General features: G+C 35.2%; 1 pseudogene; it reads left to right on the forward strand.

Moving 5' to 3' along the window:
* Positions 1 to 44999: 44999 nt before the first annotated feature.
* On the forward strand, positions 45000 to 47246 carry LOC123241951 (annotated as a pseudogene).
* Positions 47247 to 72089: the final 24843 nt, after the last annotated feature.

The following is a 72089-nucleotide window of genomic DNA, read 5'->3' on the forward strand; positions in this document are numbered from 1 at the left end:
CTGAAATAACTCCCACATGGGATTCCAGAAACAGCAAACTAACTAAAAATGTCAATTTACACTTCAGGATAAAATGAATAAGAGACTATCAAAAATGATGGGGGAACCACAAACTTCCATTTTATATTGATTATTCAAAAATGTGCATGTATGTGTATATATCCCTTTTAAAATGTGTACATGTATTTAATATATAATATATAGAGATATAGAATTGGAGGGTGACAATATATAGTACATACATTTTCCCCCCACAATCATGGGAACAAATGGTATATTTTAGTTACTATTTTTCTAAGGAATATACATATATATATATATAACACATATAAATATATATGTAATGGGTGTATATATATTATATAGATATATTTAAAGGATACATCTGTATATAGATAGATATTGGTATATATTATATACAGATATATCCCTTAAATATATATACAAGTATATATATATATATATGCACACCTTAAAAAGTAGTAACAACTACCTACATTTGCTTCCATAATTATTCTAAATTTTTTTATATACATATATATGAATTTTATTGTTATTATTGTGTAGATATATATACACATATGTGTATATATAGGTATATTCTTATATGTATTATTTTTCATTTCAGCTTTTTTCATTCTATACTATTTCACAAATTTCTATTTTTCTCCATTCTTTACAGTCATTATTTATAACAGCAAAATAACATTCTTTTACAGATTCAGCTGCTCCCCAACTTTTTATACTCAGAGACTCTTTTCAGGACAACACACAAGTGCTACTAGGAATATTTTTGTACATAGAAATCTTTTTCCTCCGTAGCAATAACTTCCTTAGGGTATAGTTACAATAGTGGATTTATGGGATTACAAACCATGAACAGCTTTCTAACTCATTACTTAATTCCAAAAACATTCCAGAAAGATTAAACTAAGTGATAGTTCTACCAATAGTCTAATAATATGCCAATTTTTGTACTGCTGTGCCACCACTGAATTTTCTTTTTAAGATCCACGATCATTAATTAGTATAATCTCTTGGAATTATTTTAATTTTAATTTCTCCGATTACCAGAGATTTCAAACACATCTTCAGGAGTTTATTGATTTGTATCTCTTATTTTGAGAAGTGCTTATATATGTCCTTTGGCAAATTTTGTATTGGAGAATAAATTGATCTTATTATAATAAGTTAAAAAAATAAATTTGGGAGGTTAAGTTTATCTAAAGACATTTACTGTAATAGTTTTTTCCCCCTTAGTCTTCTTTTAAGTTCTTTTTTTCCCCCAAAACTCAGTTTCCTCATCTATAAAAAGAGCATAATTATATATCCACTAGATCGGAAGTGGCTTGTGAACCTTAAAGCATATACATACATATATTAGGTTGCACAGTAGATAGGGCATCAGACCTGGACTCATCTTCCTAACATCAAATCCAGCCTTTGGACACTTACTAGTTATATAAACCTGGGGAAGTCACTTAACCTTGCTTGCCTCAGTTTCCTCGTCAATAAAATGATCTAGAAAAGAAAATTATGAATTGCCCCATTATATTTTCCAAGAAAACTACAAATGAGGTCACAAAGAGATGGATAGGACTGAAACAAATGATCACCAAACACACACACACACACACACACACACACACACACACACACACACATTCAGAAACATGTGGGTGTATTGCATTGACTTTTGTCTGGCAAAATATTTTATTTGCATATAATTTAATTAATTTGTTGTTTCCTTTATTTATTCCATATCATAGATATTAAATAGTTTTTCATTTCTCAACATTTGTGGAATACAATATAAACAAACACCTTTTAATTTTTTTTAAAATATATGTTTAGAACCTGGCACACGGTCTTAAAGATTTTTAAAGGCATTCTCTTTTCCCAATTACACATAATAGCAATTTTCAGCAAAAGTTTTCCTAAATTATAAGATCCAAATTTTCTTTCTTCTTCCCTTCCCTCTCCCTTTCAAAGATGGTAAGCAATTTGATCTGGGTTATACATGTATTATCACACAAAACATACTTCCATGTTGGTCATCGTTATAAGAGAATATTTATATAAAACCAAAACCCCCAAATAAAAAGAATTACACACTAATTTGAAAAATAGCATGCTTTGATCTGTATTCTAGCTCCTATAGTTCTTTCCCAGATAGTAAATAACATTCTTTGTCCTGTTTCAGAATTTTCCAGGATCATTGGATTGCTTAAAGTAGCTAAGTATTTCATACCTGATCATCATACAATATTGCTGTTACTATGTACAAGACTCTCTTGAGTCTGCTTATTATTATTTGTCTGCTTATTTATTATTAGTCTTCATCAGTTCATACAAGGTTTTCCAGCTTTTTCTGAAATCATCCTGCCCATTGTTTCTTGTAGTACTGTAGTATTCCAACACCAACATATGCCAAAATTTCTGTAGCCATTACCCAATTGATGAACAACCTCTCAATTCTCAATTGTCACCAAGAGAAGAGCTGGTAGAAATATTTTTGTAACAAGTAGGCCCTTTCCACTTTTTCATGGTCTCTTTGAGATACAGACCTAATAATGGTATTACAGGATCAAAAGGTATTCTCCATTTTTATAGCCCTTTGGGCATTGTTCCAAATTGTCCTCCAGAAAGGTTGAATCCATTCATAACTCTACCAATAATAAAACATTGTCCCAATTTTGCCATATGCCCTCCAACATTCATCACTTTCCTTTATTGACGTATTGGCCAGTCTGATAGGTGTGAGGTGGTTCCTCAGAGTTGTTTTAACTTATATTTACCAAAGAGTGATTTATAACATTTTTCATATAATTATCGAAATTTTTGACTTCATCTGAAAACTGCTTATTCACAAAAATATTCTTCTCTATTTTCCCAAATAGTTTGTATTGTATTGGGATTGATTGTTCTTTAAATATTTGATAGAATTCACTTGCAAATCCATCTGACCCTGGGGAATTTTTTTAGAGAGTTCATTGATGGGTTGTAAATTGTTTTCTAAGCTAGGATTATTTAAATAATCTATTTCTTCTTTTTTTAATTAGGGCAATTTATATTGTTATATTTTATTGTATTTGTTGTAAATATTCATCCATTTCACTTAGGTTATCAGGTTTATTGGCATATAATTGGGCAAAAAGGCTCCTAATAATTACTTTAATGTCCTTTTAATTGGTGTTGAATTCACCCTTTTTTAATTTTTGATAATGGTAATTTGATTTTCTTCTTTCCTTTTTTCAATCAAATTAATGTGGGATCTATTTTATCTGTCTTCTTTTTTTTTTAAACCCTTAACTTCTGTGTATTGGGTCCTTGGTGGAAGAGTGGTAAGGGTGGGCAATGAGGGTCAAGTGACTTGCCCAGGGTCACACAGCTGGGAAGTGTCTGAGGTCAGATTTGAACCTAGGACCTCCCATCTCTAGGACTGACTCTCAATCCACTGAGCAACCCAGCTGCCCCCTAACTGTCTTCTTTAAATGGCTTAGGTTTTTGTTTTTTTGGTCATTCTATTTGTCATTTCTTATGACGCAAAATAGTATTCCATCACAGTCATATGCTACATCTTATTCATCTATTTCCCAATTGTTGGCATCTCTTCAGTCTTCAATTCTTTCCAACCTCAAAAAAAGCTGCTATAAGTATCTTTGTATAAGTCAGTCCTTTCCCCATATCTTTGATCTCTTTGAGACTGATATCAATTTTTTATTTTCTTCAATAAATTTGTCATGTAACCTGATATGAGTAACATGAACATTACTTGGAACAAGTAATTTGATATGGTTTAATTTTGGGACACCTAAAGTTATACTTTCTCTTTTAGCTAGTTCTCTTACTGGAGGGTTAGAATTCATGTCATACATACAATTTATTGTTGTCTTTAATTCTTTCATTTTGAAGAATGTTTATTAATTCAAGAAAATGTTAAAATATTATAACCCCTAAAGAATACCCTTAAATAATTGTTAGACATATTGTAGTTGTTGTTGGGGCAGGGAAAGATAGTGTTTCAAAGAATCTTCATATCAACAGTGAAAAGAATGTCATATCAAAGTACAAAGTAAAGAGTATTTGAAAATTAAAAAATCAATGATGAGCTAAGGCAAAATAATTTCATAAAACTTCATTAGACCTGGTAACTAGGATGGTTATTATTGATTCCTCTATAGTGCGGTACATACTTCTTGAAATTAGATCCCTTGCTATCCCTTTCCACAAGCCCACCATTCTATTATCACAGGCAATGATTCAACAAACACATCCTGTTCACCATTAACTTATTAATCAAAATGGCGAAGTCTCCTTTCTAGAACTTCAAAGTCACTAAAAATCCATTTCTGTTTTCTTCCAAAGAAACTATACACATCAGCAATGGTTAGTGAGGTTTGAGAAGTTTTGGCAGGCTTTCCATCAGGTGGTTAGAAAGACAGAGTTCTTTCTGATTGGCCATATAAGATCTACATATGGAACCTTCTATAACCCTTGGGCAATGAATCACCAACCACCAAGACATCTCTTATTTTTGAGAGTGGTATGCTTGCTAAGCATATTTATTTTTTCTGCTACATGAAGAATTCTTCATTAGAAAGTATATATTCACTATGAAAGGATGATTATATAAACTATTATATGGATAAATTGAAAGGGTTTTCATTTCTGAATCATATTCTTCAATTCAATGGCTTCTTAAAATTAAGTTTCAATACCCTGCTACAACTTTAGAATACTTTTCTTTATGGTTTACTTTTTGGATTACTTCTTCCATTCTGCTAAAGAGACTGCCATCCTTTCAAATAATCTGGAATACAGAAAGGCATTTTTCCCCTTTCCTTAAGCAAGATCAGCTTGCATTTATAGCCCTTATAATTGGTGGGTGCCTCTGGCAAGAATATAAACATAGCACATAGCCTCCAGGTCACTAGAACAGTTTTCTGAGTTTCTGTCTCCTGCATATCAATTCAAGCTACAATCATTTGAGATTCTTCCTGGAACCTGCTGCTGCTAATTAACCAATCCTCTTCCTCTTCCTCATTAGACTTTTATTTACAAGGATTTCTGTGATGCCACCCTACTTTACCTCTTTCCATCTCAACCTCTACTAATCTTGTAAGATATCAATTATCTGTAGATATTCAGTTGAATTGGCTAGATGCTAATCAGGTCCTTTTGGCGAACATACAGATATAAATTTTCTTAAAATACCACTTCCCTTTTCTTATCCTTCTTGCCATACTACTTAGCTACTGGACTACTGGTAGTCAGAAAAAGCTTCATTTAAGCCAGACGTGGTACTTGAGCTGAGCTTTCAAGTATGAATAATAGAGTAGTCAGAACATAAGATATATAGATTCCCAACTGGATTCAAGAGCCCTGTGCATTAGAAAGTTCTTCCTCAGCTCTAACTTAAACATCAACTCTTCATCATTATTTATTATGGCTTCTGCTGTGCACAATGTTCTTCTGATTCTGCTCACTTCACTTTGCATCAGTTCATATGAGTCTTTTCAGGTTTTATTGGGGTCATCTTCTGTCATTTCTTATGTTACAATAGTATTTAACATAATAGCTACAATGTACATGGTACTTTAAAGTTTGCAATGTGCTTTATAGTACATAATTTGATCCTCATGAAAATCCTACAAGGCTCTTATTATACCTATTTTATGAAGGAAACTGAGACAGAGGTCTGTCTTGCCCAGGGTTGCACAGCTAGTAAGTATAGGATTAAGACATAGTTTGAAAAACTTGGAGAAATGTCTTCCATAAATTGAATTTAAGCATTGACTGACAAAGCACTTGTCTTGACCAACTCATTTATATCTGACCATCTATTGCTAGTCTAAATTGTGGAGTCATAGAAATGAGTGGCTGAATAGCATTAACATCATGAAGTCACATTTATTCATTTCCCTCCAATAAATAGTTTCTGACCTAGAAAGTCAAGAACACAATCTAACTGGATGAGATGAAGTACAGTAGTTGTCAGCAAGTCAGGTGAACCTAATCTAGGATCAAAGAGTGGCAGACCTTGCAGATTAAACAGACAACCAGAGTCCTATTCTTGCTGGCATATAACAAATAAATCCATAATCAGGAGAAGAGATATGTATGTGCAGTGGGGAATTGGGGAGGAAAGAGGAAGATGGGAAGGGAAGGCACATAGTTTGATTAATATTTTCCAAACTACATGCTATACTATATTTATGTAATCCTACACAAAATAGTTTTTAGAAGGAAATATTATAATGCTCATGATATTTGTCCTCAAAAACATCAAATATGACTTTGAGGGATATTGACCTGTGATTTTCATTGGCACAGAGACCCCTAACATTGGTACAAATAGACATATTTTCATACCATGAGTTTTGGTGAGTTCACTGAGGAGTTAAGTGAATTCTCTATGGTCACCCAGAATATATTTCAGAGAAAGCTGAACCCAGTTGAACTTCCAGGCTGTCCCTCTATCCACTATAGCATAGTATCTCATGAAATTATGGATGTATCAAAAATTTTCTTATTTCAAATATTTTATTACACCCTAGATAAAAGAAGATCTATAGGTAGCAACTTAAAAATTATTTAAGAAAGCCTTAAGGATGAGTTTTGGACCAAAACTGGCTGGCTGCTCTGGTGGGTATCTGATGATTCAAGCTTAGAATTGGAATCAAATGAGATACTTATGGCTAAATAATATTTAACAGAAGAAGGTTACTTGCCAGCATTCAAGATAAGGTATTGATTCCATTTGACACTACTCCCATCACTTCCACAGGGAGGCATAGCTAGTCAGGAGGATGTCTTGATTCCCTTGCATCATACCTAAGGAGACCCAGTGCTTCATCTTTTTTTATATGTTAGGTGACCAAAAAATTATGTCAATTATTTGAGCCCTTATCTCTTGTTCTAGTTGAGTATCAAGGATTGTCTCATAGACTTTTTAGGGGAAAAATCACCTAGCCTGAGTGGATGTTGTTACTACCACAGTGTATTAAGGCATATATTATATGAAATATGTCCAACAATGTGAACGCTGATACCTATGGAAATTTTCTCCATGTTACTTGAAATCTACCATGGTATAGTGGAAAGAAAAGGGAGCAAATGTGGGTTCCAGCCACAAGCTATGCAATTATGTGTGGGTAAGACTTTAACCTAGATTTTCTTGATTGTAATCTACTAGATCATGCTACCTCTCTCAGGTAATTTTTAGGTAGGATTTTAAAGTTTACTAAGCATTTTACATCTATGATCTCATTATCTGGCTGGCTGATTTGGGGAATGTTCCTTAAATTCTCTAGATTTTATCATCAATAATACAGTGAACAAATTGGATTAAATATTACCTAAGGTTATTTCCCCATCTTATGCCAGCCTGTGTTAATTCAATTTTGTTATGAAAATAGACTAAATTTTATTATATTTTGCTTCCAAATTACCTTGACCCCTTTTTTCCAGGGAAAATTAAAAAACCCAGATTTTACTATACCAACATTATATATTCTACTGATGTAATTTGAAAATATTTAGTAAAAGATCCATTTTGTAAGGAATAGGATCCCTTCACTTTTGGAGATGATGAGGTAGAAAAAATTGAGTGTGAGTGCTAGGAAATGTGGCTAAATTAATAAAATGTGGTGCTCCATTTCTCTGCTACTCTATTATTGGATCATAGATTTAAAGTTGGAAAGTTTCAAAAAATCTAGTATGAAACTATGATTTTACATTTTGGAAAACTGAGGACAATGGAGATCACACAGAAGTGAGCCTCAAACACAGAATTTGATTCCAGATTTTCTGAGTTTAGAGATAGTCAGGATACTTTTCTTTGAACCACTAAAGTAAGAACCAAGAGACCTGAGTTCAAGAATATAGCTCTAATTTTCTAGATATGGCATCTTGAGAAAGTCACTTTATTTCCAGGAGCCTCAGTTTTCTTTTATGTAAAATAAAGATTGGACAGAATGACCTCAAAGGTTTCTTTGCTAGTTCTGAAACTATTGGTTCTATGACTTTTCCAAAGTGTGACTTTACCCTGAATCCTCAGTTTCTCATATTATTAGGGTTTCATTATACTCTGCAAATCTGACATTTCTCCCATTATCAAAGCAATAATGAACTTTTATAAAGTATTTTAGGGTTTACAAAGTGTTTCACATAAATTATTTCATCTGATCCTCAGGGATAAAGGTACTACTACTACTACTAACACACACACACACACACACACACACACACACACACACACACAGGCAATAAGGAAACTGCTTGAGAGAGATGGAGTTTGTTTTTTTTTAATCCAGGATCACATAACTAGTATCTGAGGAAAGATTCAAACTTGTGTTTTTCTGATGCCTCCTCCAACCCTATACCATCTAGCTGCTATCACCTACAGAAGTGCCCTTCTTAGGTGATCCTTCACTACTGATCCATGTGATTCCTTCTTATTTCCCTCAGAATTTACTCTTTGCAAATTTCCAATCTAATAAATAAATCTAAACTATTATTTTATGAGGCATGGTTACCTACTCCTAATCTCCATAGATTTTCTTCAGAAAAATGTTAGGTCAGGGATTTTGTTCAAACGATGAAAGTTTCAGAAATCACTTGAAACCATGGAAGAAAAATTTGAGGGCATTTGAGGTCTTAGAGCTGAATGGAAACATGGAAAAATGCAAGGCTGTTGGCTACTCAAAGTGGCCATCCTCCACCCAACATAAAAAATCTGTAGAGTGATGGATTTTCTCATCTCTAAAATGAGTGCCAGATGAAGTGCTCACTAAGGCCCTTTTCCAGTTGGAGCATTTTATGACTGTTCATTTTAAAATGTGGCCAGAGCTTCTTCATTTAAATTAAACCCACAAACTGAGCCTACAGAATGAGCATCATGCAGATGAGAACAAAATTCCCCAGAATGATTCACAGACTTATAAAGCTGGAAAGGACCTTAGAAACTCCAAGGTCCTTCCATCAAGCTACCTTGTCCAATGCAGAGATCCTTCCCATGTCGTCCCAAAGAACTATATCATCTAGCTTGTACTGAAGCATGTCTTCCAAGGCTGTATTCTCATTCATTCTTTTTTTCTGAGTCCATTTCTCCCTCTATACCCATGAGCATGTTCTACTTTTCTAGGTAGAATTTCTTCCTGTTCCTTCTCTCTTTGACTTAATCAATATGCCTGTACTTATAATGTCACTAGTGTAAGGGAACTTCCAAGTGATAAACCTCCAAAAGCAGGTCAGCATCTTCGCTGAAACTTAGAGTTTTAGAGAGCTATCTGGGGACATTAAAAAAGGAAGTGATTTGTTCAAAGTCACACAGTTTATTTCAGAAATGGGACTTGAATTCAGATCTTCTTGATTGAAATTTACTAGATCATAGACCCTTTCTCAACTAATAGGTGAAGTTTATGTATCATTTTAAACTTTATAATGCATTTTATATCGCTTATCTCACTTTATTTGATCTCAAAAATTACCTTTTGAAGTAAGTGTAATAGATACGTTGAAGAATAGAATTTAAGGCTAACAGAGATTAAGTGACTTACCCAGTGGCCATGCAACTAATAAATATGTTAGGATTCAAGCCACAGCCTCTCCTGACTTTCAATCTATCACTGGTCTTGCAGTGAAATTCTGCCTTGGTAATCTATGTCCCTCTTTTTTTCCAAGTTAGAATTCAAATTTAATGGGCTTATAGCCTAGAAGTCCCAGATTTCAAATTATATTACAAAGTAGTAATCATCAAAACAATCTGGTACTGGCTAAAAAATAGAGTGGCAGATCAGTGGAATAGATTAGGTGCACAATACACAGTAGTAAATGGCAATAGTATTTAATAGAACTAAATATCCAAGCTTTTAGGGTAAAAACTAAACATATGACAAAAATTGCTTAGAAAACTGGAAAGCAGTTTGGGAGAAATTGGATAGAGACCAATATCTCACATAATTTACTAAGAGAAAGGTCAAAGTGAATAAATGATTTAAACATAGAGAGCATTATCACAAGTAAATTAGGGGAGCATGGAAAAATGTATCTGTCAGAGCTACACATAATCAGACAACAGGTAGAGATGATTATGAAAAGTAAAATGGATAATTTCAATTACATAATATTTAAAAATCTTTTGCACAAACAAAACTAATGCAGGCAAATGTAGAAGGAAAATAGGAAAGCTGACAGAAAATTCACATCAGTTTCTCAGATAAAGAGATAAAGGCTTTGTTTCTTAAATATATATGGAACTGAGCCAAATCTACAAAACTAAGAGCCATTCTCTAGTTGATAAAAGGTCAAAAGTTATGAGCAGGCAATTTTCAGAAGAAGAAATCAAGGCTATCAATAATCACATGAAAAAATGCTCTTTATCACTATTGGTTTGAAGAAATGCAAACTAAAACAACTCTTAGATACATACCCCTTATACCTATCTGATTGGCTAACATGATAGAAAAGGAAAATGACAAATGTTAGAAGGGATGTGGAAAAATTGGGACATTCAGGCACTGTTGGTATATTCTGGCTGCAACTGATCTAGAAAACAATTTGAAACTATGCCCAAAAGGCTATAAAAGCATGGATATAATTTGACCCAGGAATACCACTGGTACTGCTATCACCCAAAGTAATCAAAGAAAATGGTTAAGAACCCATTTTTCCAAAAGTATTTATAGCAGCTATTTTTATGAGGGCAAAGAATTGGCAATTTGACAGGATGTCATTAATTGGGGAATGACTGAAAAAGTTGTGGTATATGATACTGGTGGAATACTATGGTGCTATGAAAAATTATGAGTAGGATATTTTCAAAAAACTTGGGAAGACTGATATGAATTAATGCAAAGTGGAATGAACAGAATAAGGAGAACTTTGGACACAGTAACAGCAGTATTATAAGGATGATCAACTGCAAAAGACTTAGCTACACTTTCCAAGACAATGGTACAAGATAATTCTAAAAGACCTATGATGAAAAATGCTATCCACATCTAGAAAGAGTACTAAGGAACTCTGAATACAAGTGGGAGCATACTTTTTAATTTTCTCTTTTATTTTATTGTATGATTTGTTTCTGTTTTCTCTTATAGCATGGTTAAAATAGAAATGTTTTGCATGACCTCATGTGTATAATTGAAATAAAATTCCCTACCTTCTCAAAGAAGGGGAAGAGGCAGAATGAAGAGAGAATATTTGGAACTCACTTGTGAATCCATCTGGTCCTGGGGATTTTTTCTTAGGGAGTTCTTTGATGGCTTGTTCAATTTCTTTTTCTGATATGGGACTAGCTAATATTCTCGCCCCACAAACCTTTCCCCTCCAACACTCTTTGATGACTTCCTTTTATGTATCCCTCCTCCCTATTATGTAGATTCCTTGACTTCAGGAAATAGAACTCATAAATATCCATTTTTCTATTTATTTTTTATCCATCTATCTGAAAAATCTTATTCCTGTTTGTGATGAATTAAAAGAAGTATGTTGTTGTTGTTCAGTTATTTTTCAGTCACAGCTGACTCTTTGTAAGCTCATTTGGGTTTTCTTGGCAAAGACACTAGAATGGTTTGCCATTTCTTTCTCCAGCTCATATTATTCATGAGGAAGTGAGACAAACAGGGTTAAGTAATTTACTTAGGATCACACAGCTAGTAAGTGTCTGAGGTCAGATTTGAACTCAAGAAGTTCAATCTTTCTGCCTTTAGGCATAGCCCTCTATCCACTGTGCCCCCTAGCTACCCATAGAGGTATAAATCTTTAGTAATTAGGAAGGGAAAACCTCACTATATTTTTCCCTGATCAGACCACATCTGAAACTTGTCCTCAGTTTGGGACACCATAGTTTAGGAAGAACTAAAAAGTCAGAGAATATTCAGAGGAGAACAAATAGGATAGTGATAGGTCTTGAATCCCAAAGAAGATGGAATGTGTGGGGAAAGTGGAATTCAAATGATTGTTATGGGGAAGAGAAATTGGATTCCTTCTGTTTGTCTCCAGAGGACAAAAGTAGGAGCAACAAGTAGGAATTGTGAAGAGATACATTTACACTTGATATCAGGAAAAAATCCCTAATGAGAGGAGTTATCTCAAGGTGAAATGGATTGACCATTTGTTGAGTACATTATAGAGGAGATTCTTTGGAAAGAATGGATTAGACTAAATGGCTCTTCTGGTTGAATTATGTGATCTGCTAACAGATGTAACAAATGACATATAAAACTTAAGAAAAAAGAAAATTCCCTACAAGTGTCAATTTTTTTTCCTCCTCTTTGCCTGAAGTGAGGAAGATATCCAAGGTCAAAGCAAAAGATATAATTGGAATGTGGACCAGAAAGAATCACTTCCCCTTACACAATCAATCTATGGTTGGAAATGCAGTCTAACAATATTCTATGCTTTCATTATATATTCTCAGGACATTTGTAAGTCCTGATTTATGACAATAATTTCCTTGTTATTACAGAGCTCCTTGGTATACTAATGGGCCTATAACTCACCATTTCACAGCAATTATTCTGTATATCTACAATGTACAAAAAAGTAGACTTCAATAAATGATAGTGAAATTTTAATGAATATGGAAGTATACCATAGTTAAAAGAAATCATGGTTCAGGCCTTGCCCTAGTCAATGAAGCAAATTTAGGATAAGGAAGTTAAAAGGTTTTTATTTAGCACAAAAGGCAATAAAGCAGTTGGGTATAGTGGCCCAGAATTCCAACTGCACGCTGATTTTATAGATAGGAGTAAATAACTTTCATATAATGCAGGATAATACTGACTGATACACGTTTACAATGAGGAAAGAGTTCCTCCTCCTCTACAGTATCATAGGGAGATGGGATAAGTGCAGTGTCTGTGGGTATTTTCCAGACCACCAGCAATTGCCCATATGCCCAAAGTCTAAAAGGTCATGGGGACAATCAGACTGACTTTATACCAGTACCTTACTTTGCATACCATCTAAGTCTACCTCTAATAAAAATTGAGACATTTCCATTAAATTTTTATTGGAGATCTCTAATAAATATAATATAGTAATGAAATATAATATAGAATAATATATTATGTAAATATATCTTATATATAGTAATGAAATATAAGAGTAGATAAAAAGTAATTTATTTTTATTTCCATGGTTCATATTAGGGGTTCAGAATTTAAACAAGTACTAAAATTTGAATTTTCCTGTTGGAATTCATCAGAAGAAATCATAAAATCAAAACGAAGCAATATCCCAAAAGGCATGAAAAGAATGGCAATTGGATTGTCTCCTCTTGGNAAGTGCAGTGTCTGTGGGTATTTTCCAGACCACCAGCAATTGCCCATATGCCCAAAGTCTAAAAGGTCATGGGGACAATCAGACTGACTTTATACCAGTACCTTACTTTGCATACCATCTAAGTCTACCTCTAATAAAAATTGAGACATTTCCATTAAATTTTTATTGGAGATCTCTAATAAATATAATATAGTAATGAAATATAATATAGAATAATATATTATGTAAATATATCTTATATATAGTAATGAAATATAAGAGTAGATAAAAAGTAATTTATTTTTATTTCCATGGTTCATATTAGGGGTTCAGAATTTAAACAAGTACTAAAATTTGAATTTTCCTGTTGGAATTCATCAGAAGAAATCATAAAATCAAAACGAAGCAATATCCCAAAAGGCATGAAAAGAATGGCAATTGGATTGTCTCCTCTTGGACTAATACAGGCACTCTGAAATTTTTTTTTGTTTCATGGACAATTTTGGAAACAGGGTGAAACTTACAGATGCCTTCTCAGAATAATGTGTTTAAATGAATACATTAAAATATAAAAGATTAGAAAGGAAACTACTTACTCTGAAATTTAATTATTAAAGCATTTTTTAAGAGTTTGTGACCCCAGATTAAGAATTAGGCAGGAAATATCTCAGTTTCTGAGATGAAAAAAAAATATAAGAAAGAATTGGTGCCTTACAAAATCCAAAATCAAACCCAATTAAAACTATGAAAGTTCCCTTGATTTATGCTTATTTTATGGTTTGATACAGGAAGACACTAAGAAAGTCTAGATATACAGATAGGTACAAAGAAAGAACATTGACTTTGGAAGTAAAAGGCCCATGTTCAAAATCTAGTATTACTATTTACTAACAAGAATCTTAAGAAAAATACTGAATGCCTGTGGATCATAGTTTCATCTGGAAAGAGATGATTCTTCTAAGAGATCCTAAAATGTTTTATGATAATGCTTTAATGATTTTAATTTTAATGATTTATGATAATACTTCGAGATATAAATCAACATTACTGAGTCTTTATAGGTCCAAGTGACTACCATTGGACATCCAAAGTAAGAAAAATTCAAGAGCACTAACCCCTGGAATAAAAACAAAGATGGAATATACTATTGTAATGTTGTATAATAAAATTAATATAAAAGGATAGCTTTAAAATATTATGGGGTTTGTAGATTTATTGATAGCCATTAGAAAAATGAAACCACGTGCCATGCTACTTAGTTTAAAAATTGCACACCTTGCCTGTCACCTCCATGGTGGACAGATAGCAAAGAGGAAGTGCCAGTACAGCCACTCGATTTTTTCCTCCTGTCCTACATCATTATGTAACTTGTACATCTTCACATAAGATAGGAAGCCAGTGGGCTCAAGGGAAATATAGTTCAAAGACCCCAGAATTTCTAATAACACAGTTACAACAATACCATCCTAATTGGTCCCCTTGCCTTTACCCTTTCTGTGCTCTAATTGATCCATTAAAAAGCTGTCATCATTATCTTCCTAAGGTTTTCTTAAATCTGCATTGAAATAATTGAAATTGAATTGAAAACTTGGTTTTGTTTTAAGATGCTATAATGGTATTTTGATATAATGGTTTTCCTTTGTATTCATATATTTTATTTGTATTTGTGTTTATGTTTAAATACATATGCTTATTTAAAACATTATTCTAAGAAGGGGTCCAAGGGTTTCAATAGACCACCAAAGGGGTGCATGACATAAGAATGATTAAAGATTTATTGGAGTCCAAGCAGACAAATCTGCCCATGTCATTTCTTTGATCAAAATTCTCCAGAAGATCCCTGTTGTCTCTACATAAAATAAAAATTCTTAATGGAAAATTTTAAGTCCTGCCCTCCCAAATCTGGTTCCAATCTATGTTTCTAACTAATCCTAGATGGAAATACCCTTATTTATTAAAGTGTCAGCATTATTTTTTGGATACTGTAGAACAAAAAGACAAGAATTTAAGTACGATCTTTGACTCAAACTGATTGGGAATTCCTGGGTGAGTCATTCTCAAGGCTCTAGACAACTCTCTAAGACTATGAGTTGCAAACATGGAGATGACTTGTGTTGGTTCATGGAGTTTCTTTAACTGGGGGTTCCTTACACTAATGAAATCACACGTCTGAACTTTATTCTTATCCCTTATTATTTATGCCATTTTTCACCATACCTACTCATTGTCATCAAATAAAATTCTTCATTTATAGAGGCATGTGTTTGGGATGCACCTTCTTTTCATCACCACTACTGATGTTCTATATCTTTCATTAAGATGTAGTTGGGGAGGGGGTGCAGCTATGTGGTTCAGTGATTTTAGAGTTAGATCTAGAGATATGGCAAGTCTTGGGTTCAAATCTGGCCCTGGACACTTCCTAGCTGTGGGACAACAGGTGAGTCACTTATCCCCCATTGCCAGTTCCTTACCAATCTTCTTCCTTGGAACCAATACATAGTATTGATTCTAAGGTAGAAGGTAAAGTGTTTTTTTTATTATTTTTTTAAAGATGTAACTTATGGGTCACTTCTTAAGGAAGCCTTCTTTTATTTTCTCCTTTCCAACTGTTATTACTCTGTGAGAATTTATTTTTATATTCTGTATTATTCCTATCAAAGAGAATTCGTTTCAGGATCCTGGATCAGAGAGACTCCCATCAGTCTGATGAACTTCACATTTCCTTTGTTCTTAGGAACTCCTAGGAAAACCCCCAATAAAACCTCAGTTAATCAAGATTCCTACTTCTTATGAGACCTCATAATCTATCAGCCATGCAAAGAGGGTTAGAATCTTAATAAACAACTTCCTCATTAACTGTTCACCAATCAGAAATGTCTGGGGATATCATAGAGTGGGGCTGAATAATGAGTTCCTAAGCTGGATTTATAGATCTGCCTACAGGACCTTTAAGGTCTGTGGTCATCAGGAGAGCCACTGATCTACCAATTTGTTATAGATGAGTCTAATCGATAAATTTATATTCTTACCCCATACCAGTCTCTGACATGTTGTATTCATAACAACTTCTTGCCTCAAATAAAAATATTCTTAGAGCACTTTATCTGATCCTTCCTTTGCCCCATTTCTTCACTCCCTACCTTTATTAAACCTTTCTTGTTCTTACTTTTATCTTTCCATAGAATGTAAGCTTCTTAAGAGGAAGGTCATTATTTTGTAGGAATTCCTTCTAAAGAGACAAATAATTATCTGAACTCTAACTGGGAAGTCTTGGAGAGTTGACAGAGAATGAGAAAAGTTAGATAGGTGACTTGTCCATAGTCCCAAAACTAGGATACAAGGTAGGTGGGATTTGAATCTAGGCTCCCCTTATTTCAAGTCTAAAACTCTTACCTACAATGCCATGCTGCTTTATTATGTTTACACAGAAAATAAAAATGAAAGAGATTCACTTGCCATAGTGGACAAATACTGCTAGGAATTAGAAGGCTTATGTTTAATACCATGAAAACCAAACATTAGTGGTCCTCACCTTTTCCAAACCTCTATGAATATTCACCGATGCCCACTCGAACAAGAGTTGACATCCTGAGTTCACCCCAATCATTTTTCCCTTGATAAATTTTCAGTTACTTTTCAGTTAACATTTATATATACAATAGCTTCCTTGTTGAGCTATCCTGTGGAAATGCCATAAGGGGAGAAAGTTAGCAGCCCTGAGTGTTCTTGAATCTCTTATAAACAGAAACAGACAGTGGGTACAAGGTTGTATTTGACATATCTTCTCCCTCAGCAACAGTGATACCAATTAAAATGCAAAAACATTGAATTTAAACTCTGTGTTGATGTACCTTTCTATTTCTATAGAGCAGTCTTCAGCTGGGTCAAAAGGTCCTTGCTTAATTGGGCAGTACACAAGCAGAATAAAAGAGCAGAGGGAGACTTCCTCCAGAGTCAGGTAGCATCTTTTCTGCTCGTTCTGAAATTGCAATAATAGATGTGTTCCAATTCTTACACTCTCAGCTAAATTTGGAATATTCTTCATAATTAGCCAGAACTGACATTATTAAAGCCAAACAAAACAGAAATAGCATCCTTAAGTTTAATAGGTGTAAAGACAATTTTCTAGGGTGCTTTATAATTTTCTTACTTGTTTCTAGCAACATTTATGTGCAGAGTAGAAAAAAATGAGTTGGCAAATGAAGAAACACTAGCAGAGATCGGAAAACATGAAAAAATAACCTGTTGTATCAGGGGTCATTTTTTATGTCCCTTTGAATGAATGCTAAATCACAAGCCCTTTCCCTATCCTCCCTAAGGGCACTTTTTCAAGAGTCCATTGACCTTTTTTTAGGAGCTATTGTTAATGATTCTTCTTAGATTATCCACCATCCCAATTATTTCTGAAATATCTATTTAAAGTTTTGAGTTTATTCTCAGCAAAGTTTCTGGACCATAAAAAGCAATGAATAAAGTATGATTCAGATCAGTCACCTTACTAAAATATTAACCCATTAATAGCAGCATTAAAAATCATTAATATATTCATAACAATTGAATTAGTCACCAGTTAGGAAAAGAAGGGGTTTTTAAATATTATTCTTGAAATTCTGTCTCCTAATTTCATTAGTTGTCCCCTCACTCTTAGAATGCATCCCTGGTTTCCTACAAATCTCAGCTCAAATCTCATATTCTGAAATGGGCATGTCTTACTATGTATTAGTGCCTTCCCTTTTGAGATTGTCTCCACTTTACTATATATATATATATATCTTTTTTTATAGAGTTGTTTGCACTTTGTCTTCTTCTTTAAATATGAGCTCCTTGGAGTCAGAGATGGGTTTTTGCAATTTTTTTCTTTTTAGCACAATGCCTGGTATATGTTAAGTTCTTAAATCAATGTTTGTTGACTTGTTTATGAATTTTTTGTCGGTGGTGAATGGTGAGGATGAATGGAAAGTTTGCATTTCTTCAATGTAGGGAATATCTAGTTATGGAAAATCCCTCCAATGATTCAGACTTCTCTCAAAACAGAGAGTTGCTTGGGTCATTGTTAGGCTAAGTAGCTTGCCTTATGGGCATAAATGTAGTACGTTTGGAAGTTCAGTTTTGGTTGGATGAGTCTAATTCTAGAAAGACCCTTCATTTTTCATCAAGGTTGTTGGATACTGAATTGCTAAGAATAACTAGGTCATTTACAGTTGGTCATTGAAAAAATATTCCTCTCACTGTGTATAATGTTCGGTTCTCCTCACTTTGCTTCAGTTCATGTAAATCTGTCCAGAATTCTGCAAAATCATCTTGCTTATCATTCTTCTAGCACAATAATATACCACCACAATCATATAACATGTCTTCTTCAGCCATCCTCCAATTGATGAGCATCCTATCAATTGTCCATTCTTTGCCACCACAAAAAGAAACTGCTAGAAATATTTTTGTAAAAATAGGTCCTTTTCTCTTTTTAAAAAAAAAATCTCTTTGGGAAGCAGACCTAGTAGTGGGATTGCTAGATCAAAGGGTGTACATAGTCTTAGAGACCTTTGAGCATAGTTTCAAATTGCTTTCCAGAATGGTTGGCTCAGATCACAACTCCACCAACAATGTATTAATATCTTGATTTTCCCAGATCTCCTCCAGAATTTATCATTTTCCTTTTCCAGTACATTGGCAAATCTGATAGGTATGAGGTGGTAGCTCAGAGTACCACAAAACACTTTTAAGTTTAATCTGCCTGATTAACATTTTCTCCATAACTTTCTTAAGTCTAGAAAAAATCAATAAATCAAATACTGATTTACAATGTTTCCTGTTTTCCAAGGTGCAAATGTTCCCACTGAAAATAAAGTAATTGTCTCTCCTAAATCGAATGAAAGACAATCTCTTCTTCGTCCCAACTCTGCAAAACTCACCCTTAGCAATGGAAGAAGGTTGCAGTCTCTACAGTTTCCCCTATGATTAGACCAGATTAGCAGGAATTGTAAAAAGGACAGTATTCCTCTCTTCAGCTGTATATAGAAGAGATCAGCCCTTCCATGCACCCTATGACCGTTAAAAGTAACTGCAGTCACAAAATATTCACTCATTAAATGACTGCTGGATCTTCAAAATCAGGAGAATTAAAGAAGTAATTTGGCATCTCTTCTGCACATTCTTTTCAACACCAAGGAAATGAAGACAAATTATTTTGATTCAATAAGAATTTAAAATAGCATGTGGTCTAACAACTCCACATAACTTTACTTATGAGTAAACTCATCTCTTTGTACTTTTAACCATAGGTTTTTAAGTTCTGCAGGCTTTTGTGAGGGAGGGAGAAAGAGACGATGTGGCATGGGAATAGGTCTTAGGGCCAAAGTCATTCCTCATTCAAATCTGAAGCAGTAATGTAGTGTAGTAGATAAAGCTCTGGTGACTAGAAGTCCAAATCTATCCTCATATACTTATTAGCTATGTGACCTTGGATAAGTCATTTAAACACTGCATGACTCAGTTTACCCAATGTGTTCCTATGAGAATCAAATGGATAATATTTATAAAGCACTTACTACAGTGCCTGGAACATAACAGATGCTATATAAATACTTATTTTCTTCTCCTTACTCTGTATGTGTAATTATATGGGCTTATTTTCCCTGTGGAAAACAAAAGAAAAATAAACAATAACGTGTATATACAATGGCCAGGCTTGGCCCTAAAGAAGAGATGTGAACATGAACCATTTCCCTTCTGTGATGTAGGGAATTATGGATGTATAACATTGAGAGTTTTGTCAAACTGAGTGGATGTGTGTTACTTTATCAGATCTATATTTTTGTCTTTTTTGTTTATTCTTTGTTACTAGGAATGGCTCACTAGGTGGGAGAAGTGAAGAGCAATAGATTTGGAAAGAAAGACAAAAATAAAAATGAAAAAATATATTAAGAGAAGTGATTTTTTTCATCCTCACTGGAAATAGACACAAGGAAATCAGCTTATATTGTCTTGAAAAGGATTTTGATTTGATGTAGAAAAATGCTTCAGCAGTATACATTTGGGGCAACATGCAGGAGTTTTCTATTTCACTAATGAATCACATGCAAAAAATAAGAGTAATTGTTTTCCTCAGAAAAGGGGAATTTCTTACTGAGATCCAATGCTTATTCCCAAATGGGGAACTTTTCTAAAATACTGGTGTGATTGCGACCTTCGATAGACTGATAAAGTCCTAAAACAGGTTGCTATGGGAAACTGAAGAGTAATATTAGCTAAAAATACCTTTTTGAGATGGCTTAAAGCTGCCTGAACTAAAGACAGAGAATGGGCTAGATGACCTCTAAGTCACTTTTATTATCACTGAATGTATGAGTGTATACACATATACATGTATACATATCTACACATACACATATGCATATGTGAATATATGTTCCATGTGTATATTGCACATGCATATTATATGTGTGTATATATATACAAATACATACACACACACATATATATATATATATATATATATGAAAAGCATTAGGATAGTCATTTGTTTCACTGATAGTCACCAAAGTGAATACTTTTTGGTTTTGACTAAGCTGTATAATACATAAGAGATAATATCCAATAAGAAGGTTTGATATCTTGAACAGAATATTATGGTTGTACAGCTTTGCAGATAATCTTATCCATTCTCCTCATTTTATATGTGAATGAACTTCAAATCAATGACTTGCCCAAGGTCACAAGTTTTAGAAAGTTAGCAGGTAGAAGAAGGATTGTCATAGTTATTCTGTTGGGTTCTGGAGAGAAAATATAGAAGAGAAATAAATAGAAATTGTTGTGATATAAATTTAGGATTGATGAAAGGAAAAAAAAGTATAGTAGATTTCCTCACAAGGGAGTGGATTCCCCTATACTTGAGGAATTAAAGAAAAGATGCATAATGGTGTTTACTTATCATCCCTTTTTAGTTGGTAGTCTGAGATTGATGGATTACTTGAGTCCAAAAGATTAATAATTATAGTAATAAAAATTAGCATTTAAAAAGTAATTGCAATGTGGTAGGTATATATTAACTACTTTACAAATATTATCTCATTTGATCCTCATAACAACCCTGGGAGCTATTATAATCCTTGTTTTACAGATAAGGACATTGTGGCAAACATAGGTTAAGGGACTTTTCCAGAGTCACATAGATAACAATTGCCTGAGATTAGATTTGAACCCAGGTCTTTTTGACTCCAGATCCAATGCTCTCTCCACTATGCCATTTGATAGCTGATCTGATCAGACCAATATGTTGATTCTCTAGGAGCAAGGAACCACCAATTTGTCTAAGGAGGACTGAATTTGGAAAGAGAGCAGGTCAAAGCTCCCATGGCCATCAACCACAGAGTCAACCATGAGTGGCTACTGACCAAGAAGATGAAGAGACTAGATCTCTAAAAAAGGCCAAATGACAATTTGTCAAGTACAAAATAAAGAGGAATTCTTGTCTATTTATGGGGGCATCGGAAGACTTTTTTTTTTTAAAAACTCTTACCTTCTGTCTTGGAGCCAATACACAGTATTGGCTCCAAGGCAAAAGAGTGGTAAGGATAGGCAATGGGGGTCAAGTGACTTGCCCAGGGACACACAGCTGGGAAGTGTCTGAGGTCAGATTTGAACCTAGGACCTCCTGTCCCTAGGTCTGGTTCTCAATCCACTGAGCTACCCAGCTGCCCCCCATTGGAAGACTTCTGAGGTACTTCTGACTCAAAGACTCTGTTTCATTGGATTCTCAGAAGGAGATTTAATACTGGTTACCAGCATATTGGCCACTGAAAAAAGTCAACCCAAGTGCCATCAGTTAACAATCCTTGTGCTACATGAATCATTGTGTTCTGATTCCTGAAATAATTTAGTTATTAAACATCTCTTTTTACTGGGATCTAAAAGGATTTATGGGCATTTCTTTCCTTCTTTTTCTTTACTGTGTTATCTAGAGCTATTTATGGTTGATAGATGAAAACTTTTATTCTTTGATGAAAGAAAGAAACTATATTTCCATATCTAGAGATATTCTTAAAAGAGTAAACTGCTTGAGTGAAAATCATTAAAGTGACAAAATTAATCTCATTTTAATAGGAAGTTATTTTTAATGCCATCCATCCCCCACTGTTCATTCAATGACGTCTCTACAGATCCCTTACTCAAATCCAATTTTACAGTGCTGCTAAAATTTTACTAAGATTTAGAACTGGGTCCTACCATTCCCTTAAAAATTGAGACATAAATAGTGAATTAGAAATGTGCGTGAGGGTGTACATGTGTGTACAATAGTAGATTTGAAATATATATTTATATTATACCTGCAAACATAAATGCATTGTGCATATACATGTATAAATACATACATATGCACATATGTGTATAATATATTAAATCCTCTTTTTTCTCTAAAAATTGTTCCCTTCACACTTCAAGCCAAACAGCATTGAGAGTGGAGATAGGTTGATTCTAGGATTATTTTCTTGGCTCATCCAAGAAGGTGGATAACATAATGTGATAAATGATGCATATTAGCTTGGAGCGAGGAAGAAATATATCAATTAGCAAAATATTGACCATTAACTTAGGAAATAATGAAAATCAAAATTCCCGGAGAGGGTAGTTATTTGAGCTCTTGACATGTGATATCTCTTGTCATTTACAGCCATCGTGGACAAGGATCTTTTTTAAATTTTTAGTTATAAATGAATGACTATTATTAAAGAGTAAGCTGAGCATGAACCAAGATACTTCAGTATCCTGGCAATAGTCAACTTGGATGGAAATCAAGCTAAATTGACACAACTGTAGCTTCCAAGGGTGTAATTTCCTATTCCAATGAGATCTAGCCAGAAAAGCTCTTATCAGAAAAGATCTGGGTCTTTGAGTAAGGAGAAGTCTGAGACTAAGGTCAGGCAGATATTCCTAATTCAAACCCAAATCAATCAACAAGCATTCACTAAGCACTTACTATTTATCAGGCAGCGTGACATATTGAATGGAAAGGTTGCCTTGGAGCCAGGAAGACCTGAGTGCAAATCATGCCTTGGATACATGATGTGACCCTAAGACTGGTCACAATCTCTTAATGCCTCCAGGTAACTCTTTAACTCTTAGTTGTTGAGAAGGAGTCAATCTAAATTGGTGGAAGAATTTTTCCTCACCTGAAAATTCCTTTTAAACATAAAATTGCAGATCCAGAACCTATAGAGTACCTATATGATAGCTATTAGGTATTCAAAGACAAAAATGAATCAAATTCCGGACCTTAAAGGTAAAGGGTTTAGGTTGGGTCCAAGAAAAAGAGGAATCAGGAGGAGATGAAATCAAAGACTAAAAGTGTGATTGTCCTACAAACAGTCCAGGCAAGGAGCATTTTTCAGGCAAGGCAGGATGTTCTATCATGGTGGAACTGTGGTCCTCTGCTTTCAAAGATGGCTAAATTTAACTTCCATCTATTGATTCAATTTCATCACAAATACTAGTACCAATAGTTGTTCTAGGTTGGGCAATATAAAGAACACTGGCTCATTGGCATCAACCAGTCTACCTAATCAGTAAAGTTCATTTTATTTGAAATTGGTTTAATTGTTGAAATAGACATTTTAAATTGTTTGAGGGTTTAGCCCCTTGCTATACTTTCTCTAAATAGGTAGAGGAATTGTCCTGGTTGATAACAATGACAGCATAACAGGTAAGAGTTGAAAGCTATTTTTAAAAATCCTCATTTTTCCAAAGTTATATACTTTTATTTAAATAGATCCAAAGATTCATGGAATGGGAAAGCATCATAGAGAGTTGCAGAGATTATTCTTTTATCCTGCATCTTTAGGACAAATAGCATTTAAGCTATCTCATACTGATAAGGCTTTTCAAAGATTTGGGAAAAAGGGATTCTATACTTTTATAAAAATTACCTGTGCTTAACATTCCTCATATTTATGAAGCCCTTTCTTAAACTGAAAATAAAACTCTTGGAATTTCCAGGTCACATGTGCATGATATCAAAATATCAAAATGAAAAACAGAGTATTCAATTATCTGGACATTTTAGCTACAATTAATGAATTAGAGGCCATTTATTAAGTACCTAAAATACGCCAAGATCTTTGGTAATGTCGATAGTCACTGCCTTATAGGAGTTCTACTAGGCTAGGGGTGATCCAAGATATAAAAATTACATTTTTGTAAATTTCATATGATAGAATTTTCATAAAATTTCAACAAAACATAGTATTGTGTAAAGAAAATGTAATTCCATTTCTATTTTTCTTCAGTGGAAAACATAAAAGCATTTGAAAAATAAGAAAATGAGACTAGCAAATAGTTTATCCAGCCTAATATTCTGTTTAATAATAGTTCTAAAGTATTGTAGAGCACATTTATTCTCTCTGGAATCTATCTCTTCTTTAAATCCTTACCTTCCATCCTAGAGTCAATACTTGTATTAGTTCCAAGGCATAAAATTGATAAAGGCTGGGCAATGAAGTTAAATGACTTGCCCAGGGTCACACAGCTAAAATATCTAAGACCATGTTTGAACACAAGACTTACTGTCTTTCAATCCACTGAGCCACCTAACTGCTCCCTGAAATCTATTTAATGTACTATGCTTAATGTTTAATGCTATAATTTTATAAAACAAAAGGCATATATTTAAAATTAGAAGAAAACAAACAGATTTCGGGGAAAATGCAAGTAATATACTGATATCTAGAATCTATAAGGAATTGATACATTTCCTTGAGAGCACAAATACATATTCTGTAGTGGGACATTAGTCAAAGGATATAAAAGGTATACATGATAACTGCAATTATATATTTAAAAAAAACAAGAAAACAACAAAGAAAGAAGCACAGAAAACAGGGATAAAGTAAAGAAATTCTGAGTGGACCTAAAAAAATACAGAACGAAACATATTCTTTGCTTTTATTGTGAAAGGCTAGTGACTATGTATATATTTCCTGGCTTTAACCCTTATTTTTCTTAATAAGAATTAAGTTTAATTAGAGAATATATTTTTTTAAATTAAGGATAAGTTTGTACAAATCATTACTTTAGTAGAATGTCTCTTAATGGGGGGAAAGGAAGGGCAACAAGTATTTATTAAGGCTGCTAAAATCCTGCAGAAGTGCTGACTACAGACAAGCTGGTATAAGTGGAATACATATAAATAGTCATTACATGACTATTTATTCAAGAGATGGAGCCAGACTAGCTCCTGAGCTAGACCACAGACAATAGGGTAGGATCAATACCCAGTGCCAAGTTCTCTATACCCTAGACTTGTGGAAGAAAGTGCCAGGACCAATACATAAATAGGCTCACCTATGGAACAATAGGAGATAAACCCATACCAGCACCTGAGTAACCCAACCCAGGCATCAAATGCCACAAGGAGCCATGAGGATAAAGGGCTATGGCAGACCTCTCAGGATCATATCAAGGAATGGAGACAGAGGAGGAGCCAAGTTAAAAACTTAAGCCACCAGGAGACTGGGCCAAAATCAAGGAAAAAAACAAGTTCTCTGAAAAAACAAATTCTAGTCTTAGCTAGGATCAAGAATCAAGGAGAGTCTTTCTACATCATTTAAAAAGATGAAAGAGATTAGAATCTTACCCAGGTACAAAGTCTTGATCTAGTAACTGAGTAGAGAAATAACGTATAAGGAATTGATTCACTGATAAACAAAATAAAATAGTAATCACAAAGAAGAAATACCCTAGAAGCAAAAGAAGAAATACCAGAAGTAAACAATGACTTTATAGAATATCCAAGTAAAATATATATCTTGGTCACAAGGACTATAAAAATACCTGGAAGAACAAGGCATCAATGTAAAAATAGCAGGAATAAACAAATCATCGCAAAAAAGAAAACCTAAAATAAATGATGGGAAAAGCCATAGACAAAAACTATGACTTCTAAAAAATATATTACAAGCAACCAATAAGAAAAAAAGGCCCTAGTACCAAGGACGCCATATGTTAGTATCACACAAGACTTGGTAGCTACCACTCTAAAGGCAAGAAGAACTTAGAATATAATAATTCAAAAGTCACCAAGGAAAAAAAAAGAATGCCAAGAATAATCAATTTGACAAAAAAGAGCACAATACTAGAGGAAGTAAACGTAACTCTAATGAATAGAAGACTTCCAAAAATTCCTAATGAAAACAGAAATGAATTGTGATTTTTAAATTCAATCATGAAGAGAAACACTGAAGAGTAAAACTATTTGATGATTTGCAAGTAATTAGAGTGATGAATTATTTATATTTTAAAAGGAGATGAAGAAACAACTATCCTCTTAGCAAGACAATATGTTTAAGAGTTATAGATAAAATATGAAATAAAATAAACAGAAGACAGTGAGGTTGTGTTATGCTCTGTTTTGATGGTCTAAGGGTAAAACAGGACAGGAGAGAAAGGGCAATATACTAGGAAAGAGAGAAGAAAAAACAAGGGAACTTCCTATCTCACAATATAGTAAATACATGAGATGAAGATTTTGAAAACATGGAAGAGAGAGGAGATAAGTATTCCACGGATTTCACTTTCATGTTATTTAGACAAAGAAAGTCAAACACACACGCCATTTGTGGTAGAAATTACTCAATAGGAGGAAAAGTTGGGGAAGAGCCAAGGGAAAGAGATATTTAAGAGGGGGGTCAAGATAGGTAAGGAAATAGTTCCAAATAAAATAACTCCAATCAGAGGGTGGAGCATGATGGTAGGTTTAAAAGAAAAGAAAGACTAAAAACCCGTAAAATAGAAAGGGGATGAGAAAAGGAGCGAACCAAAGCAAATTGATACACACATAGACCATTCTGGTTAATCAAACTATTCTTTTCTCACTTTTTCCTTTCTAAAGAGAAAGGCATGAGACAAGGAGAAGGTCCAAGACAACAAGTTGAAAGGAAAAAAACATGAATAAAAATCATAACTGTGAATGTGAGTTGGAAGAATTCAACCAAAAACAATAATAATAGTAGTTCACATTTATGATGCTTTATAAAGATGAACTCATTTGACCCTCCTAACAACATGAAGAAGCAAATGCTTTTATCTCCATTTTATATTTGAGGAAACTGAGGAAAATTGCCCAGAGTCAGATAGCAGTAAGTATTACCTGAGTCTAGATTTCAATCTAGGCTTACCTGAATCCAAGTCAAACACTCCAACCATGGCACTACCTCACTGTGACTAAAATTGCAAAAAGATAACAGAGTGGACTAGAAAACAAAAAACCAACAATATATTGTTTGCTAGAACTTCATGATTTTTTAAAAGAGAGGAAAATCGAAACTTTATGTTAAAATTGTATTTACAATTGAAAACAAAGGAAACAAACTATTTTGCTCAATCATATGTGAACAAAAATAATGAAATGAAATAGATATATATTTACAAAAATATAAAATAATTTAACACAAAAGGAAATGGTTATTTTGTTTAACATTAAAAGGGCAAAATAAATTAATCAATAATATTTTCCTTAAAGGAGGGTGGGAGGGGGGAAAGCCTAAAACTAGATACACTTACAAGTGTATTTTATAAAACATTCCAAGAATAATTAATTGTAATATTTATATAGATTTCAGAAATAGAACAATAAAGGATTCTTCCAACCTCCTTATAATTCACATAACTCTTCATACCTAACTCAGAGAGAGTCAAAGCTAAGAAAGAAGCAAGAACAACAGACTAGTGAACACTGATGATTATACAACATTAGCAAAGAGACCAAAATAAAACAATGCTCTATGGAGAGAACTGTGAATTGGTCCAGGCGTTCTGAAGTGCAATTTGAAACAGCCCAAAAGCTACTACACGGTGCATAGCTTTACCCCAAAGAGATCAAAGTTGAAAAGGATATATATGTAAATAAATAATTATAGCAACTGATTTTATTATGGTAAAGTATTGAAAGATAAGTGGGAAGAAAAAGGGAAATGGAGAGGTGAAAGGGATATTTAAGAAAGAGGCCAAATAGTCACAGGTAAAAGTAATTAGATGGTGAAACATAATGGTAAGTCCATTAATTGAGAATGGCTAAAGAAATTAAGGCATATAAATATAATGGAATATTATTGCACTATAAGAAGTGACAAATAGGATTGGTTTTTTTAAACCCTTAACTTCTGTGTATTGGCTCCTAGGTGGAAGAGTGGTAAAGGCTAGGCAGTGGGGGTCAAGTGACTTGCCCAGGGTCACACAGCTGGGAAGTGTCTGAGGCCAGATTTGAACCTAGGACCTTCCGTCTCTAGGCCTGACTCTCAATCCACTGCCCCCAAATAGGACTGTTTAAGAGGGACCTTCGATTTTTTAAAAAAAACTTACCTTCCATCTTAGAATCAATACTTCATATTGGTTCTAAGATAGAAGAGTGGTAAAGGCTAGGCAATGGGGGTTAAGTGACTTGCCCAGGGTCACACAGCAAGGAAGTGCCTGAGGTCAAATTTGAACCCAGGACTTCCCATGTGTAGGTGTGGCTCTCAATCCATTGAGCCATCCAGCTGCCCCCAAAACCTTAGATTTTTATGAATTGCTACAAAACAATGTGAACAGAACCAAGAAAATAATTTATGCAATAAAACATTATAAAGGTAATTTTGAAACACTTAAAAACTATGATCAGTGCTGTGACCAACCATGATTTTAGAAGACTAATTAATGTTTTAAACATGTTACCCACCTGAAAGAGAGATGAAATGCTCAAGTTAGAAAATGAGATATAGATTTTTTAACCATAACCAGTGCTGGGATCTATTTTGATTAACTAAGTCCTATGAAGGTTTCATTCCCCCCCCCCCCTTTTTTTTTGACAATTTGGGGAGGAATGAAGGAAGCTGCAAAAAAGAAAAGAAAGAAAATAGGTTCATTGTGACATTTGTGTTTGGTTTTTGCACAGAAGAAAACAAAAGGAAGTCCAGAAGGAATCACAGTAAAACAAGATAGCTTTGAAAATTGTATATTGAATTTTATGTATACTAAAAAAAATAAGAGCAATTACTCCAGAAAAAGATTGACTCTTTCATGTATAATCCTCTCTATTTTACTATATATATGGAATTGCTCATTTTCATTGACATTTAAGTTCACATTTTTTTGTTTTTACTTATTTTTTAAAACTCTTACCTTCCATCTTGGAGTCAAGTATTGACTCCAAGGCAGAAAAGTGGAATGGGTGGGCAATGGGGGTCAAGTGACTTGCCCAGGGTCACACAGCTAGGAAGTGTCTGAGGCCAGATTTGAACCTAGGACCTCCCATCTTTAGGCCTGGCTCTCAATCCACTAAGCTACCCAGTTGCCCTCAAGTTCACATTTTTCATGGAAAAAATAAAGGTAGTAGTTATTCTTAATCCAATAAAGAAAATAATTTGGGAAGATGCTCCCAATGGCCTGATGCAGTCAATGTATACAAACTCAGAAGAGTCAATTGTTAAAATTTTAATGAAAGCATTTACATCTCAAAAATCAGCAAATGCTACAATCTAAAGCTTGATTTATTATTTTCTATTGTCTAGACAGAAGTAATTTAAATATGCTAATAATATAGTTTAAACTTAATAAAATTAAAATGTATTCTCTGTATACATTTTTTTCAGAGAGCCAGCTGTTTAATATTTACCAGCATATGCCTGAAAAATGCTCTTTTGAAATGGTGAACCATTTGTCTTAAGGAAGAACTATGGTACATATTTTGTGTAGCTAGCTCCTGAAGACATAAAGAGGAATTATGGATCAGAAATTGCTTAGTTTTGCCTCATTGTAAACAAGCCAAACTGCTTTCACATCTCTATTATTAGTGTAACACAAATTAGTCCTTCTGTCAAAGTTTCAAATGACTGTTTTTTAAGGTAGTGCTGAATCACTAAACACTCTAAAGTTGTATTTCTTCCAAGCCAGGGAAAAGGAGAAGCAAACAAAAGCAGAATGGAAGAGCAATTTTTCCACCAAAGAGGGAGTTGGTTTTTGCTTGTTTTGCTTTGTTTTTAAGAGGAGAGAGGCAGATTACCCTACAGAGACTGAGACACAGGATAGGACAAGGGGCATCATCTCTTACCCTTCCAGCACCCTAGCTTTGTAGAACGGCAGTGAGACAGGACATGGAGACATTGGCCATTCCCCTTCTCAAACACATATCTCTTCCTAGAATGCTAGTGACCTAAAAGCTAAAGTGCTACGGCAGGTTATGTGGCTGGAGCGCTTGAAAGGAAAAGCAATACTAAGGCATTGGCAGCCTTTATGATCTTCTCTTTCCTTATCAAACATAGGCACAAATAACACCCATTTCTAAGCCTGTGTGCTAAACAGGTAGGGTTTTCCTTTGCATTTCCTTTTTGTCCCTTTATTTGCAGTAGGAGGTCTAGAGACCATTTTTCATTCAAAGCCAATCTAAGGTCGAAATCTATGTGTCTCTGGCAGACCTTATCAGCTTTATGTTAACTTTGATTTTTATTAGTTCTCATCATATATTCTTGAGACTTACTCTCTCTATATTGTCCAAGATTGATATGAAAAGATGGTTTAGCTATCCACATCCAGAGAAAGAACTGTGGGAGTAGAAACACAGAAGAAAAACAACTGCTTGACCACATGGGTCAATGGAGATATGATTGGAGATGTAGACTCTAAACAATCACCGTAGTGCAAATACCAATAATATGGAAATAGGTCTTGATCAATAACACATGTAAAACCCAATGGAACTGCATGTTGGCTATGGGAGCGGGGTGGGAAGAGGGGAGGGAAAGAACATGATTCATGTAAACATGGAAAATTTTTCTTAATTAATCAATAAAATAAAAAAAAAAGATGGTTCATTTTAAAGTTATGGGGTAATTGGCAAGTAGAAGAATGAAAGTATTTCTCTTTCCATTGTTCATAGATACATTGAGAAAAAATAATTTACTCATTCATTAAGTCATTGAAACATTCAACAAATATTTAGTAACCTTTTACTACTGCAAGTCTCAGTATTAGACATTGTTAGAAACCCCAAGTTTTGAGGAAGCAGTATGGTAGGATGGAAAGAGCTCTGGTTATAGAATCAAAGGAACTTAGTCCAAATCCTATTTCTTTCACTTATTATCTCCGTGATCATTGGCAAGTCACTTAATCCTCTAGACCTCAGTTTCCCTATCTGTAAAATGATCAGGTTGGATTTGATGAACTGTTTAGTTCTTTTAGCTTTAAATCTAAGAATCTATAAATAAGTTGGAGTTCCTTCACTTAATGAGTTAACCACTCAGTAAAGTGATAATAGGTCATGCTTAGGAATTCCACTGAATTATGTTAATTTATTAATCTAAGGAGGGGGATTCCAGATTGTGCCACAAAATATCATTATTTCCTCTGGAAGTGCTGATGCTAATAATCACAAATATCAGATGGACAAAGGGGCAATCACTTTATTCAGTTGTGCCATTAAAGGTAGTTTCTGTCTTTTTTTTAGGTGAGTTTTGAGGAAAGAGGTTGAAAATAGTGGTAAGAACAAACAGAGAGGAAACATAATCTGTGGTTCATGTGTTTTGTAACATTCTTAAAGGTCTAGTTTAGTAGTTTTTTAACATATTTTATTATGTCATGAATCTTTTTTTGGCAGTCCTATAAGGCTGCTGGATCCCTTCTCAGGATAATGTTTGTAAAATAATTGAAGGACATGCTAAATTTCAGTTAAAGGTTAGAGAAAATAAAGATTTTTTTCCCCAACTAAGTTCATAGACAATAGTCTTTGGATACCTTATAAAGAGCCCTGACCTAGATGGAGGAGAAAGAGAAATAAAATAAATGGAGGAGAAGAGCCTTTAGATGAGATTACAGAGAATTTTTTCCTTCCTCAGCAACCTCAACAAGTCAGTGCTGGCAACTAAGTTGAAAATCTAATCACATGTGAAAAAAAATGTTCCACTCAAATATCAAACCCCTGAAGTTAGTTACCTCATGCTTCTTTGGAATAATGAGAACATAAACACATTATGAGCTACTTGAAAACACAAATATACATAAACTGCTTCTAGAACACAGGAGAGAGAGAGAGAGAGAGAGAGAAGAAAAAAGAAGAGAAGAAGAGAGGACAGGACAGGACAGGAGAGGAGAGGACAGGAGAAGAGAGGAGAGGAGAAGAGAGGAGAGTAGTGGAGAGGACAGGACAGGACAGGACAGGACAGGACAGGACGGGAGGGGAGAGAGACAGAGACAGAGAGAGAGAGAGAGACAGAGACAGATTTATCATCACCAATTCATATCATGAGTTCCTAGAAAAATAACTTAAAAAAACTTTAAAGGTGCTTTAGTGCAGCCCCTTTATTTTACATATGAGGAAACTGAGGCCAAGAGATCTTAAGTGTTTGGCCCAGTGCCAGGTAAGTTTTAAATGGATTTGAACCCTGGTCCTCTGATTTGAAATGCAGTTTTTGAAATACAGAGTTCTTTCTATTGTCAGAAGCTTTCATGAGGGCTCATTAGTCGTAGTAAAGATTCATAGCATGTAACCAGTTGGGAATTCATACCAGATTTTGATTGCCAAAGGTATATATTTGTAGATAATCACAATATATAATGTATGCATTAACAGTATGATTATAAATGCTATCTAAAGTCTAAATCATCAGGCCCTCTGAAGTTCATAAGTCTTTTTTCCAGAAAAAAAAGGAAAGTGGGGGCTGGAGGAAAGGGAGAACCAGGAGATGAAGTTTAAGCCTGAGTCATGGCCAAGGCATTTCTCCTTGCTTCAAATGATTGCTTCTCAGGGGCTTGATGGAAAAATCACTTATTTTTATGTGGCAGTGGCTGGCATTCTTGAGTTCTAAAGCAATTGGCTCTTTTATACATACTCAAGAGGCAATAGATGAGTCTTCTCAGCTAATACCATCACACTTCCTATGTGACATCATTTCACTTCATCCAATGGTCTTCAGACTTTTTATTCCTTTTCTTGGAGAAGCAAGATGTCTCAGTGAATAGAGTGCTAGATCTGGAATGGGAGGTCCTGGGTTCAAATATGATCTCAGACACTTCCTCACTTTGTAATCCTGGGCAAGTTCCTTACCACTTTTCTGTCTTGGAACTGCTATTTAGTAATGATTCTAAGATAGAAGGTTAAGGATTTTTAAAAATATTGTTTCTTACTTGGTCTTTGAGTGATGGATTAGATAGTAGTGTCTAATCTTCATTTACCTCTAGTTCATACTGCTAATTGATTCAATTGAGGAAGTTAAGTATTTATAATTATTGAGGTTTAGGGCATACCTCTTAGATGATCAGGTAAATTAAAACCAAAGAGATGACATGATAGATGCCATCGAATGTCTAAAGAATTTTCAGGTGGTAGAGGAATTTGAAATGTTCTACTTAGCCCCACAAAAAAGAATTAGAAGCATTTGTTAGATTTCACTGAAATGTTAATTAAATCTTGATGTAAAGAAACATTTCTTAATGTTTAGAGCTATCCCAAAGTGGAATGAACTAATAAGATGTTTCAGAAACACTCTAGGGGCAGAACTTTCTGTGGCTGAAGGCCCTACAAAGCATAACATAGCATCTTACTTGTAGAGTCTCACCACTTCCATTCCTAAATAATGTTTTCCAAATGCCCATGAAATCAGCAATGCCAGATGCTTTCCTAATAATGGCTGAGACAAAGGCTACCTACCTACCTGTGGCAGAGGCAGTTGTATTCCTTATTCCCCCAAGGCAATGCAGCTGAGACCACAGTTTAAAGCCACTAATCAAGGAGCTACTAATAGATTTATCTTCATTTGTTCAAGATTATTTCTATTCTGTTCCATGTTTATACTCTTGGTCCTTAAGATTTTTCTAACATAGTGTGGTGGTCAACTGTGAAACCTCAATCCATGAACAAGTACTGATATAAATCATTCACTTTCCAGAGGTGTTAACCTTGTGGAATCATTGGTTTAGCAGCTTGGACCTCCAAGAAAATATCCACAATGTCCTTTTATAGAGGGAGTGACATCTGGGGACAACACACTCTGCTGTTTATCATATCTTAGTTTGAATAGATTAACCTTGCCTAAATTCAAATTTGGGTTTTATTTTGTATCTGAATCATAGAATTAACCTTGTGGATCACATTGACTAACATAAAAAAGTACAGTAATCTCTCTCTGAGATTATTTTAAAATGCATTCCTGGTCCAAAACCATTCCTAAATGATTAAATAGAAAACAAATGCCCTAAATTAAAGGTCAACACATTAACATAAAATAAACTCTTGAGGAAAGTCCTGGAAAATAGAAGGGCTTACTGAATGAATGGGCTACTTTTTCATTTGCTTGTCTTCTAATGAAACTAAATCATCACACTGTTAAGTTTAGCTGTCCATTGAAAACATTTCTTAACATTATTTTTTTTTACCCTTAATTTCGGTGCATTGTCTCATAGGTAGAAGAGTGGTAAGGGTGGGCAATGGGGGTCAAGGGACTTGCCCAGGGTCACACAGCTGGGAAGTGTCTGAGGCCGGGTTTGAACCTAGGACCTCCTGTCTGTAGGCCTGACTCTCACTCCACTGAGCTACCCAGCTGCCCCCTCTTAACATTATTTTTAACAGCAAAGATCTCAAAAGCTGATAATACATGGCCATCCAGCATCAAGGTAATTCTTGTTCCCTTTTCAGTGGATTGATCAATCAGTAGAAGTCAATCTATTATCTACTTCCCTCCTAGGACTAATGAATGAAACATGCTCATGCTGTTGGAAAATATGAATAGCTTAATCTTATTATTACTTAATATTACCTTTTTATAGGGCAAATATTTTAGATTTAATTCCTTAAACAAAAGACCATCAAAGAGCAAAAATCCTGGGCTTAGGGAAAAGGAGAAAAGCTAAATAGAATATAATTTGTGAGTCAACATGGAATTTTCCAATCCCCGTCTCTTTACCAAATAGATGGATATAGACATATGTTTATATATACCTATATACACATATATATTCTCTACTACTAATAATAATAGCTAAAATTTATATGGTGCCTATTATGTGCCAAGCACTGTTGAAAATGCTTTACTAGGTACAGAGATAGATTTATATCTATATAAACATCTATCAATATTTATCTATTGTTAAGATATCTAAACATATGCCTATAGATATGTGAAAATATATCTATAGATATAGATATGTGTATGTATATGTATGTATGTGTATATATATGTAATTTAGGTTTCTTTGCATTTGCACTTGGGATCTCTTGGTCATTCTGGAAATCTTAATTTTGAAGACTAGAGCAGAAGTGAATTTTCCCTACAGGATTTCTAGAATAGGACTTGCATTGCTTAAGTCACACTTGCTAACCCAGTTTCTTAAGGAATGCTAGCATATGTTTAAGAGGTAGCTAGTGAGAGCTAAAATGAGGTCAGGGAAAGGAAACGTTACAAAGGTAAATGGTCCACAGAGATCTCTTGAATAGGTAGAGTAGAAAGCCACCATCATTGTGTGTTATTAGAATAGAATGTTCCCAGGTCAGGAGAAAAAAAGGAGTCTGCCACTCTACTTCAAACTATTCTACCACTAAAGATTCACCTCTTCCCCACCTCACCTCATCTCTCTCTCTCTGTCTCTTGTCTCTCTCTCTGTCTCTGTCTCTGTCTCTCTCTTTCTCTCTCTCTCTCTCTTTCTCTCTCTCTCTCTGTCTCTCTCTGTCTGTCTCTCTGTCTCTCTGTCTCTTTCTCTTTTTCTCTCTCTCTCTGTCTCTCTCTGTCTCTCTGTGTCTGTCTGTCTGTCTGTCTGTCTGTCTGTCTGTCTGTCTGTCTCTCTCTCTCTCTCTCTCTCTCTCTCTCTCTGTGACTCTAAGGTTGATTCTGTCTCAATGGTCTTTCTTGTGCTTCTTATAAATTGTAAAAATTGGCCAGAGAAGTCAACCTCTATAAACTATTACCACCTGAATGTGAATTAGTTCATAATCATGGGCTCACTGAATGGGAAGGGATCTCAGAGACCATTGCAATCAATTGGTACAGGATGAAAGATTACCTCTTCAGTGGCTTAGAAGTGACCTAGAAAGGTGATGGTACAATTTCTGCTTGAAAATTCCCAGTGAGAGTTTACCCTAATCTCCCCCACTTCTGGAGAGCTCCAGTGGTTATAAAGTTCTTCCTTTCCTCAAATCGGCATCTGCCTCTCCCACTTCCATACACACCTTGTTCCTAGTTCTGTTCTCTGATGTCAAGTGGAATATTTCTCCTTAATTAAACATTAAACTAATTATTTATTATATCCTTCAAGTTCTTGAAGGCAGCCCTCATGTTTTTTCCTCTTCTCCAGACTACACATTCCCAGTTTATTCAACTCCTACTTGCAATCTTCACCTGAGGTAGAGTGAAATAGTTAAATATCACAATGGATAGAGTGCTTAGACCTGGAATGAGCAAAGTCCTGAATTCAACTCCAGCCTCAAGTCATACTTCACTGAATGTGAAGGTAAACTACTTTGCCTCTTTCTACCTCAGTTTTTTCATCTTTAAAACAGCACCTATAATAATAGCACCTATTTCCCAGGGTTGGTGAGAGGATCAAATGAGACCAGAGTTGAAAAACTCTTTGCAAACCTTAAAGCACTTATTGTTGCTGTTAATTTTAATTTCCTTCAGTCTTCTTGGTCAGTTTCCTCTGAATATTCTCTGAACCAAATAATAATTTTGCTACTTCGCTCTGTTTTCATGATAGTCCCTCAGTCAAAATGACTTTCTAACCCTGTCTGAGATTCTTTTTAAAAATAATTTTAAAACTTTATTTTTAATTTTTTTCTATGGTTACATGATTCTTATTGTCTCCCTCCTCTCTGCCCTCCTCCCTCCTGGAGTTGATAAGCAATTTCACTGGGTTATATATATATTATCACTCAAATCCTATTTCCATATTATTCATTTTTGTAATCTTTTAAAACTCAAATCATATACCCATGTAAACAAGTGATAAATCATATGTTTTCTTCTGGATTTCTACTCAAACAGTTCTTTCTCTAGCTGTGGATAGCATTCTTTCTCATGAGTCCCTTAGAATTGTCCTAGATCATTGCATTGCTGTTAGTGGCAAAGTCAGTCACATTTGATTGTCCCACAGTGTTTCAGTCTCTGTATACAGTGTTCTCCTGGTTCTGCTCATTTCATTCTGAATCAGTTCGTGTAAATCTTTCCAGTTATTATAGAAAACAAGCAGTTCAGCATTCCTTATAGCATCTATCTGAGGTTCTAAGATGGGTTAGATGGGCAGGAAACCGGCTTCCAGTGAGATAATTGTTATTCAATAATTTCTCTTGCCTTCTGTTTAATAGATGTTCTATTTATTTCCACTTGAACCTCATTATGTAAAAATCAAGAAAATGTAATTAAAAGGAAATATGATGGTAGACATAGAGACTTGCAAAAACATTTGTATTCACAGTACAGTTCAGTCAAGTAGGTGACATTTCAACCAAAAAATGACATTAAAGCATCTATTCCCATTTGAAGCAGCCTAGTGCAATAAAAGGAGTGTTGGCTTTGGAGGGTCTAGGTTGAAATCTAACCTTTGATGTTTCCTATTTTGTGTCATATTGGCAAGTGCCTTTTCCTCTCTGGTTTCATTTTCTTTATTTATAAAATGAAACTGTTGAATTACATGAGAATAGAGATTCTCTCAGCTATAATTTCTATGGCCTTGATTAAATACCCAGCTATACCACAGCTGTCCTGTATGACTCTGGGCAAGTCAATTCAGTTGTTTTGGTTTCAGTTTCTTCATCTATATCAGTGATTCCCAAAGTGGGCGCCACTGTCCCCTGGTGGGTGCTGCAGCTATCCAGGGAGGCAGTGATGGCCTCACTTTTTTTGTATTACATTATATTCTGAGTTCAATAAATAGTTTCATAATTTCCAGGGGGGCTAAGTAATATTTTTTCTGGAAAGGGGGCGGTAGGCCAAAAAAGTCTGGGAACCACTGATCTATATAAACAAAACAAAACAAACAAAAGGTTTAGAATGAGATAACTTCTAACATCCCCTAAAGATGGCAATATGTACAATTTTTTCTGTACTCCAAGCATATTTGGGGCTATCTTAAAGGATTTCTGATAAATACAATTGAAATTTTGAATGGGAACTATACAATCAAATACATTGGAAATAGGAAATCCTAAATATCATTTTCCCTATTAAATATTTTTTCTAAAGAAAAAAGACAGTGGAAAATTGTGTGGACATAGTGCCACCTTGTGGATATTTTGATGATATTTCTTTATCAAAAAAGCTTTCAATTGGTCAGTCTTTTGTGAACATAAATCACTGAAGTTTAAAGTGGCCAGGAGGTATTAATGATAAACAAAGATTCACCTCTCTATGATATTATCAAAAGCCATTTTCCTCATCCCCTTAGCCCCTCAGGCCACAAGAAGCAGTCTCACTGTTTAAATTTTTCTCCAATATAAAGTATAAGTTTCAGAGGCTTAATTAAATTTCAAGCTTAGTGGACATTTGCCATCACATTTATTTTTTCAGCCTACTTTCTCATTAAGGCTTGAAAGAACTGAGTCTTCTAGGACAAGCCTTAAGCTACAGTGAATTTCATTCTTTAGAGTGTATGAGGAAATATAAAGGCAAAAGAGAAGGTTGTTTTGTAGAGAGTGGCAAATTTTAGGGAGTTTCTTATAATATCAAATATTATGTCATTAAAAACAACATTGACAAAGCATTTAATAAATTAAAAACAAAACTTTTTTCTTTTTTTTTTTAATTTAGAACATTTTTTCTTGGTTACATGATTCATGATTTCCTCCTTTCCTTCCCCACTCCCAGAGCTGACAAGCAGTTCCATGGCTATGTTACTCATATTTGCAGTGGAGTGATCTTTTAATGCCAAAACCCCAATCATATACCTTTTGAACTATGTGATCAATCATATGTTTTTCTTCTGCATTTCTGCTCCCACAGTTCTTTCTCTGGATGTGGATAGAGTTCTTTCTTATAAGTTCCTCTGGATTGTCCTGGATCCTTGCATTGCTGTTAGTAGAGAAGTTCATTATGTTCAATTATACCACAGTGTATCAGTCTCTGTGTATAAGGTTCTCCTGGTTTTGCTCCTTTCACTCTGCATCAATTCCTGGAGGTAATTCCAGTTCACATGGAATTCCTCCAGTTCATTATTCCTTTCAGCACAATAATATTCCATCACCCTCAAATACCACAATTTGTTCAGCTATTACCTATTAAAGGGCATCCCCTCATTTTCCAATTTTTTGCAACCACAAAGAGCATAGCTATAAATATTTTTGTGCAAGTCTTTTTCCTTATTATCTCTTTGGGGTACAAACCCAGCAGTGGTATAGCTGGATCAAAGGGCAGTCAGTCTTTTAACGCCCTATGAGCATAACTCCAAATTGCCTTCCAGAATGGTTGGATTAATTCACAACTCCACTAGCAGTGCATTAATGTCCCAATTTTGCCACATCCCCTCCAACATGTATTATTTTCCTTCACGGCCATATTGGCCAATCTACCTCAGAGTTGCTAAAAACAAATATTATTAATGAAGAGGTTGGATGGCTACTTATTAAGAGTATTTTCTAGAGGATTCCTGTTTAGAAACTGATTTGTACTAGATCAGGGTTAACAAACCTTTTCCAAGTTTGAGTTCCGGGAAGGAAAATTCAAGTGTCTGTGAGCTCCCTACGTTGCCATATTGTTCTGAGGGAAGAAGTGCTTGCTTTGGGCAGCTGAACAGAGGGGCCAAGCATCAAAAAATGTCCTCAGTGCTGGGAAGAGGGGGAACAGAGCATCTTCCAGAGTGCCTGCAGGTTCTGCATAAGTTCTACATCCTTATCAATGCTGTACTAGATAATCTTTGAGGTTCCTCCTAATTCTGACATTATGGCATTCTGAGGTCATCTTTGCAAAGCAGGCTGTGTGTGTATGTGTGTGTGTGTGTGTGTGTGTGTGTGTGTGTATTATTTTTTCTTTTCAACTCTGAGCACTTTTTTAATTTTGGGAATTTATTAGTGATTTTGACTAATAAGAGAACTATCAGGCTGGGGGAGGGGAAATCAGTGGTCCCAGTCTCTGAATCTGAACCTCATAATTTTGAAAGAGAAACCATAGACTTACTCATCTAGCCAATACCATATCAAGAATGTCCTCGATAATATAAAGTATGGCCATCAAGACATCACTAGAAGACCTCTAATGAGGAACCCACAACTTCTGGAGGCAGCCCACTCCATATTGGGACAGTTCTAATGGGAACTTAAATCTGCTTCCCTGTAGCTTCCATCTATTGTTCTCTGTTCTATTCTCTGAGGCCAAGCAGAAAAAAAAATGTGATCCTTCCACTGAGAGTCTTTTACATATTTTTAGCATGTTGAATAATATTGAGCATCTGAATGGCCTGCCCAGGCTTTCTCTTCCTTAGATGAAAATCCCTTGTTCCTTCAAACAATCCTTTGGTGGCAGGAATTTAAGGTCCTTCATTACCAGTGGTTGCCAATTTCCACACGTCATCAATTTTCTTCTTAAAATGTAGAACCCAACCCTGAGCACAATACTGTCAATGTGGTCTGACCAAGCTAGAGCAGAGGAAATCTCACCTCTATAGTGCTGGTCACTATACCTCTCAATGCAGCCTTAGACTCCATTAGCTGTTTTGGAGCATGTGTTACACTCTTGATTCAGAATAAGTTCATAATTTACTAAAAACCATAATATATTTTTCAAGCAGACTACTTCTAAGCCAGACCTCTCTATCTTGTGCTTGATTTTTTTAACTCCCTGAGGGATTTTATTTTCATTCTAAATGTAATTCCAATTTCTCTTTCTGGTTTGTCTTCACACACACACACACACACACACACACACACACACAATTGTTAATCTGATTAAATATTTACCTTAAAGGAAAAAAAGGGCTGCATAATTATAATAATAATTAGCATGTCTGTCATACCTACTACATATGAAGCACTGTGCTAAGCATTTTACAAATATCTCATTTGATCATTACAATAATTCTCTAGCTAGGTGCTATTATTTTCCCTATTTTACAGATGATCAAACTGAGGCAAAAAGAGGCTAAGTAACTTGCAAGGGTCATACAACTAATAAGTATCAAAGGCAAGATTTGAACTCAGGTCTTCCTTACTCCAGGACTGGTGCTCTTTCTACTGAATCACATACCTTGGGACAAGTTGATTAGAGATCTTTCAAGTTTATCTCACTACATTCAGAAAAAAATAAACCCAATTCACCATAGCTAGAACAGTTGTAGAGGAATATGTAGAGCTGTGTTGTCTTCATAGATAGGAGACAAAATTAGGATACAACCTTTCCACTATTGCCTTCTTTTTTATATATACAAAAGAGATAGCATCTGAGCCTGGAGGCAGGAAGACTCATCTTCCTGAGTTCAAGTCTGTTCTCTGATACTAGCTGTATGATCTTGGGGAAAATCTCTTAACTTATTGCCTCAGTTTCCTTATCTGTAAAATGAATTGAAGAAGGAAATGTATCCTTTGTCTTCAGAATCTTAAAGCAGAAAACTCCAAAATGAGGTCACCAAGAGTCAGACATAACTAAAATAGTTGAACATCACATTATATCACATTTAGAAGAACAGTGGGAAGAAAATTGCTTCCATTTATCCTGTATTTTGACTTGTCATGAGATCATCAATTTAGAGCTGGAAGGGCACTGGCAGACCATCTACCCCAAGCCCTGCATTTTACATATAAGAAAAATGAGTCACACAGAGATGGAGTCATTTGCCCAACATCATTCATGAAGCAAGTGGAAGATTTAAACTAATTAAATCCTTTATCTCTAAATTCAGCATTCTTTCTATAAGCCTAACTTAAAAATGTGAGTGGTCCAAGTGATATGTATTGACATCTAGTTCACCAAAGTTTTTTTTTCCTTTGCCTTATATAAGCAGACTGTGTCACCCTTCATCTCCCAGCAGAAGATCTGCAAATACAGAATGTGTGTGTGTGTGTGTGTGTGTGTGTGTGTGTGTGTGTGTGTGTGTGTGTGTACACATTCACAAGAGGAATGGACTAATGGTACACCAAGAAACATCAAATTAAGGCTGTCACAAAAGATACAACACCTCCATCAAACCAATTTAATTTAAAAATTGCTACCATCTGTCAGGAAGGTTAAAACATACCCTTAAATCATCCTTTTCAGCATAGGGGACAAATAAGAAGCTAATGTATTTCATAGAGAACAAAAGTAACAGAGACTGTTACTATTTATTCTTCATTGATCCCTAGAGAAAAGATATGCTGGAGTGCCTTGGTTTGGTTTTTAGCAACGTTATTTATGATCCCCAGGAAGATTATATCTAGCTGCTCCAGGGGTCCTTGAAGCTATGAGGCTGGTGGTGATTTGCCATATAGTCAAGTACCTAGATTTCCTAGAGAAGTTTGACTTTTGAACAAAGGCACCATCTTTGTTCAACTAATTTCTTTGAATGAAGCAATTTGGAGTCATGGAAAGAGCAATGGGTTCAAATCTCAGATTTGACATTTATTACTCTGACCTTGGGCAAGTTATTGAATTTCTCTAGGTCTCAGTTTTACCTTCTATAAAATGAGGGGAATGGGTTAGCTGATTTCTAAAATCTCTTCAAACTCTAAGTCTATGATTCTTTTAGAAAGGAATTGGGGAGTATTTTAGGCTATTTAAGAATGGACCAATCAGACATTCCTCTAAGCTTAATATTAAATCAGTCCCTCATGTGCTTTGTAAAAAAGAAAAATACACATAAAAAAGCAATAAAACTCCGAAGAATTTTCTAGGACTTGGAAACTTGTTGATGAGTTAGATGAACTGATCAGTTAGAAATTCTATTAATGAATTAGAAATGCTGAAAAAGATGGTAGAATGAGTTCTGAAGTGGATTAGGGCTCATATATCTTGAGCATCTGAAATGGAGTGATTTGTCCTAAAAGAGCTGCTGAAAATTAGAGGTTATTTCAATATGGGCTCTAACTGATTTTTAAAAGAATGAAAATTTCCTTCACCTTTTATCTTTATTCCCCAGAAAAGCCATATATTAAATAAGAATTAGAAAAGGTAAGACAGAATGTGCAAAAAAAAAGCTATATATATATATATATATATGCATATATATATATACACTATTATTGTTCTTTTAATTCTCTATAGGTTGACCACAATTTTAGACCAAACAGTTCTTTGTCTTCCAGTTCAAAAGTATAATTTTTCTTTAAATATCAGAGCATTTCCTCTATGCTCAATGATCTGATGAAATTGAGAAAATGTTATTAAGATATGGGTTATATATGTCTGGCATTTAAGTGCTGGATTTGCAGCCAGGGGGAACCCTTTGACCATGTTTCTTAGGAAAGATTTTTATGTCCTTAACTGTTAATACATAGGAGGAAAGTTAATGCAAGGAGTTGGGAAATTTTTTTTAGTCTAGACCTGTGATGGCAAACCTATGGAATGCATGCCAAGGATGTCATGCAGAGACCTCTCTGTGGGCATGCATGCCACCCCCCGCAGGGTTAGTTACTACCTTTCATTGTGTTTCTATACTTAGCAAAATGCATAATAATGCTTGTTGACTATATGGAACCATAGGGAATAGTCATGAATTTTCCAGGAATTGTACTGTTGATCTGATTACTCTTCCCAAAGTTAGAATTGTGGAGAAGGAAAGTCCTCAGAAAGGTAATTAGATGAAGGCAGAGCATAAAGATGGCTGTAGAAAAGCAAGTGGTCTGTTTAGGTTAGGCTACTTATGGAGAACTTTTACTAATGAGAGTATTTGTAGACTTAGGTGGGGAGTAAAAGACATGGGACAAACATCTAAGAGACTTTCAAAATAGTGGGTCTGGTTTGGGCTAGTTAAAGAAAAATTTTCATCAATTAGAGGCCTGGGCTCAGTGCTGATAGCATTTTTGGCATCCTGGCCTCTTAGTTTGGGAATCTTTGCAGTTCCCAAGATCTCCATCACTTCTGCTTCACCATAACTGGTCAAATAGCATTTAAAACTGTTCAGCCTCCATAATTTAAACCTGTGAAATTCTCCTCTTTGGTCATAGTTTTCTTTCCTTCTGCCTCTCTAGCTGACTTAGTCCTCTTCCTTCTGCTCTGAGTGGACTTACTCTCCTTAGAATTGTAATAAATCCTATAAGTCAAGGTTTCCCAATCATAATAAACATAAACCTCAAATATGGGCCAACTCCAAATTAGATTACTTTGAACTGAAAAAAATACATATCACTCTAATTAGAAAAGGAATCCTCCCTATCTCATTCTAAAGACAGAGAGTGTTGAGCCTTCAAATATCTTTTTACAGCTCAGGAAGAAGAGGCTGATACAAATGAGTAGTCTTCACTGGCCCTCTACTCCTTCCTATAGTTCCTTTTCCCATTCCACTTCTGGGGCAGCTCCTTGCTTAGTTGTAAAACCCTAATAACTTCATTGATCTAGAGTCCTGATTTCCCTTGACTCCTTGCTGATATTCCATCTTGTGATACTGGGTTGCAAGAACCAGATGTCTTCTCTATCAGAATCTATCCCCAAATTATCTGTCTACAAGGGGAAGTAGAAACCAAGCAGTCAGACAAAGGGCATTTGCAGAGGGGCACTTGAACAGAAAAATGACTGAATAATAACAAAAGAATGTAGGTGTCGCAATAGGAAGAAAAATACACATTGATAACCCTGCTGCTAGTTCTAGATCTGGTGAGCATGGATCTCTTTTTGTCCCCCAAACTGGTTCCAAGTTCTCCTTACATGGATGCTATAGAGAGCATGAACCCTGACTATCAGCACTCCCTCTGCAAGTGTTCCACCACATGTATGTCCTAGCATCATCTGTGTAGGTACCCTTCCTGAGGTGATCACTAAGATTCTTCCTTCTTACTGCTATCATTTAGAGAGAACATCAAAGCTTTAGTGAAGTTTTAAACTTAAACTTAATTTCAAAAATTAATTTAAATAATTGACTTAAAAATGAGTTTAGGCTGGAGGTAGAAGGCAGGCTGCCACTCCCCAGGCTCTGGTCTTCTCCCTGTCTGACCCCATCGTATCTTTACAGCAAGAGGCCATGTTCAGAGCTGAGAGCAAGAGAAGAATTTAGTCCAGTGCATGCCCAGGGCCCTAGGAAAAGCAATATGCCTTGGTATGTATATAAAGTATATAAATTCAGAGGCCATCTTCTATCTCAACAAGTTCCTTGTGACAATTAACATCCATCTAAAATTGATCTTTTACTTGGCACATGATTCATGGATAATGGAAATATTCCCATGGCAAGGTTTCTGGGGCAACACTTTTGAGGAGACACCTCAAAAGCATTTGATGTCCTGACCTTCAATCCCAGTGGCAGCAGTGGCCCTCCCTCAAAACTAAATAAGGAAATCATTAACTCTAAGAACAATGTCTGTGTCTACCCCCCAAGAGTGTTATAAGACCTTGAAGAGCATCACCTAGGTTATTTGTGCTTGTACATAGAAAAGCATAAACCTCTGAGGACCACTCTCATCCTTGCTCTACCCAAAGGCAAGATGAAGAGGCCCTGATTTATATCACCCATGAAAGTTAGGATCCAAGGACATGAAACTATCACACTCAAGGTCCTGGAGAGACTCATCAGCTCTCTTGCCTGGAACTAAGTATCCTCTGATTCTTAAGAATTAGGACATCTAGGTGGTGGTCCAGAGTTTCCAACATACCATCCACATAAGCTCCTAATTAAAAGATGAGGAAAAGTTATCCTAAGCCTTGGGACAAATGGCCCCATCCCAGGTGTCTACTCTTTCTGAAGTGACTCAGGAATCTTATCTACTATCAATTTTGGGGATAAGCCAAAATTGTCACTGGATGGGACAGAGAGTTAAGACCAGAGTGTTGGGAAGAGGATGGCTTCTAATAGCTATCTGCTGATGATGTGAGCAGGGACAGTAATTTTGATTATGATTCTGATCCTTTTTTTTAACCCTTCCGCCTCTACTCATGAAGCCCTTTGTAGAAAGTAGTAGTTCTGTTTTTCTGAACAATGAATAACAACCACGTGACGTTTTCTGCCAGCTTTACTTCTAGCCTTGACACCAACCTTGAGAACACTGGCCAACTGCAGAACTCCAAATGGGATGAGTAGGGGAAAGTGTTAGTCCTTGAAAGGATCTACAAGATATTTCAGGTTGACTTGGGACAAATGAGGTCTCTCCACTTTTCTTTTCATGATGAAGCCTGTACCACTGGGCAGCTGATCATTTTCATCATGGTGGTTTGGTTAAACAGAAGTTTTTCAGCAGTGGAAACACTGTACTGAGGCTCATCTCAAACACAGGGTCTCCAATGAAAAGATTGGTATCAAACACCTCCTGGTATTTCAAAGGTTTGATGCAGACCATTATCTTTGTCTGTTCTCTTAAAGATGAAGAAATGAAGAAATGACTACTATATCTTCATGAGCAACTTCAGCTGATCCATCCATGTTTTTAACAACAACTTTGTTTGTCAGGGGAAGGGTTGGTCCATAGATGCTTTTTTTTTTTGCTACCCATGAATCCTTCTGTGTTTTAAGTGTGAGTTTTTGATATAGAGAAAACTGTGTATATGGGAAGTATTCTGGGTCCATTAATAGACACAATACTTCTACATCTTCATCTATGTGGTCATTGTGGTGATCTATGGTGATGGTGATTGAACAACAGCTGGTCACTCACCAGATGCTTCTGTTCACTGGAAATCTGGCCATGTGCTTGAATGGGGAATTTGTACTCAAGAAGGTGAGGAGTTGCTCTATCAGTTTTGCCTCTTCCTTGGGTCACATATGTAGTCTACATGACCTCTGGAAACTCTGTGGGGCAGGCAGGTAGAATAGTGGTTATATCCTTGATATAGGATGTCCTGAACTCATCAGAATCTGATAGTTGTCCTTATGCTGAGACAGCAGAAGCACTTTTTCCAGAATTTGTCAGCAAAAGCTAGAGGGACCCAAAGACATAAGAGCCTACAACTTCTGCTAATATGGGCAGTTCATAGAGCTACAGAGGAGTTAAGGGGAGAACAGTTCTCATTAAGGGGCATCAAAATCGGATGGGGGACAGACCCAAAGGAAAGAAGAGGTAGTATTTGCCAAAAATACCTTTGAAAAATGGAGAATAAACTTTTCTTTTTTAATGGCAGCATAAGAAAACAGGAGAAACAGAATGAAGAGGTGACTACCAACAAAAAGAAAATTGAGTTCTATGACAGAACCTAAGTGGAATCTTATTCCTAGGGTAGCAAAATATCTCAACCTATCTTGTTGTCTATTTTCATATTTGAACGAAGGAGTAATTTTCCAGGGTAATCCCCCTCCATGTTCATCACTAGTCTAGATGACTTAAGAACCAAATTCTAAAACATTGGAAGACAGATGTATATGGGAAGCCAAGAAATCTTAGTTTTTGGTGCAAGAAAGCATAGGGATAAAGAGTAGTCCTCAAGTGAAATTGGAAGATAGATCCTAACATCACACACACACACACACACACACACACACACACACACACACACACACACACACAGAGTCACCATGCACAAATTCTCTCTCCTGAAACCAAAACCTACTGCCTAAGTCACTTCCAGTCTGAGCCATAAAGTTATCGTTAAAAATAACCTAGTTGATTTGGGGATGCTCAGACGAGGTGGGATAGGAATCAGGGAGTCTGTGGCTTTTCACAAAGAAACTGTAGGATTTTTAGACTTCCTTATGTGTGAAAGAAACTGCCTTCTCTTGAATCTGAGCAATATCCTTCTGAAGAAATGTATGATTCATTCCCTTTGGCTTCTTTCTGGAAGCTAACAAGTTTTCTACATTAATGTTTTCTACCAGGTTCATTAGATCCACCAAGTACAAAGGCCAAATGGCATTAGAAAGGGGAAGAAAAATTGATTTAAAGAGTAATCTCTTAATGAAATAACTGAATAAGAAAAAAGTAACATAGTATTTTTCCAATTAACACAGGGCATATTCTCCTACAAATAAAGGCTTCCCAAAAACCTTATTGTAATTTTACACTTTAATAGTTTAATTAATACACAAATAGTAACAATATGGTAATCCAGGACATTCCTGAAGGACTTAATGAGAAAGAATGCTATCCACAATGAGAGAAAGAACTATGGAAGAAGAAACACAGAAGAAAAACTTATGATTTATCACTTATCACTTGTTTATATGGATCTATGATTTGGGGTTTCGGCTTTATGGTAAAAATGAAGAATGTGGAACTAGGTATCAAATGATAACATTTGTATAACCCAGTGGAATTGCTTATTGGCTCTGGGAATGGGGAAGGGAAATGGGGAGGGAAAGAAAATAAAGCATGTAAACTTGGGAAAATATTAAAAAAAATAAAATTAAAAAAATTAGAAATTAGTTAAATAAATAAATGATAGGTTAAGGCTATGCTAAGATTTTTGTTGAATACTATATAACCAAGTTTTAAGGGAAAAATACTCTCTTGCTTCTTTTCAAACTATGCTATTTCATTCATGACTATTCTTTACATTCACTATAAAATTAATGACTAATAAAAGGGAACATATAAATTAGGGTTTATAACTATAGAAGTGTATTAACAAAGCTCTTTGAATCTGAGAGAGCCTTTCTGGGGACCCAAGCCCTCAGGTGCTCCATAAAGGTTGTTGTTTATACACACGTTTATATAAAGATAGGCAAATAGAAATATAGATATTTACTATTTATGTACCTACATGCTTACATATAAATGTGTATATGTAACACATATTATATATATACACATATATAAACTACATGCCACATATATTATACATGCCTATCAATGTATTCACATAGACACAAATCTAAATATATGAGTGGATCCAGAAGGCCAAAATTTGTGTAAAGTATATTTTACTTGTATAATGTTTAATAGAAGAAAACTGGGTGTGAAAATTTAATTGGGAAAAAAGTACTAACAGTCCTAGTTCTTTAAATTCTGAGTGGGTTACTCTGAGAAGCGTGAAAAGATTCTGGAAGACTATAAAAATAGCAGGAATTTTCATCTGCCTTAGAATGATAGAGTAGTGAGCCCGCCTGAGGCTGCTGTGAGAATCTCAATCTCTAGTTTGTCTGTCTGAGCCCAAATGCCTGGTTTAATCTATTTAATCATGAAATGAACTCCCTCTTGCCTCCAGAATCAATCCAGCGTCTCATAGCCAGAATGGCCTTTCATGATGCTGATCCCTCTTATGTTCCATGGCTCCATGGTATCATATAGACTTTCCTTTTCTTTCTCTAGTCCTTACCTATTCCCTGCAATATCTTACTGAAATTTATAACATAGATGGGAGCCCGCAGTTGAAGCAAGAAATGAGATTACCAATCTGCAAGTAAAGAAGCTTCCCTTCCACCCTGTCCAAGCATAATATCTTTAATGAGTCTTGAGCTGAAAGTCATGGATGATAAAGTGACTCTAATGAAATTGTGATTGACTCAGGTAACACTCTGCATGCAGACCAACTTTCCAAAGCCATGAGCTCTAATACCAGAGTGCTAAGTAAGTTACTGGACTGCATAGCTTCCAGACATATAGCCAATGGACTGGTAAAATACCAGTCAAGTAATTTTCATCTTTCACACTACTTAATTCAATCAGACCATCTCTGAGCTGTGAAGGGAGAAATAGGTGCTTTAGGAAATGCAGAATTAAATGAGACAACGGGGAAGTAAAACTTGGATGAATAAAACCTACGGGCTTCTTGAACATTAATCTCCTATCCTATTTCTCCTGAATGTCACCCACCAGAAGAAGATAGTGCCAGCTGTGATGCTCATATTATTATTATTCATATTTCCTTCTTTTTGAAGGCTTTTCTTATCTCTCAGGGCACTGGTTCCCATACTGTGTTCCACAGAAGCCTGGTCTTCTAAATGATGGGGATTTGGGGTCATAGAGGAAATGGTGTTAGGTACAGTTTCCTCTATGAAATTATTTAAAAATATTTGGGAGGCAGTGTATCATAGTGGGTAGGGAGATGACCTCAAGTCAAGGTGACCTAGATTCTGGTTTTACCACCATCCTACATATTGTGTGCCCCTGAAGCAGCCACTAAATGTCAGTCTAAGCTGTTACTGTCCTTCCTTCCCTCTTTCATCCAAGACAGAAACTGAAGAGCAGCTGCTGCCATATATTGTTAGAGAAAGTTAGATAAAAGCATAATTCTGACCACCTCTCCCCAACTTTCTTAACTTCCTTTTCTTTCTTTTTTTTAAACCCTTAACTTCTGTGTATTGGCTTATAGGTGGAAGAGTGGTAAGGGTCGTCTCCCTTACCCCCACCCCCGATCCCCTCTCATCCCAAACAACATTTTAAGAATATTTTTCCAGAATAAAATCAAACAATTTCTTTTGCTTGCACCTTCCCAGAGGTGGGAAATATCCATAGTCAGAAGCACAGATTTTCCTCATCCCATCATCAGTCACTGAGGTGATTGGTCAACCTTCAGGAAAATATACACATACACAAATTCATACACACACACACACACACACACACACACACATCAGGTAGATCTTTGACAATTTTGTACAATTTGCCATCTAATAGGTTTATTATAGTGTGTGTGTGTGTGTGTGTGTGTGTGTATGTGTGTGTACTGAGAAAGAGAGACAGTGTATATTCATGAGTGTGCATGTACTGTGTGGTACATGCCCCCTACAGGAAAAAGGAGCTATGGATAGCAACAGTTCTTGATTAGAAAAATGATCATCGGCAACTAACAGGTCAGAGGAAGAGCATAAACAAGCCTGGGAGTGAAAGAAGAGGGCAATACAGCTTTACCCGTGAAGATCCAAGTATAAACTGAAGTCTGTTGACCAAAGCCAAGAGTGCACAAAGGTAGCCAGTCCAGAGACCTCGAGAAAACTATTAAGATTTGATGATTTTATGACCAGAGATCCAGATGGTACATCCACAGGTTGTGTCTGTAGAAGGAATCAGCAGAGAACTGAATTCTGAAGGGAGAAACATCCAGAATGGACAAATGGTTTTCCATCTCCCACACAGGAGACAACAGCCTTTTCCATGAGAGGCTCTTTCCCCATGACGTCTCCTCATCTGCCTGTGTCTGTGTATCTATGTGCTGGGACACAAACAATAATTAGCAAACAGACACATGCTCTGGTTGTGTTTATTCCTTTTGTTTTGCAGGGTATCATGACAAACATTAGTTTACCTCAAGATCCTAGAGGAATCCAACCATATTGGAAAAGTCACATCCTTAGTTAGGGAGAACAAAGAGTCAGTTTTCATTTAAGCTACTGGCCCAATGTAGGGAGAAAAGAACATGAAAGTTCATTGCCAGTTTCTGCGATGCATCTTTATGAAAAAGCTAATCAAGTATTCAGATGCTTATTTTATTTCCAAAGACTCCAGGAGAGGCTCCTTGCCAAAGTAGATCCAGAGGTAGCCTAAGACAAGATGGCTGGAAGATTGTAAGATTTATTGACTAGAGTTTTGGGGATTGACACTCTGTGAACAGGGTCCTGGCCAACATGCATTCTGTGGGTTTTATAACTAGGGCAAGTTCATATTTCTTCAAGGGAGCCCTGAAATTATTATTGTTACTTACTTAAATACTTCACAGATTGGTGGTCTAAGCTCTGTGGATAATCCTTCTGCCAGGCACATCATAATCTCTCAGTGAGATGCTTTGACCCAACTAATTCATCACTTGGTGGTGAACTCTCTAATGATGTACCTCTCGCACCAGCATCCTTAGACAACAGACTGTGAATCGAACCCTGAACTCATTCTTCAACCACTTTCCCCCTGCTGGTCATCTTGATTCAAATTCAATCTCCACAATAGTTCCCCATCCATCTCCTTCCTTCTACACAGTCACAGCCCATACTACCTTTCACCTGGACTACTGTCTCTCTCTCTCTCTCTCTTTTTTTTTATATATCCTTACTTCCATCTTAGAGTCAATACTTTGTATTGATTCCAAGGCAGAAGGTAAGGGCTAGGCAATGGGGGCTAAATGACTTGCCCAGGGTCACTCATCAGACTTGGTGGATTGAGAGAGAGGTCTATAGATGAGAGGTCCTGGGTTCAAATCTAACCTCAAACATTTCCTAGACTATGGAACATAATAGGTTCCTATGTTTAGTGAATTGACTTGAAAATTAAATATATGTAATATATATGTATGCATGTATATATGTGTATATGAATAAGTATTTGTGTTTTATGTGTATGTGTGTGAGAGAGACAGAGAGAAAGAAAGATAAAAAAACAGAAAGACAGACAGAGAGAGACAGAGACTATGAATACAAAGTATCTCAAAAGTCTTCTACAATTTCAAGCTATTAAAGCTTTAAACTGCACTTTTTGGATAAAATATATTTATGCATCTGTGTACACACATGTGTGCACATCTATGCAAATACATATGTATTAATATCTACACATGAGTATACATTTTTACTTATATGTAGAAACAAATACAAGCAAAAATCAAATTATCAGAACAAGCTCTCTTGGGTTTTTTTAATGAAATTAACTTCTCATCAATGAAGTTCTACTTCTTATACTTTATTTGCCATTTTAATTCTTCTACTATCATAAATACAATGTAGGACCTGTTTGGTATTTAGAACTCTCTTTGTGTGGTAGATTAAGTCTTGGAAGAATCATATTCTAATAATTTATCAAAGGATAGAAATAAAATATTCTTTTTTATTTTCCACACACTTCTTGCCCTTAGTGATCCTTTAAAAGTCATACATCTTATAGGGAACGGCTCTAACTCTTCATTTGCCAATAAAGAAACTAAGTCACTTAGAGATGTTGAGTGTTTTGGCCAAGTGAATCTGGGCTAGACCTGGGCTCTACTAAATCTCAGCTATTCACATTATATATTATACAGCCTCATGATATTTTAAGGTCAATTTTGGTGCTCCTGCACTTTTTTTTTGTATGTAGAATTATGTTTTTATAAGTTCTTTTTTCTCAGAAAAATCTCTCTACTTGGGCCAGAATGTTCATTCTCAATTTTGCCATCTAAAAGTGCAATTGATCCTTTTTTCTGTAATGTTCCACTGACACGATATAATATCTTTCAAGTGACTGTGTAAAACCAGAATAGCAATTAAAGTAAGTGACTCAGTGAAGTCAAATCTGATTCCCAGAGCTAGAATCTGTATCACTGTTTTCATCCAACAGTTTAAATTCTTTACTTGAAGCAGCATCCCAATTAAGTCTCTCCAAGTACACAATCACATCAAGTCAAAAGTATTCCAAAATAACTTGAGTTGGGAGAATTTTCATTTTTGTCCCCAGAGCATGTGCAGTCATGGTTGTAATAGTAGCAAAGATGAATGTATTCTAAGAGTTGCATGCCACTAAATTAAAAACATTTTGTTAAAGTTTTCCCCATTTATAGAATTTATGAGAAAAATGGCATTCTAGAAAATGGTGGAAGGAGTGGGCTCTAAATATACTTTGGAGTCAATTGAAGTGTGAATTATCAAACAAAATCTTATTTGATATTACTAAAAAGAACAGTGTCTTCTTTTGAATAATAAAATAAAACAAAGCAAAACAAAACAATGTTTTGAGTAACTAGTGTTCACTCATATTAATCTGAGAGAGGTAGTGTTCAACCCTGAGCCAAGATCAGGGGCCAAGTGGGCTGGATAAATTGTCTGTCCTTGCCACTATTGCAAATTTGTTGAATCGAACCCAACTGCACTAAATCCAGCCTTTTAATCATGCCACTTGGTTCTATAAGAATTTAAATTTAGGTTTTATGGTAAATATGAGAAGTCTAAAGTAATATTGTGGTCACCAATTTAAAAATATTACAGTTTAAGTCAAAATGACTTTTAGCAGCTTTATTTACAAAGAGGTGGAAAGAGTGAAAGTAGAAAAATGTAGATAGACAAAAAGTACTGCTTAGCTACCAATACCCTGAGTTTAATCCTAATGTCTCCAGACCACAAATGCAAATCCAAAAGCCAATCTCACCAGAATCCCAAGTCCTAATTAGGAAGCCAGAATTCAAAGAGCCAGGAGACACTTAAGAATGCACCAAGAACTTTCAGTGCACATGAGGCTAAGACCACCAAGAATCTCCCCAGAACCCACACTGAAGGGAATGTCCCACCAACTGTAACAAGGAGCAGAGAGGATCTCCTACCCAAAGAACCAAGGAAAGAATCACTCCACTCACCACCACAAGCTGACACAGGATCCAGGGAAAGAGTCTCCTCCAAAGTCTTGCTCACCAGTACTTAAAAGTAACTCTTCTTTCTGTCTCTTTATCTTAGTGATAATCTTAGAGCTAGTCTTCACAGGAATCAATCCTTGTCTTTCAATTTGCCTAGCACTGTCCTGGGGGCTCTGAAGTTGTCACCCACTCTAGCAAGTGACTTGTGAACTTTCATACTTAGTGACTGGTAAGGTAATAAGTAGGGGTACTTAAGTTTTTGATTGATTAACTTAAAAGTTGCTGATTGATAGACAAAGAGAGTTTGATTCACTCTTCACAGTTCCAAGAAAGCTTTTAGGGCTCAATATTCATACAAAGGGGATCAAAATATTCAATAACAGCCATTGACAATATAGCATAGTGAAAACAGTACCATGACCTAGAGTGAAAAAACCTGGGTTTGAGTCTTAGTCCTTTGACTTAATAGCCGTAACTATTAGCAAGTCATTTAACATCTCTTAGTTTCTCATATGTAAAACAGAGATAACAATAGCTGTTCTATTTATCTTATACACGTTATATGTCTTTAATTTTATGGGTATTCAGTGAACCCTTTATTGTCCTTTATAAAAGAAAATTTTTTCCTTTATATTTCGTATTCAAAGGGGTCAATCTTATGAAGCTTTGTTTTGGTGACAATAAAGAATTAGGAAACAGACAGAAGCAAGTCTATGATGCTCTAAGAGAAATATATAAGAACTAAAAATTACCTATCAACAAGAAATAATTGAGTTATCTTGCTTATCAAAAATTGTCAAAAATAAGAGATCTATCAACAAACACTAAGTTCAAGATATAGTATTATTTGGTGGGTGCTGAGGTTACAAAGAAAAAATTGGAAAAATATTTGTCCTAGAATAGTGATGGCAAACCTTTTAGTAACTGAGTGCCCAAATTGCAACCCTCATGCTGCATGTGAGCCTCCTGTTTTAGCCCAGATAGGGGAAGGAGGAAGTGCTCCAATTGGGCTGCTGGGAAAAGGGGCAGATGGTGGGAGAAATGTCCTCAGGTGTGCATGGAGAGGGAGAAAGGAGCAGCCTCCTCTGGCATCCTCCAGCATGTGTACCATAGGTTCACCAACACAGCCCTAGAGGGACTTAAAGAAGATCAATAGAAGGAGAATAATTTGGTGTATTAATGTGGACTGGATACCAATGAAAAGTTAATTCAGGAAGATCTCTGGTTATGGAGATAATTACAACAGAAGAAAGAGCAGCAAATTCCAGACATCATGGAGATACTTAGAGTATATAGGTTGGCCTTTACCCAAGGATGATAAGCAAAGAATGAATTTGAGAGGAACTTGAAGGAGGCATAAAATAACACTAGTATGTTAAAACAGAAAAGAAATGAACAGAAACCAAACTTCTTAAACAATCACTTGGCTAAAAGGCTTATTTTGGGAAATCTTAGATATATAAGTTCTATATAGTTTGCATCACAAAAAGACCTCATATTGTAGTAAAGTAATTTACTTTATGCTAAATGGCTGACAAATTAGATATTACTGATGGCCAAATACTAAGAAGGATAACTAGAAGGTAGGGAGAAAGAAACACCAGATCTTCTGATTTTGTCAAGAGGTTCTGCCTTCCATAAAAGGATAAGAGTGGAGATAAGCATAACTAGTTTTCAAAACCAAGAATGAAGGATCATTGAATACAGAGGACATTTGGAGCTAAGCTAGAAGGATACTGAGATAAGAAGCAAATGCATGTTCAGAGAATGGAGTAAATTTGGAGTATGTTAAGCAGAACACTCTTGATATGAGGAAACACTAGCAAAATTATTATCACTATTAGAATTAGAATGGAATTTTTTAAGAGATGATGAGGTCCCCATCACTGAAGGTCTTTGAGTAGCAACAAGATAACCACTTTTCTGGTAGATTATAGAAGTAATTACTGATTCAATCCATTGGTTTTACTGGATTGTCTCTTCTAAAACTAAGAGACTATGCATGTGAAAGAGCTGGGTGTAAATATCTGTGAAAAAATAGTAAGGCCAAACTGTACCTTCAGTCCAACTGATCAGTCAAATGGTTTGCTCATTTTCTTAGACCTGTTCTAGGATTGAAGCCTACAGATCTGAGCATGTAAGACATGTTAGGTTGAAGACAGCTCAGTAGCAAGCCTTCAAGCACCAAGAAGAAGAGATTTTTAAAAAACAACAACATATGATTTGATGAACATTGCTTATATCTAATGGCGTGAAGAGGAAGGTTGTACAATGTAAAAATCATCACGGGAACAGTGTCAGCAAGGACAAGCAGATAGGTATGCTCCTAGTTTGTTCAGCACAGAGTCAGGAAAGGGTTTATAATGGGAAATTAGTTGAAGTTAAGATTAATAAAAAAAGAAGATATTAGAAAAAGATTGAGGAGGGCTTTTAATGATAAGCTAAAGAATTTATCATGAAGATAAATTGGATCCTAAAGGAGTTTTTTGGATGAGGGAATGATAATATGATAAAAAATAAAAACCAACATTAATTTCTCTAGAGTTTGTACAAACATATCCCATAGAATGTAATCTCTTAAATATTTATTGACTGATTGAGTGAAGTAATTTTTTAAAAATCTCCAGTGCCTGGTTTGGAGCTTGGCATGCAGAAAGTGATCAATAAATTCTTGCTAAATTGAATTGAAATGAATTAGAAAAATGGACATAGTGACAGTAAGGAGAGCAATTGCATTAATGGCCTAAAGAGGATTCTGTTGTCTCATTTCTAGACAATAGAATTTACTTTCTTATGCAAAGGCAAGGATATTATTCTAAGATGAGAAGAGCTCTTCATAACACACTATTTAACATTTAATCCCATGAGATCCCCAAAACGATAAGATATGTTAGAAACTGTTAAATGTAACAGAGTAAAAGTCCAAGGCATAATACTTGATTACCAATCTATATACTCATTTTTAAATGACTGTTTCATATGATCAAGAGTTTAAAGATACCTGAGACAGAATTTAGTCTTAGCTGACCCATTTCATAGGTAATGAAACTGAGTCCTAGAAAGTTTAAATGATTTATACATGTTTAGATAGTGAGAAATATGTAGGAGCTTAGAAGTCAGAGGTCTTGAGTGCAAATTCTATTTCTAAGTGACCTTGGACAAGTCACTTAATTTTCTGAGTCTCAGTTTTCTCTTCTATAAAATAAAGAGGTTGAATTAGACAGCCACAGAAGTCCCTTCCACTTTAGATCTATGATCCTATGATAGACTGTGTGTGTGGGAGGGGAGCGAATGGAGGGAGAGGACTTCCTTTGACACCCATCCTTTCCCTCCAACACACCCACACACTCTATCCAGTGATCTTTCCATGTACCAATCCTTCGCAGGTCCTTCCTTTTCCCCTTTTTGTGTTTGCTTCTGAGAAATTATTTGATCATTGAAGATATAGGCAATTATTCTCCAAAACAATTTTCATGTATTTCCTTCAGCTCATTTTGCTCTCACTCTGCAGTCTCTCACCCATAACCATATTGCCTTCTTCAGAGAAGGTAGAAAAAATCCCAGATTGTTCATGTGTTGTAAGGTTCTCATCCATCCTCATAAAGGAGATGAACGATCAACTCCAATCCTCTCTCACTGCTTTTCTGAGAAGCAGCTAGTGAATTCCACTCACTATTCTCTTGAAAGAGTATTTATCAGGAGGAGAATTCTGCTTTGAATATACTGCTATTTCAGCCAAAGGAGCCCTTGTCATTTATAACCCCAAGGTACCCCAATTCATAACAACGAATTATGACTCCTCACTCAGGAAGGCTCAGAGCCCTTCCTGCCCATAGTCCTTATTCATCCTGATACAAGATTTTCCTATCCTACCCTTTCTACCCAGCGCTTATTTCTAGGGCAAACCAGGTGGCCTTCCCTTCTAGAAATGTGAAGGGGAGGCCAACTGGCCACCTCCCAGGTCTTTGGGGCCAGCCAGCTGGCCTGTAATCCACCTTCCTGCAGCTGCTGGGGACCCACATCTGGGTTTGAACCATCTCATCATGGAGAGCCTGCTCTGATCGGCATGGTGGGTCATTGTCATTTGGCAGCGAATCACAGGACTCAGACTTTGGCATAAAATGCAGGAACTTATTTAGATTCGCATGGATAATAATCTAGCCCATCCTAAAACATTTCTAGGATCATAACCAAAAAAAATAGAGCCCCCTTGAGTTGGAGAAGAAAGCAGAGAGATGCACAAATGGCTCTTGGAAGTTCCAGGCACCGAGGTAACTTGTCTGTCTCCAACAGGAATCAGTCACTTAGGGAGAGAGGAAGAGTTGGCACTAGAGGAACATGATGGGTATTTAAACATGAATTCATAAGCTCAGATCTATACCTGCAGTATTCACTCTCATAGATTGAAGTTCAAATAGGATCTTAAGCTAGTTAAAAGTCATCAAGTATCTTAGTTAAAAAAAGAAATACTTTAGTGTGCAAAAATTAGCTCCACTTAAATGCCTAATAACTTTCTAAAGTATTATTCATCATTGATTACTGACATCTTGCAATTCACCATGTCTGGTAAAGCACCTTTATCCAAAAGGCCTATTTCTACTATTTCTGCTCCAAATATAAACATACCCTTCTATCCTCACTCCCTTTCACGCAATATCAAAGGGTTATAATTTTAGATTTATTATTCTTTAATGATTTGCTAAAATAACAACTCTAAAACTTTATCAGAATTCTTGCCTATCCCTTCCTCCTATTTGGATAACAGGTACAAACAAAGTTGAAGGAGAGGGTTTGTTTGTGTTTTTGTTGTTTCAAAGTGAAATGTTCCCATTTGTTTCATAGATTACAGTAATTGGCCATTACGTTGAATTTTCCTGCCATTGTCCAAAACTTTTGATTTTTTATGGACCACTTATAGAGGTTTTTAAGAACTGAGACATTCAGCTAATTTGATGGGAATTGCCAGGTCTTGTAAATCAATAGACATCAGAGAAAAGCAAGCAATTAAGCCATTAAATGAGGATCTGAGCTTTTTAGTAAATTGGCTTTTCATGCTCATACATGGGTGGGGATTCATAACGTTCAAAAGGAGAAAGAGACATCATTAACTTTAAGTGGCTAGAGAACAATATGGCCCCAAATCATTTCAGTGCACTTAAGCCAGAATAATCACAGTGGAAATCTTTGCTCTCTTGTTTATTTTCTATGATTAACCTTGGGCAGGTGGTACTTTGGATGGCCTTTCCATCACATAATGTTTAGCCCCAGTAATATATAAATTAAGTGAGGTGAATGTGGCTCTTAAAAGAAGTAGAAAAATGGGTTGTGTGGAATGCCAAAGCATTGTCTTCCTTTGTTGATAAATTTCTTCTCTTATATTAAACACTTCAAAAATACTTTTTGAATGTACTTATCAGCTCAGTATTCTTGGATGGAAATAAGCACATATATACATACATACACACGTACACACACACACACACACACACACATGCACGCACTTTCCCAAAATACTGAACTAAGTATCATGTAGCATGAATCTAGAAAACACAACAGAAGTCATTTGGTCCAGCCTTGTCATGTTTCAGCTGAGGAAAGTGTGGTCAAGAGAGATGGGGACTTAACCCAAAGTCACAAGTAAGTGGCAAAATTGGAATTCAAATACAGTTTCAATGACTCCGAATCTAGCTTTCTTTCTACTGTCCTTTCTTTGACAGAATTTCTTGATAGAATATACAAAAATGATTGCACCCATGTTCATTCCTTTTCTTTCTCCTTTCTGGAAAAGTAATTGTTTGACTGGAATCTATTACATTACTGAATATATTTCTATTAAAAATACACAGAAATATGTATATATATGCATATATTCCAATGACATAATTGGATATGAATGCAAGATGGTTTTTAATCTTTACATAGTTGAATAGAGTGAAGGCTTCCTACCTTTTAAGATATCCCCTCTTTTATAATCATAATGAAATGGAGTTGAATCTTTGCATTCATTGATTTATTTATTCATTTGTCAAATAATTATTAATAACCAACTATGTTCAAAGCAAAGAAAGGAAGACTGATTGGAAGACCTGAGTTCAAATCTTGCCTGTGACACATAATAGCTACACAAACCTAACTCAAATTCTTTAATTTCACAGTGCCTAAAGCAACAATGTATACTGTAATTTAATAATATCATTCATTAGTGGAGAAATTTTGCAAAATAGGAGTAGCAATGCAATTACAAATCTGAATTCCCTCTTTCTTTTCCCCTTACTCCAAAAAAAGAAGTAAGCAAGGTATCTTTCCTAGAGGCTAAGATGAATATAGAGAAGCCAGTGGTTCAGGGGATAGAATGTTCAAAATAAAGTCAATGTAGACTGCCTGCCCTTTGATCCAGCCATACCATTGTTGGGTTTGTACCTCAAAGAGATCATAGATAAACAGACTTGTACAAAAATATTTATAGTTGCACTTTTTGTGGTGGCAAAAAACTGGAAAAGGAGGGTATGCCCTTCAATTGGGGAATGGCTGAACAAATTATGGTATATGCTGGTGATGGAATACTATTGTGCTAAAAGGAATAACAAACTGGAGAAGTTCCAGGTGAACTGGAAAGACCTCTAGGAACTGATGCAGAGTGAAAGGAGCAGAGCCAGAAGAACACTGTACACAGAGACTGATATACTATGGTAAAATCGAATGTAATGGACCTCTGTACTAGCAGCAATACAATGACCCAGGACAATTCTGAGGGATTTATGATAAAGAACGCTACCCACATTCAGAGGAAGAACTGAAGGAGAGGAAACATATAAGAAAAACAGCTGCTTGAACACATGGGTTGGGGTGGACATGACTGAGGATGTAGACTCGAAACTACCACTACCACACCAATGCAACTACTAACAATTTGGAAATAGGTCTTGATCAAGGACACATGATAAAAACAGTGGAAATGTGTGTCAGCCATGCGTGGGGGGGAATGTGGGGGGTGAAGAGGAAAGTAGGAGCATGAATCATGTAAACATGTTAAAAATAAATATTAATAAATGTTTAAAATTAAAAAAAAATAAAGTCAATGTTGAAAGGCTTGAGTTGAACTTTTGGCCCTTACTAGCAGTATGACCACTACAAAGTCATTTCATCCTTTTCATAATCTTTAAAATGGTAATAAGACCTGCACTACCTACCTCCCAAGATTGTTGTAAGGTTATTTATGAAAATTCTGAATGTTATATGTTAGTTACTATTAAACAAAAATATGTTTTTATTTCCTGATGTCAGCTAAAGAAATGCTAAGAGCATCCAGATATTTAAAGGAGAAACTAAAGGAGCTTAAGGAGGAAATAGATAACAAAACCATAATAATAGGGGACCTCTACCTTCCGCTATCAGAACTAAATAAATTGAACCAAAAATAAATAATAAAGAAGTAAGAGAAGTGAATGAAATGTTAGAAAAATGAGTTAATAGATATCTAAAGAAAATTGAATAGGCATAAAAAGGAATAATCTTTTTTTACAGTAGCACATGATACATATACAAAGATCAACCCAGTACTAGGGCATAAAAACATTACAAACAAATGCAGAAAAGCAGAAATAATAAATACAAATTTTTCATATCATAATGTGATAAAATTATAATTAAAAAAAGATGCATGGAGAAGCAAGTTTAAAATTAGTTGGAAACTAAATAATTTAATACTTCAAAACTGGTGAGAACAAATCATAGAAACAATTACTGATTTCAATGAAGAGAATGACAATGAGGAGACCACATATCAAAATCTAGGGGATACAGCCAAATTAGTACTCAGGGAGAGAATTCATATCCCTAAGTGCCTATATCAACAAAATAGAGAGGGAGGAGATCAAAGAATTGGGCTTGCAAATTAAAAAATTAGAAAGAGAACAAATTAAAAATCCCCAGATAAAAACTAAATTGTAAATTGTTAACATTAAGGGAAAAATTAATAAAATTGAAAGTATAAGAAATAAGATTAGGAACTAGTACTTTGAAAAAATAGATAAAGTACTGGTTAATCTAATAAAAAATAAATAAGAGAATCAAACTAACCATCAAAATGAAAAGGGTGATCTCACCTCTAATGAAGAGGAAATTATGACAATTATTAAGAATTATTTTGTCCAATTATATGGCAATAAATATGACAATCTAGGTGAAATGGATAAATATTTACAAAAATATAAATTGTCTAGATTAACAAAAGAGGAAATAAAATACTTAAATGATCTCATCTCAGAAAAAGAAATTCCACAAACTTTCAAGGAACTCCCTAAGAAAAAAAAACCCAGGGCCAAATAGTTTCATAAGTAAATTCTATCAAACATTTAAAGAACAAGTAATCCCAACACTATACAAACTATTTGACAAAATAAACAAAGAAGGAATCTTACCAAATTCTTTTTATGACACAAATATGGTATTGATTTCCCAGCCAGGAAGACCAAAAACAAATAAAGAAAACTAAAGACCAATATTCTTAATGAATATAGATGCAAAAATCTTGAATAAAATTCTAGCAAAGAGACTACAGCCAGTTATCACAAGAATTATTCACTATGACCAGGTAGGATTTATACCAGGAATGTAAGACTGGTTTGAAATTAGGAAAACTATCCACATAATTGACCATATCAATAAGCAAACTAACAGAAATCACATGATTAACTCTATAGATGCCGAAAAAGCTTTTGACAAAACATAATACCCATTACTATTGAAAACTCTAGAAAGCAAAGGAATAGAAGGGCCTTTCCTCAAAATAATAAATAGTACTCACTTAAAACCATCAGCAAGGATCATCTGCAATGGGAATAAATTAGAAGCCTTCTGTATAAGATCAAGAGTGAAGCCAGGATGCCCATTATCACCACTATTATTTAATATTGTACTAGAAATGCTAGCAGTAGCTATTAGAGAAGAAAAAGTAATCAAAGGGATTAAAGAAGGCTATGAGGAAACTAAACTGTCACTCTTTGCAGATGATGGTTTACTTAGAAAATCCTAGAAAAATCAACTAAAAAGCTAGTAGAAATAATAAAAACTTTAGCTAAGTTGCAGGACACAAAATAAACCTATATAACTTGTCAGCATTTCTATATATTTCCAATAAAGTTCAGCAGCAAGAGTTAGAAAGAAAATCTCCATTTAAAATCACTCTAGACCAGAGATGGGCAAACTATGGCCCACAGGCCAGATGTGGCCCCCTGAAATGTTCTATTCAGTGTGTGACATTATTCCTGATCTGACGAATACAATGAGTAGGAGACAATACAATGAAACTTCAAAACAGTTGCCTTAGAAACAGAATGACAGAAGAGCATTTTCCTTTCCTTTGGCACCCTCTTTAAAAGTTTGCCCATCACTGCTCTAGACAACATAAAATATTTGGGAATTTATCTGCCAGGACAAAATTGGAAATTATATGAACACAATTACAGAACTCTTTTCACACAAATAAATCTAGATCTAAATAATTGGAAAAACATTAATTTTTGCTCATGGGTAGGACAAGTTAATATAATAAAAATAACAATCCTATCTCAACTAATTTACTTATTCAGTGCCATACCTATCAAAATACCAAAAAACTTTTTTATACAATTAGAAAAAAGTATAGCAATGTTCATCTGGAAGAACAAAAGATCAAGAATATAAAGGGAACTAATGAAAAAATAGTGTGAAGGATGATAGCCTAGCAATATCAGATTTTAAACTGTACTATAAAGCAATGGTCATCAAAACAATATGGCACTGGCTAAGAGACAGAAGGGTGGATCAATGGAGTAGACCAGAGTAGCTTTGGAGAACCTTTTCCAAGTTTGAGTGCCCAAAGGGCAAATTTAGGCTGTTTGTGAGACTCCTAATATTACCAGAGAGAGCTGAGGGAGGAAGTACTTGCTTTGGGTGGCTGTGCAGAGGGGTGGAACATGCAAAAATGTCCTTGGATGCTGGGAAGAGTGAGAATGCCAGCTCTGCACACATGCCATGTCTTTGCTAGTGCTAGACTAGGGGTAAATAACCTCACCAAGCTAGTGTTCAATATACCCAAAGCTATGAGCTTTTGGAACAAGAGCTGACTGACAAAACTGCTGGAAAATTAGAAAAAAGTATGGGAAAAATTAAGTTTAGATCAAAATCTCACACCTTATACCAAGATAAATTCCAAAATGGGTAAATGACTAAAATATAAAGAGTGAAATAATAAATAAATTAGGTGAACATAGAATAGTATACCTGTCAGATTTATATGACAGGTAGGAATTTAATATCAAGCAAGATATAGAGATGATTACAAAATGTAAAATGAATAACTTTGACTATATCAAATTAATTCTTCTGCACAAAAAACTAATGAAACCTAAATTAGAAGGGAAGCAACAAAATGGGGGGGATTTATAACAAAATTCTCTGTCAAAGGTCTAATTTCCTAGATATATAAGGAACTTAGTCAAATTTAAAATAAATCAAGCCATTCCCAATTGACAAATGGTTAAGAGATATAACTAGGCAGTTTTCAGATGAGGAAATCAAAACTATAGATAAACACATGAGAAATTGTTCAAAATCCCTCCTGATTAGAGAAATGCAAATCAAAGCACCTCACACCTAGCAACTGGCCAATATGACAGTAAAGGAAAATAGTGAATGTTGCATGGGATGTGGCAAAACTGGGACATTAATGCCTTTATTAGTGGAGTTGTGGATTGATTCAACCATTCTAGAAGGCAATTTGGGATTATACTCAAAGGGCTTTAAAAGATTGCAGGCCCTTTGATTCAGCCATACCACTACTGGATTTGCATCCCCCAAAGAGATAAAAAATGCTTGTACAAAAATATTTATTGTTGCACTTTTGGTGATGGCAAAAAATTAGAAAATGAGGGGATGCCCCTTGATTGGGGAATGACTGAACAAACTGCAATATATGATGGTGCTGGAATACTATTGTGCTATAAGGAATGATGAACTACTTGATTTCTATATAAACTGGAAAGACTTCCATGAATTGATGCAAAGTGAAATGAGCAGAACCAGGAGAATGTTATACACAGACAGAGAAACATTGTGGAATGATCAAATGTAATAGACTGTGCTTCTAATAACAATGCAATTATCATGAACAATCCCAGGGAACTTATGAAAAAGAATACTTTCCACATCTTGAGAAAGAACTTTAGAAGTAGAAATGCAGAAGAAAAACATATGATTTATCACTTGTTTATATGAATATATGATTTGGGGTTGTGATTTTTAAAAGATTATTCTCCATTATAAATATGAAAAAGATGGAAATAGGTTTTGAGTAATAAGACATGTATAAACCAGTGGAATGCTTGTCACCTTTTGGAGGGGGAGAGAAAAGGAAAGAGAGAGAACATGAATCATGTAACCATGGAAAAATATTCTAAAAAATTAATAAAATTATGTGAAAAAAGTCAAAAAAATAAAGAAGTGCTAGAAAAGTATAATGCCTTATCAAGAACAATAGATGAAAGAGAAACTTTTTTTAAATGTGTGTTTGTAAGGACACATTTTAATAGGAATTGCATTAACATGCATTAAGACAATTTTAGTCATTGAATTTGAAATTTTAAAACAGAAGAAAGATTTTAGAGATGCTCTAGGCAGGGAATTCTTAACCTTTTTTATGTTGTTAATCCCTTGGGCAGTCTGGCTACTCCCCTCCCAGCTAACTGTGTTTCTGGACTTCAGCACTTCAGCTACAGTTTTGTCCTGGAATTTCCATTAGTTCTTGTGTCCTCCTGGAATAATCATCTCTCCTTGCCCTTACTCCAGATATCCATCCCTCCTCCATGCTGCTCCCTTCTCTCATTGTTGAGTTACTCCACAGGCCTCCATTTTGTCATATATCAGGTTAAGATGCCCATTGTCTAATCAAACTCTTTTTATGGACAAGGAAACTGAGGCCCAGGGAGATTAAATTATTTTATTCAAGTTCACATATGTATAAACATATACATAGTAGTGAGTATTGATGATGTTTAAGGTCTACAAAATATTTTTACTTGTTTAACTTTCAATTCTTATAAAAATCTCATGAATGAAGTCCTATAACTATTATTATTACCATTTTATATAAATGGAAGTTGAGGCTCAGAGTGGTTAAGTAATTTACCTGTGGTTATTTATATGACTCATTAAGCTCCTTTGGCATTTTCACACTACATTGATCTAGTGTTCTTGATATCACCTAGTCTTAAATCTTGCAAAATGGGACTAGAAGATTCAAAGATAACTACCATATCTTTCTTTTTTTATTTATTTGCTTGATACATTAAAGTTCCCCAGTATTTCCCTCCCTCCTTTCTCCACACTAGAGAAGGCACTAAATAACAAATATATATATATATATGTATATGTACATATATATATATGTATATGTACATATATATACATATGCATATGTATACACTACAAAACTGTGTATTATTTTTATTTATCAGTTCTGTCTTTACTAATAAGGAGATAAACGAGTCTTTTAGCATTCATAGATAAATTTGAAGGAGTGAATTTGTCTTTCTACCAGCCAGATCTGGAGATTCCTTAAAAATCTATTGTTTGCGTTTATTTTTTAATTTTAAATCAAGAGTTCCATTTGAATGATGAAGTCACAGAGAGCTTTCACATATGGTGTAGTAGATGATACTAGGAACATGTAGTCACATTACACAGGTCACACTACTTCCACTTTTAAATCAGAAGTATTCAGGGGAAGACTTCTGCAGGCACTATCTAGCTCAACAATCTATGAATCTGATCTCAAGCAGCTTTAGAGAATGGGGAAGACAGAAATGGGATTAAAAGAAATGAGCAGAGAGAACAGAGACAACCTGACTTAGCTTCTCATTTTCTCATAATATCATTTGGCATAGTTTGTATCATCATGCATTATTTTCCATGCCTACTATTTGTTTAGTATTATTGAATAATATTTGAATATAGAATTATTTGAAGGATATCCCATATTGGATAATGATTACTATTTTCTGAATAAAATAATAGTGACCATTGATGTTATTATATTATATCCACAGATCATCTGACCTTGGATTCTATCTATATTCTCTATTGGGAGAGAATGTAAATAGTAATATTCTCATTTTATAGAGGAAGAAAAGAAGACTAGAGAAGTTAAATATCTTACCAGTGAACAAATAGTGTCAAAGGTTTGATTGGAATTCCAAAATGGTAAAAGAAAATTATGTTCTTGTGAATGGCAAGAAATATTCAAGGAATGTCTCTTGACCATTTGAATTCAATTTTACATATATGGCAAAGTGACCATTTCTTTTTAAATTTACAGTACTCTTGAATTTTTTTGAAAGGTTTATAAAGAAGTTTGAAGGTCTATAAAAGAGTACTTGGTTTATTCATCTGTTCCTTCATTTATTTATTTTTAACCAATATGCTTGTTACATATGGGTTTGTAGTACTATCTCTAAGCTTGAGATTAAAGTCAGTACACTGGAGTAAATTAAGAAGAACCAGAACTAAAATACATACAGTGACTAGGATAATATAAATGAGCAGAGGTATAATGCAAAGGCCACTATTATTCTATTAGAATGACCAATTTTTGCTCAGGAGAAAAGATCAGTAAATGTGTCCTCCTCCCATCTTGAACTGTTTCAGGAGACTATGTGTATGAAATGTTACATATTTGTCAGTCCAAGTTGCTGCAACATTTGGTTTTTATTGTTTCCCTTTGTTTAATAGGTTTTTTTGTTCTTTGCCAGTGATGTATTGTAGGAGTCAGGAAAAATGGAGTTCAAGTTCACTCTTAAACAATTAGTGCCTATGTAGCCCTGGATAGACAAGTCATTTAATCTATCTTAGTCTCAGTTTCCTCATAAAACACGTGAGCAAAATAATAGTACCTACCTCACATGATTGTAGTGAGGACCAAATTTTACATATCACTGTGCACACCTTAAAATACTATAAAAATTCTAGCTAATATTATTATTGTTATTATTGGAAATTGGAGCTGTATATCTAGAAATAACCATGATATGAAAATCAAAGACTTTTGAAGTCAGTGCAATAAAAAACCAAAAGGCATAGAGAAGATGAGGGAAAGGGAAAGGGAAACAATCACTTATTAAATACCTATTATCCCAGGTATTATAATATTTAAAATATAATATTTAAAATATTATATCCATTATGTTACAATATACTATCCTGGGACAGAATGTAAGTAGTAATATTCTCATTTTACAGAGGAGGAAAAGAAGACTAGAGATGTTAACCATGTTACCATTGACATGGTATCATGACATTGAATAAGTCTCTAATGAAGTGGCAAAAATCTGTAAAGAGACATTTATCAACCATTCTAGAAATGGGTTTTGTATTTATCATAGCCATATTTTACTTGGTATCCCTTCTTCCATTCCCACCTCTCCCCAAACCATTCATTGGCTGATAATGATGAGAACATGGCCCCACTGAGGCATCCTGAGATAGCCAGTGGGATTAGAACAAAACTTTTGAGCCACAACTCATGGCTAATTTCTAGAGAATGGCTACATCCAATGTTATGAGGTATTCATTTGTTGCTGGAGAGCAAGTATCAGCCTGAATGTGGTCACCAGTCATGAGAATAGAACAGCAATATGCTTTTAGCTGATGTTTTCCCAAAGGGTTTCCTATTCATAACCTGGAAGGACTGGGTTTTGTTGAATTTTCTGATTAACTCAGGGTAGTCAGAAATCCTTTTATTGCATTGAAAATATATCCAAATTATTCCAGTTAGATGACATTTCACAAACATGTTAACAGAATAGCTAGCATTTATATAGCACTTTACAAATATTGTCTTCTTTTCTCCTTAGAAAAACCTTGGAAGCTTGGTGTGATCATTATTCCTAATTTTATATGTGGATGTAATAAGCAAGGGGTACACAAATACTAAATATGGGGAGCAGTTAGGTGATACAGTAAATAGAATGCCAAGTCTGGAATGAGGAAGATTCATTTTCCTGAGTTTAAATCTGCCTTCAGACACTCGCTAGCTGTGTGACCCTGGGTAGATCACTTAACCTTGTTCACCTCAGTTTTCTTATCTAGAACCATTCCTTTTTCTTTGCCAAGAAATCCCCAAATGGGGTCTCAAAGAGTTGGGCATGACTGAAACAACTGAAGAACAAAAAATATTTGCGGAAGGATTTGAACTTAAGTCTTCCTTATCTTTTAAAAAGGAAGGTACAGATTCTATAATCCAAGTTCTCAAAATTCCCTACATAAAACAAATATAGTGAGAGTAATGGTGCCATATGATTCAGGATGTTATTAATCTAAGAGAAGGGAGTTAGCAAAGTTTCAATGAGATGATGGATATAAACCACTTTGCAAACCTTAAAGCATCATATAAATGCCAATATTATTGCTATTAGCCTCCAGTTACCAAGCCTCCAGTGATTCTATGGTAATAAAATGACTTTATTCCTTGAATCTTCTACTGGGCTGTGGCTGAGCTGAAGCAATATGAAGAGAGCAATCCAGGGTACACTGAAAAATGTTTAACAACCAGGTTTTCAAATGTTCACACACAGTTTTAATTTTAATCTGCATAATTAATATTTTCTCAATCTCTTTCTTAAATTTAGGCAATCAGGAAAACAATAAATCACACCACTGATTTGTAGCAAATGCTGATTTTTGTGGTACAAAAAAAAATGGTCATACTGAAAATTTAGCAATTGGTGCTCTGGTTAAAACTGCCTCCAAACCACCCCCACCCAGAAGCCTTCATTTCCTCTTTTGTAATGTGTAATTAGAATTTTGTACCCCTGGACTTCATTTCCCAGAATCACTTTCCTTTCATCCCCACTTTACATCCTTACATTGTTTAGGTAAAGTTTTGTGTAACTCCACCCTTTTTCTTCTTTTCTCCCACTATTGCAGTCTGGGTAAACTCCTCTTTACTCAGGCTATCACTTTCTTCTACTTCACGTGAGTATTAATAAATCTAATTAATTAATTAAGGAAATATAATATTTGGAGTATTTGATATTAATTTTTAGTTTCATAGTAAAATCAAGGGAAAGTGACGAAATGATCTTTTAGTTCCCTGTTAGTTCTGAGATTCTTTGACTGTAAAGCTCTAATTTTAAATATTCTTAATATTGAATTAGCATTTTTAAGTCAGTTCAACAAGCAAGGCATGGGGAGAATAAGAAGAGGGGAAAGGAAGCAATCCTTTATTGAATACTTATTAGCTTCAGGTACCATAGTAAGTACATAAGAGATTGAGTGGACTGCATTCTGTAAATCCCTGACGTTGACTTGTTTTTCTTGAGACTTTATGCTAAAAATTAGAGCAAAGGGGGAAATCATTTTAATTGAAAATTTGGTTTTAGGCAATTGAGGTTTTGCTATAATAATAACACTTTAGTAAATGATGATCTGTAGTCTTCTGGCTGTAATTATCACCTCTGCAGCTATAGATTGCAAATCATCTTTAGCACAGTAAGACGGTCTTTGAAAATTGTTGAGGCCAACACACAAATCAGCCCATATCTAACTTGTTGGTGATCCTCTCTCCATTTAGAGGGATGCTTCAAATGATACACTCACAATCCATTTGTGGGTCTATGTTGAAGCCTATGTGGAGTTGAGAAGAAGCACTAATTTTTGAGGTCCAGATAGATGAGGATAGTTTTTTTTAGCTCCTTGAGAGAATGCTTTTTCTTTGGGTTCAAAATTCTCAAAGCCAATAAACCTATTGATTGTTTAATGATTTGTTAACGCATAGATTATTTCTGATTGAATGATTCAGTGGAGAAGTCTGCACTTTCTATGATATATTCATTTGTCTTACATTCTTCCCCCAGTTAAACATTTTTGTCCTTAGCAAATCAATTGAAGTGCTTTTGTCCAGGTCCAAATCCTAGATTTCTCTCTAGTGACTTAAGGAGGAGGGAGGTAGGAAATTTCAATCACATCTTCCTTAGTGCCTTCCTTGGTAGTTGTTCAGTCATGTCCAATACTCTGTGGCCTCATTTGGAATTTTCTTGGCAAAGATACTAGAGAGGATTGCCATTTTCTTCTCTAGCTCATTTGACAGATGAGGAAACTGAGGCCAGCAGGGTTAAGTAACTTGCCCAGGGTCAGACAGCTAGTAGTACATGTCAGCACCTAGATTTGAACTCAGGAATATGAGTTTTCCTGACTCCAGACTGGGTATTCCAACCCCTGTACCACTCAGCTGCCCCAAATAAAAATCTGAACTTAAATCTTCCAGAATATATAATCAACCCACTTTCCACACTGCCTTTTACTGACAATACTTAACATTTTTTAATAGTTTTCTTCTGTGGAGGTCAAAAAGACATTGATTATGGCCTTAACTTGAATAATTAACAAGTTAGAAATGCTTCATTTGCCTCGAGGTATAAGCTTACCATAATTACGTTTGACAGCAAAAAAGCCTTTATTTTCATCTTGAGGTATGCCTGGGAATCATGTCAGCAGGCAGTTTTCTATTCTACCCACTGATGTTTCTATCATGTTTATTAGGCAGTAAAACGTGCT

The sequence above is a fragment of the Gracilinanus agilis genome, chromosome 3 (assembly GCF_016433145.1).
Source record: "Gracilinanus agilis isolate LMUSP501 chromosome 3, AgileGrace, whole genome shotgun sequence".
NCBI classification, from domain to species: domain Eukaryota; kingdom Metazoa; phylum Chordata; class Mammalia; order Didelphimorphia; family Didelphidae; genus Gracilinanus; species Gracilinanus agilis.